Here is a 72,089-nt window from a genome sequence, read left to right as displayed (position 1 = left end):
GGTGATCAAAGTCAGTATAAATTTGAAATCGTAATAAACCACAGAATAATGTAGATAGGTAAAAATTGACACACACGCTTGGAATGACATGGGGTTTTATTAGAACAAAAAAAAAGTTCACGAAATGTCCGACAGATGGCGCTGGACAGCAGAACGTCAGTGACTGCGCATGACAATCGAGTATAAAAGGAGCTTTAATGAGAGAGAGCAGTCGCAGCATGTTGACGTTACCTGAAAAGGCGCTTTTAGTGAAGCTGTATTACCAGAATGGGGAATGTGCTAGTTCAGCGTTATGATCCTATCGCCATAGGAAGGGGATTCGAAAGGGTAACGGTCCGTTGACAAATGCAGCTGTGGCGAGAATGGTTTCGAAGTTCGAAGCCACGGGTTGATTAGACGATAGACCCCATAGTGGCCGACCGAGCACAAGGCGTAATGCTGCTGAGACAGTTCCGCAAGAAATGGACACTGCAGCGGGTTCGTCTGTGCACGGGGAAGTCAGCGCTCGTGCAGTCGCACGTCGCACCGGCATTCCATACACTACTGTCTGGTTGGCCCTTAGGCGTACCCTCCGATGCTATCCGTACAAAATCCATCGGTATCGTGAACTGTTACCTGGCGATTAAGAGAAGCGGAGGGCATTTGCGGTGTGGGCGTTTCAAAAGATGGCGGAAGATGACGATTGGTTGAGTAACGTGTTGTGGACCGACGACGCTCATTTCACGCTCCGAGGGTCCGTCAACGCCCACAACTGCAGAATTTGGGCTACATAAAATCATAGAACTGTCGTTGAAACTCCATTGCACGATGAGAAAGTCTCAGTATGGGTTGGATTTACCAAAAAAACGGTTCAAATGGCTCTGAGCACTATGGGACTTAACATCTGAGGTCATCAGTCGCCTAGAACTTAGAACTACTTAAACCTAACTGACCTAAGGACATCACATACATCCATGCCCGAGGCAGGATTCGAACCTGCGACCGTAGCGGTCGCGCGGTTCCAGACTGAAGCGCCTAGAATCGCTCGGTCACACCGGCCGGCCTGGATTTACCACATCTACCGTTATCGGGCCTTTTTTCTTCGAGGAAATGTGTGATTCTGGTTCTGTAACTGCTACCGTGACGGGTGAGAGGTACGCCGATATGTTACAGAATCGCATCATCATCACCAACCTGGCTGATAGACACCTGCTTGATAGGTTCCCGGGAATTATGCCGGATAATATTGTAGAAACCGCACAATATTTCAGCGAGACGACTGCCCGCCATCTTCAGGTGCTGCACATCTGTTAAACACCTGCTGGAACGTACGATGTTTATGCAGAATGGCGCTCCACCCCATACTGCTAGACGCGTGAACTCTTGCGCGCGTCGTTTGCTGGTGATCGTGTGCTCAGCCGCCACTTTCGTCATGCTTGGCCTCCCAGGTCCCCAGACCTCAGTCCGTGCGATTATTGGCTTTGGGGTTACCTGAAGTCGCAAGTGTATCGTGATCGACCGACATCTCTAGGGATGCTGAAAGACAACATCCGACGCAAATGCCTCACCTTAACTCCGGACATACTTTACAGTGCTGTTCACAACATTATTCCTGGACCACAGGAATGATGGTGGACATATTGAGCACTTCCTGTAAAGAACATCATCTTTGCTTTGTTATGCTGATTATTGCTATTCTGATCAGATGAAGCACCATCTGTCGGACATTTTTTTGAACGTTTGTATTTTTTTGGTTCTAATAAAATCCCATGTCATTCCAAGCATGCGTGTCAATTTGTACCTCTCTATCTACATTATTCCGTGATTTATTCAGTTTTCAAATTTATACTGACGTTTTGATCACCGGGTATATGAGAACAGCACTTAATCCCGCGCAGAGATGGAAGACGAATTTCTGTCGTGCGGCTGGCACGGCACAATTTGTTGGGAATGGCAGTGGGAGAAGGGATCTGTTGGGCAGAGCAGGGCGAGGGGGGGAGGGGGGGGGGGAGGAGAGAAGAGGGGACGGCTATCCTACCCGCCAGACATCCCGACCAGTACCAGCAGACGTCTGTCGTTCGGAACAGCTACAATCCGCTCACCACAAAGGCGCGTGTCCACTAGCAAGTAACTTCCGCAAGTACTTGGTGAGGCGTTTACATTAGTACGAAAACTTGCGCAAGTTGACTTCTGCAAGTCGCTTTGGCAAGTTAATGTCACGAACTTGCTGCCAAGTACTTGCGGAAGTGCATCCATTACAGTTCGCTTTGTGAGACAGGCGAGTTGTAGGTTACAATGTCGTGTACACAAACCACATCAGCCGCCAGTGTTGTATTGTTAGTGTTAAAGAAAAAGCGTGACGAAAAACGAAAAAGTTAAGAAAAACAAGTGTTTGGGTAAAGAAATGAATACAGAGAGGCTTTCATGCTTAAGTTTCCAAGAAACACTACTGAAATCAGGGGACTTTGTTCAGATTACTAACTTTCTGAGAAAGTCTTTTGCAAGTTTTGAACACCTCTTGCCAATTGTAGAATCAAATCTTCGGAAACAGGATACAAATATGCGGTAAGCAAAATCACCAAGAGTTCGTCTTTTAATTATTCTTCGGTTTTTAGTCACAGGTAAGAGAATAAAACACGTAAATGTCGAATATTTATTGTCGATAGTCTTACATTTTACATTTATTTCACTGAATTACTTTTTTTAATTTTTAGGCGATAGTTTTCACTCTTTGATGTACTTTTTCCGAGTACCCGTTTGCACAACCTCTCGAGTTGTTACGGACTGCTGTGTGGCTCTATATGAATGTTTGAAAAGAGAATATTTGAAGGTTAGTATTTTGATATTTCATAACTCACACAAATAATTCGCTTAAGTAGAAAATTTACGAAACAGTTACCTTGTGGATGACGAACTTGGGCAGTATCAGAAATAATAATTACTTTCTCTGATGGTGAGCAGATGAAACTGCTTTCACCTCTCGTCCAAGAATGTTATAGTTTCATCTTCCTCAGATACTTCGAGTATTGCCTTGTGTATTATCCTTCCTAATTTTTTTCGACTTGACATTTGTGTTAATAACCTTAATTCCGATGCCACATAGTCTCCAAACTCCTGATGTTCATCAACAGGTTTGTGCATCGCTTCTATTGCGTTGTTTAGAATAGTGTGAATTTTCCGTGGTATTTATTTTCTTTTTCAAAATAATTCTTTCCTGTGCTTTTTTTAAGACTGTATCTGTCTCACACTCATTATCTTCCCTGGCGTTTTCTGATCCCTAAAATAAACATTGTAATGTAATATTTATCTTCAAAGGGATAAATTTCTGATATAATTTTGTTTTCTATAATTTTTCGGTACCTTCAACAGAAGAATGGTTACAAATCGCTACTGGTTTTGAGAACAGATCGGTGCTATGGATTGAAAACAGTCATACGGGCTCCCAAGAAAGAAGGCAGTGTGTACTTTAATTACAAAGAGAACTACAGTATTGTGCTATTGGCAATGATTGGACTTGACTATAGTGTTATATACTCTGATGTGAGCAGTAATGGTAGAATATCTGATGGAGTTTTTAATAATAGTAGACTGTCAGAATCACTTGAATCTAATTCTTTGAATATACCAGTTCCTCGAAATTTACCTGGTAGAACTGCGCAGATACCTTTCGTCATTGTTGCTGATGATGCATTTGCTCTAAAAAATTATATTATGAAGCCCTACCCTTCTAGAGGCCAACCAGTACAAAATCGTGTGTAACTATCGGCTCTCGAGCAAGAAATGTGTCTGAAAACTTTTTTGGGCTTATATGCACACGTTTTTCGAGAATTACGAACGCAAATTCTTCTAAACCCAGAGAAATCGAGGCAAGTTGTCAAAGCGATTTGTGCTCTTCACAACTTTTTACTCATAGAAGGGAGTAGAAATTCCGTTTATGCCCCACCTGGCACATTTGATTCTCAAGAATGACTCGAAGACATATGGACAGAAACGAATATACCGCTGGAACCAATAAACATACATAATTGGCCACAGATGGCCGAGGAAGTCAGAAATGAATTCACAAACTACTTTGTTTTACCAGAAGAAGAGGTAGACTGGCAATACAGACTCATAAATTTCAGTTGATTTCTGATGAGACTGTAAACATAAATACATCTGTAATAAAAGTAATAAATACTATATGCAGAATATTAAATTTGTTCCACATACCATATTATCTTCGGTTTCTTTTGGTGTGTAGGAACGAAACATAAATTTCGTGGAATCAAAGAATTCCCATTTACTTTTATATAAGTCGTCTGCACTTTGCCCACTTTTTCTTTTCTTCGATTTATTTAGTTATTGATTGTACTGCGTACGCAAATTGTGGATTTTTTCCGTATTTCTGGCTTTGTAGTGTAATTCTGACGGAATAATTTCCAGCGCGTCTTGTTTTTTAACCGATTTTTAAAGTCCATGCGTTGCGTGTCCCACAACAGGGAAAACACTCCACTCGCTGGATAAGCCATTCTGTTTTTCCTCTCGTGCACACGAACTTCAAGAGTGACATTTCGTACTGTATACATTTCTGCACGTTCCGAAAAAACTTATTGCAACTTTAAGCCCAGCAAGTAACTGCAGCAAACTACGGAGAACCGTTTACACTGACTTGCTGAAGTTTACTTGTTAGTGGACACGCGCCCTGAAGGCGCGTTTCCACTGAGTTCGCAACATTGTTTGCAACATTGTAAGTGGCTAGTAATGGACTACCGATGTTCGTAGCACAAAATCAGTGTTCCACGGCTGTGTCGGTAGAGATCAATGAAATTCCGCTACGCAGCGTTAGTGTTCGTTTGCTCTGAGTAAGTGTTTTGGTGTTTGTTTTGCTGGAGTGTAGTGGTGTGTTCATCTTATGTCCCTTCATTTTTATTTGAAATGGAGTGGTCAGGAAACAAAATTTTCCAGTTGATGTCGCTCTATGAGGCAGAGGAGTGCCTGTGGCATGTACGTTGCGCAGGTTACAAAAATACTAAAATCAAACATGATTCATTACAAAAGGTTGCTGCGGCGCTTGGCACCAGCAGCAGTGACGTGAACAAAAAAATTAAATCTCTCTTGTCTCAGTACCGACGAGTGAAACAAAAAATAGAGGAAAAGTAAAAATGTGGATGTGGTACTGACACACTTTACGAAACGAAGTGGTTCGGATTTAAATATCAACATTTCCTGGATGATATGGAACTACTTGAGATATGGCTGGCTTTGGTAAGGAGTCTCCTGATGCCAGAAAACGAAGAGTAACAGCAAGTCTTTGGTTCACAGGGATTGCTTTTCTGAAATTTGTGCATTGCTTTGAAACAACTGGTCCTATAATATTCAACATTTCAAAATCTGACGGCGATATCCTACTGAAGTTGCGAAAGCCAGAACCGTCTTCCAAATTCAGCTCACAAAGTGTGTCATTCCCGCCACGTCTTCTGTAGTATGTTTTGGTTCACCGACGACGACTTCATCGTTTTCTTCGTCTGTTTATTTCGTAAAGTATTATTAATGCAGCACCAAATGTCATTAACTCTTCCTCTTCACTCGACATAGCCGGCCGCGGTGGTCTAGCGGTTCTAGGCGCTCAGTCCGGAACCGCGCGACTGTTAAGGTCGCAGGTTCGAATCCTGCCTCGGGCATGGATGTGTGTGATGTCCTTAGGTTAGTTAGGTTTAAGTAGTTCTAAGTTCTAGGGGACTGATGACCACATATGTTAAGTCCCATAGTGCTCAGAGCCATTTGAACCATTTGAATCACTTGACATAGCGTATCTCTTGATGTGAATACACGAAGTAACCCATCAGTTAACCGCAGCAGACTATACGTATACGTAGAAATGTTGTCGTTGGTGTAAACGGGAATGCGAACAACGAATAATGTTGCCAACATGTTGAGGGAACAAGTTGCACTCAATGTCCCGAACAAAAACATGTTCTGAGCTCAATGTAAACGCGCCTTAAGAATAAACCTGATGTAAACAAACACAAACGCGGTGATTGGTCAGAAGCCGTAGCACATGTACAATGGTGGTGTTACGCTCTTGGAAGTAGGTCCTACTTATGTATTACATTTCTTATTACTAAATTACGTTAAATGAAACTTACAGATATTCAAATGTATTAACAGCCATCAACATGTTTCTTAGCCACGCTTTAGCTACGTAGTTTTTATTTCAAAAATCGTGTACATTCAAAGTCTCTGACCGTGCTACTCCACATCGCAATCGAGAGCCCCACAGTCGCTCGCCGCTGTGCCTCGCCAAGTTGGATTCCTCGTCTTAGCATCAACGACAGCTGCCTCGACCCAGGGCAACAAATACGCAGAGCGAATGCAAGCAGCAGATTGGCGACCATAGAACAAACACTCAGACAGATCGCGCACAGTTACTGACTGGTTTTGCACGAATAGTTTAGGCATCGTTGTGCTCTGATTGTCGCGCTGTTAATGCGCAGTACGAAAATGGCTGAGGCTGCATTCTGCTCCGTAGTGAAACGCGTGTGGAAAACGATAAAAAGTGCCGATAAATAGGCTGTGCTTAATGTTTTTCCCAAATTTACGCAGATAATCGGCTTTGAACTTTCCGCAGCGATGTAGCATCTAATGCAGTTGATTCACAAACCCACATTGAACGTGTAGCGCATTCGGTAGCGTAATTGAATGTGCACTAAATGCGGTTATTCGTGCGTTGGTTAAGATTTCCCCAGTATCTTTTTTTCTCGTTCAATTTGAAATATCTACGTCTCGTAATAATAAAACTCGTCTTCTTGTTTCTAATTACATACTGGACGCAAAATTCCTGTTTCCATTCCAAATACAATTTCTTATAACTATCGATGTTTATTACAGACTTCATAAAAGTTGTTTAAATTAAGGAAACATAATTTAATTTTTAAGGCAAAACTAGAAAAGCAAATACTCCTTATTTGGACTATGTCCATTGTTTTATAACACAGAGGTAGATGGGTATCATAGAAACATGAGAAACAATCATTTTCCCAGCACCGAGCACATTATACAAATGCTTCATTTTTACATTTGCTATTGTACCATTACATCATGAACCTACGTCTACACGGCTACTCTGCAAATCACACTTTAGTGCCTCGCACAGGGTTCATCAAACAACGTTCATAATAATTCTGTTATTCCAGTCTAACAGCACCCGCAGAAAAACACGCGACTTGCTAAATATTCCTGTCTTTATGTGTGACAAAATAATCAGATTTTCGCGACGTCACGTGTCTAATGACGCTATTGGCTGTAGGAAGCAAGCAGAACAGTCGCAGTGTTGAATTAACCATTTGCGGAGCTAGAATGTTGTGATCGGTGGCTTTGGTTACGGAAACGTTGCTTGTTACGGAAACGTGCTGTTTCACTGATATAACGCATTAAGAGATCTCTTCAAAACGCGTAATTTTTAGCTCGGTGTGTTGTGCTAGATTGTCAGGATATGTGACGTCAGTGGCTTCACGTGCTTCAGTGGCCTGCAGTCAAAAATTTTAACTTATCGTAAAGTTGTTCCGCGGCTTAACAAAATAAAATCCATATTTTGCTACAGGATTCTCTTAAACGTTTTTAGCAATCGCCTCTACAAATTTTATAATTTTGGCTGATCCACTAAAAACACGTACAGAACTCATTCAGTTCAACACCGGTGACGACTAGTGTTTTCGGGAGAGAATTCGCGAGTAGCGAATGAAACATTTCTAGTGTCATTAGAAGCTGTACATAGAAGTTTAATTGCGCTATTACTATTGTTACTTTAACGTCAAGTAAACATGTTGGCATCGCAGATAGCGTTGCTTTCACCAACATTCTTTTTCGACACAGACATGAACAATTTACAATTTTTGTGCATAACAAAAGTACATGTAAATCAACAGGAGTAAACATATAATGCGAAACTGTGTCAGGCGTAATATTTTCTTAGCGCGCAAGTCTTAATGCCACAAAGGGCAAACATGGCGTTTTATTGATACACAAAGTCGGGTTAGTGTTGTGTTGAGCCCAGCACTAAAATGTTAGTCGCGGTGCGAGACAGATCCCTAGCGCAGCCTGAGGTCTAGGTCAGGTTGGAACGTGACTATTAGATTTGGAATTGGCGAAGCCAACTAACATGACAGGAAAAAAAGTGGTTGTAACGTATTGACCGGTAGCGAAGCCTACATCCGCGCCTTGCTGAAAAATGCAACGAAGTCCAATATCTGAAGCTTTTAACGTGTACAGCACCAAATCGCTTTTCTTTTGTCACAGCCCAAGAGACATGTAACAGAAACAAAAGCGAGCGAGCGAGCGAGCGCACACACACACACACACACACACACACACACACACACACACACACACAGGAATTTAATTCATGATGCACGAATATTATGCTAGTTTGTAACACAAACTCCTAAAGATAGAAAATTTTAGCGAAATGCAGTAAAACCTGGCAAGGTTGAAAGCACAGTGTAGGAATTGGCAATAGACCTTAAGGATAAAAAAATACAACGTATTGGGTATGATTAGGCAGAAAGTCCATTATAATATGATTACTCAATAGCAAAACAATCACTAGAAGCAACATCCGGCTTGGCCAACTCCCAACAGCAGTTCTGTCTTTCAACAAAAGCAAAACGTTGGGTTACGGTAGAATCAAGTCAGTCACCACAACCTTAATTTCACAAAATAGTAAAAATAATGCATTTAGTGTTCTTCGCTGTCTGAAGCACACTGTCGTAATACCACACAGATCTGTATTGTAATTAGTTGATAACGAACAGAGGACGTCTATTTGAATGAAAAAGTGACAGTGCTGCGTTCGATTGTTTCGTAAACTTACGTCCTACGTACATATGCTGTTTCGATGAAGTTCGAGTTCAAAATGTCTTCTTTTTTTCTTTTTGATAATATATGGTGGGGGAATAACACAGAACGTGACAATGGCACATCGCGACACTAGGCTATGGAGGAACGTTCGCTAAGAGTCGTCCGATTTTGAACAGAGACAGAGGTAACGCCGTAAACAATATGGCTTACCGAACATTCCTCCTGAGCCAAATATTATCTAACAAAATTAGCACCATATTTCGATCATCGCACGTTATTCTTGCTCACAACAGCAGGTCCATTAATAACAAACAGGGAATTATTAAAGCACGTAAATCTGCCGTCCTTCTGTTCACGGAGACCTTACTATCTGTTACGTATCGCTAACAGAACAATAGGTATATATGATACCAGCAGTTTTTGATGTTGCCGTATTGTAGAGAAGCAGGCGATGTCACATACGCGTCGTGGGTAATTGATCACTGTAAGCAGTTTGGAGATATTCTATCAGAGGCCGGCTGGCCGCCTTACCTTCCTCTGCTACTGCGACGGAAAAGAGATGCCCACGCCTCACCCCTGGCCTCCCTGTCGGAACTGAGCCGCACACAAAAGCAGAAGCCCGGGCCGCCCCATACGGCGCTGACGTCACGGGGCGGCGTTGCCGGCGCACCCCCGCCTTCACCTGTTCACATCTTTTGAAGATAATTGACGCTTAAATGTGGCAGCATCACTCTGAGATTATTGGGGTCTAGTGAAGCAGGGGATACAACCCGTCGGCTTTGACCAATGACGTCGTACTTTAGTCAGAGATAGTACTGTCTTCACTTTGAGGCATAGATAATAAAACAGTTCTGTATTCCGGATAAACGCTATCATTGTACATTAAAATAATTATTCGTAATGATATTGAGGTAATTTGGAGTATTAGTTTGTTATTGTAGAACAATTTTTAGTGTCTTATTTTCTTTTATAGGAATGGATTTGTCTGTTTATGGGTATGTAATTTTCGTTACTGTCTGTCTAGGTGAGCTTCGGTTATTCCTTGATATTTCCGTGTGGTAAGTTCACTTTTCCATTTGTTCCTTTCACTGTATTTCACTATTTTCACATATTTCTCTGTTTTATTCCACCAATATTTTCGTGTTGTGAAGTACGTAATAGAAATTTCTCAGCTGTCGATCTTCTTTCGTTTCCCAGCATTAGTATGAGTACGACATTTTCGAATGTGTACTTGCTATATTGGAAGAGCAGTTGAACGGAATGGACAATGTCTTGAAAGGAGGATGTAAGATGAACATCAACAAAAGCAAAACGAGGATAATGGAATGTAGTCAAATTAAATCGGGTGATGCTGAGGGGATTAGATTAGGAAATGAGACACTTAAAGTAGTAAAGGAGTTTTGCTATTTAGGGAGTAAAATAACTGATGATGGTCGAAGTAGAGAGGATATAAAATGTAGACTGGCAATGGCAAGGAAAGCGTTTCTGAAGAAGAAAAATTTGTTAACATCGAGTATAGATTTAAGTGTCAGGAAGTCGTTTCTGAAAGTATTTGTATGGAGTGTAGCCATGTATGGAAGTGAAACATGGACGATAACCAGTTTGGACAAGAAGAGAATAGAAGCTTTCGAAATGTGGTGCTACAGAAGAATGCTGAAGATAAGGTGGGTAGATCACGTAACTAATGAGGAGGTATTGAATAGGATTGGGGAGAAGAGAAGTATGTGGCACAACTTGACTAGAAGAAGGGATTGGTTGGTAGGACATGTTTTGAGGCATCAAGGGATCACAAATTTAGCATTGGAGGGCAGCGTGGAGGGTAAAAATCGTAGAGGGAGACCAAGAGATCAATACACTAAGCAGATTCAGAAGGATGTAGGTTGCAGTAGGTACTGGGAGATGAAGAAGCTTGCACAGGATAGAGTACCATGGAGAGCTGCATCAAACCAGTCTCAGGACTGAAGACCACAACAACAACAACTTGCTATATTACAGGCGAAACCCCCGGCACAACTAAAATTTGTATCACGTCCTTCACTTCTCCTTTACACTGACGACACAATGAAAATTTGTATCCCATCCTTCACCTCGCCTTTACACTGACACTATATATATCAATTGGCGAGCAAGATACAAATGTTGCTTATAGCTATATAGCTTACGTAACGAATGGGATACTATTAGCGTCCAAGGCAACAAGGAAACTGTACCCCATAGTGAAGTACGGGATACAAATTGTACATGTGTCGTCTTTTTGTCTCCGGGTAGTTCAATTGAGGTTCAGGTTGCAAATGTAACGTACGTCTATTTCCACCTTTTCGTTACCAGTGTACATATATAGAGGTCAACGGAAGTCTGGTATACATATATTACATACGTAGGTCCTTCTGTCATCAGTAGTACTGATATGTACGTAAGAAAAGACTGTTAGTAATAACGGAGACGAAATAAACAACACATCTACAATTTGTTTCCCGTATTCCACTTAGGGTTTACTGAAGCGGAGGATACATCGTTCAAGTGAAGAACAGGAAAGTAATGCTAGTCAAAACGAAGAAATCGACTTACGACAATCTCGTATTCCGTACTGTATTTAAGCAACACACTTCGAATGAGCTTTTAATTTGTATCGGGTCTTTGATTTACGGTTTAGTGAAGCAGGGGATACATAGCTCAAGTGAACAACAGGACAGCAATGCTAGTTGAAACTAAGAAATCGACGTACGCTGAACTTGTATCCCGTACTGCACTTAAGCAATACAGTTCGAAAGAGTTTCGAGATACAACTGACATACATGTAACGTGATGTATTCTTTGCTAGTAATATATTTCATTCATGTCTTTCCATTGTATTTTGCGGAGAAATACTAAGATAGAAACATGCGATATCATTAACGTGAAAATACTACTGACCCTTATATATGTGAAATACAGTTTTTCTTTCTTGCATTCCTTTGTTTCTGAACATTCTTCTCAGCTCTTTCATCTTTATAATACATGATCTCTGGCCAATTCTGACGTCATTGGTCAAAGCCAACGGGTTGTATCCCCTGCTAAACTAGACCCGATTATTGCATAGAGTAGAAATATCTCTGGAGTGAGCATTCAAAAGCGCAGAATTGATTTTGTGTTGTCAACATACGTTGCCACAACGGTCACGTGATCTCGGGACGCCGTAGATTTGTCCGACCTTTGTCCTATAAATTTTGAATATTGTCATATCGCTAGTAAAGATAGATTCCCTTCGTAAGTGCTGTGGATTTAGTATAGGCGTTTTGCAGTTTACGTCTGATATTTGAAATAAATTGTGCTCTTAGCTTTGAAGAGCAAAGTGAACAAACATGACGTCGCAGAAGCTTCACGTCAGCATGTATTTACAATGTCTTTCATGTCACATCCCGTCAAGTCACTTAACACAGTACTGAACGGCAAAATTGGGGTTTTGAGTCACCATCCCTAATATGCATAAAATGTTATAGTATCAGATCTGAGGAGCTAACAATGACAAAAGTTTGTCAATGGCCGAAGCAAACTTTATAACCTATGTTGTTCAGTAGTTATGTTCGGTAAATTACTGAGAAGTGAGACAACGTTTCAAAACATCGACAATTATTTGCTAGGGAAAATATGTACATTCATACACATCAAAGAAAGCTTCAAACGAAGTAATGAAGCCTGTTAAATTTATCCATTATGTTTTTTCTTAAGTAATTAATAACGTCATAAGCAACTTATTTTACTCCTTCATTAAAGCTGACTTCTTTGCTTAAAATGTCATATGGTGGAATTTGTTTCGTCTACTTATGTTATTATACATATACATTGTGAACAGCGCTGTTGTGTTACCGTAAAACCTAAATAACTTTTCGCCTTCAGATATACGACCTCGGTTGTGTAAGAAAGTGGAAAAAATATCCCACTCGCCATGGAACATCTCCAGTTTGTCACTAAAACACAGCGCTATTATAAAATAAAGATTATGAAGATACAACAGTGCAAAATCCACTATTATAAGGAGAATGAGCGCGGGCGAAAATAGGTTAACGTAAGATGTTAACAGACTGGTACCGTCAAAATTTTCTTCCCGAGAAACCTTGACGTACCGTGAAATGACGTGACGTTCCGTAGACGACCTGTGCGAATGCCTCCATTCGAAAGGTATTGTAGAATATTTTTATGTTATGTGACAAGACGTGACGTCACCTGATGGTGGACGTGAATTGGCGTTAAACAATCGACGTCGTCCCTAGATCACGTGACAATTCCAGTTTAATGTTGAAAACATGCGCAGGACGCAATGCTCACTCCAGAGATATTTCTGCTCTATGGATTATTGCATAGAGTAAATATCTCTGGAGTGAGCATTGCGTTTTGCGCATGTTGTCAACTAGAGATGGGCAAACTGAAACACTTAACTGTTTCGAAACAAATGAAACAGTACAATGTAATGTTTCGATACGCTGTTTGTGTTTTGTAATCTAACAAACCTACATATTTTATCATCTTGAATGTCTTCTGTATAAGTATGTCCATATAAACACAAGTGAGGTGCGAGAGCGCTAAATCATTTCGCAGAAAGTATGAAACTACCACTTGGGCGTCTTGGCAGTTTCGTATTTCCTGCGGCAAATGCACTGCTTTCGTGTTGTGTGACTTTCATACTTTTCAATTGGCTGAGGACAGCCATAGCTGAAGACAGAAAGGCCACCACGAACGGAACTGGAGGTGGGAGCAAACTGCAGAAACAATAGATATGCTACTGGGATTCCCACATTCCGTTAGTATGGGTAATATACCCATCCTGCTAATTTCCATGCACACAAAGGGAATCTTTGTGGATAATAGGCACACACTCACAAATAACGCCAAATAATTCGAATAAATAACAAAATATAACAGAAAAAATTTTGTCTTTCAAGGTGTTTCGAACCGTGACTATAAATTCACCATGCTTCCCAGCCCTACCCATTCACCATTACACTCAGTGATATGTCAAACAGATTGCTTGCAACTATACCTAGATCAAAATTATATATATGTCTAATAACTGTAACTCTACGCCTTTTTTAATTCAAAATGTTGTAGGTTTACTTGCGTTTCTTAATACGATTACTGTACATGAAAAGAGAAGCGTATGTTATAAAAAAAGTGTAATTTAATAGAATGATTTTCACATATTTATTATTTTGAATGTGAATAGTATGCGTTGTTTCATTGTTTGGTTAGTGTTTATAAAGCAGATGTTACGCCATTTCGTAATAGGACAGTCAGCTAAAACGAAGCTTTATTTTCGGATATCTTAAGCTTCATTCTATTGCTTGTCAAAAAGATTTCGACACTCTTGAATGTGTTTCATGAAGTGTTATGTTGTGTTTCAGTATCTGTGCCGAGCCCGAATCTCGTACGACACAGAACGGAATGAAACATCACTGTTTCGATACAATTTGTCCGTTCCAAGCGCAGGTGGACTGAAAGAGCCTTATTTTGAAACAACGATACAGTCTCTGTGTCTGGCTCGAGATCGAATCTGGTGCGGGTATCCGAGACAGGGGCGGAATGAAACAGCACTGTTACGAAACAGTGAACCACAGCCGTTCCGAAACACTGAAACAGTTCCACGTATCGATACACTGTATCGAAACATAGAAACAGTGGCCGAGTCTATTGTCAACATTAAACCAGGATTGTCACGTGTTTCCGGGACTTCAGTGTGCGTGTGTGCTTTGCGCAGAGTTTGAAGTTCATTATATCAAGAGATTTTGTTGTGTTTTCACCGTTTGTTGATAGTGTAATAGCTATGGTGAATTACTGTTGTTGCTACGGATGCAAAGAAAAATAAGTGGAAGGAGGGACAGTAACTTTTCATGGGTACTATGTTTGAAAATTTCGAGACGCATTATAATTAAGGCTTGATTCTGTAGACCTATTTTTCTACGATGTTATGACTATATAATAGATATTACGGCTCGTAAAAAAGCTTACAAACAATTGCTTCCTCTCGTAAATTTGCTAGTGGAACAGGAAAGTGAATGGTTAGTTGTTTCAGCAAATACTGTCCTCCATGCATTTATCAGTGACTTGTCGATTATGTATATAGATTGGAAAGACAGGAGACAGATAAATTCAATAGAGTGGGAGTCTGTAGTTGTCTTCGTATAATATGTGTGTCCAAACCTTTTTGTTTACTAGAAAGTTACAGTAGGAGGCCATGTTAAGTGTGTCTAGGACATGGAGAATGATTATGTGTGATTTATATTTTAGTTTCCCGAAGGATGAACAACGAGTAAAGATGTGGCTCCAGAAAATGAGTAATTTTCTCCCCACAAAAAATCCGAAGAATGTTCAAAACACTTTGAAGAGGAATGTTTAGACAGAGAAAAATTTGGAAGTGTGTGACTGAAGGTAGATGCTATACCAACTGTTTTTAATTTTCCACAGCACCTACTACCAATTTCTGCATTCAGCTTAAATACATTTTCTGCACAAATAAAAAAAAACACAATAGTGTAGCTAATCAAAGTACACATTCATCTTCTTTGGTGTATTTTGCCTTCAATTTATTTTCTTCACTATTTGATTAAGAAGTGTAAAAAATTAGTAAACATGTCCCCAAACTCTTTCATTTGTGTCACTTTCCACTTCCCTTAATGGTGTTATATGGGTTGACTGTTACATGACCAACTGCATTTGCTTTACAGTACATTTATTTTCCGATCGCCTTTTCTCCCCCTTCTTACCAAGTCTACTATTTATTTAATAAACTGGGAGCAAGTACGTAAAATGCGTTAAATAAATACTACAAAGTGTCACCAGTAAGAAAAATTGTGCTTTAAGTTGCAAAAACGAGAAAATAAATACGCAGCAATAGCAGAAAAAAGGGTGAATTAGTATGGATATAATCGCTAATGTGTGGCAAATTCGGCGTTTTTCGGACACTTGCAAAAATACTAACGTACTGTCAAGTTATTTTGCAAGACTATCACTGCAAAAATGTACTTCAGGCTCTGTGATACTATTAAGTGCCATATCATACAGAAAACTACCAAAAATCGAGTGCATCTGAACTGTGACACCTACCGCAAAGAAGCAGAATGCAGTATCACTTGCCCTTAAAAGTTACGTAGCTGGTTTATTCCCGGTATCAAATGGATACTGTTAAAATGTCTGCGCAACATATAGAAATAATCCACGACACGTACGAAAAGGATCCGTCTGTACTACGGATGTAGTGACATTCGAAATATACAGGGAGCTATACGGACAAACACACGACGTCCTGAGAACACGTGACCAGGCCGGCAATGTATGTTGACAACACAAAATCTGTTCTGTGCATGTGAATGCTTACTCCAGAGATATTTACTCTATGGATTTTGACGGCGTTCTTCATTTTTTTCGTCTTTCTTGGGTTCACAATCTGTGATATCAAGAATCGAGACGATTCGAGAAAAAATGGCCCTGCTGTTTAAATGTTCGTCTAAACGTTTAATCACCATTCCGCATGTCTCATAATCTTCACATACGTACTTGGGCGTTCGTAGAAACGATTGATATCTGTTTAGTATTTTTATTTTTCAGAAGTAGATTCCTTTGATTCCTAAACAATAACCGTACTCAACAGTATGGACTAGAAGGCAGTGCAGGATTTATCATGTAAATAACTTTGTTGGTTGTGAACCAGTTTTATTGACATTCCATTCAGTGAATGTTCCACATATGGAGAATATGTATGGATGAAAACATCATTCAAGTGACGTGCATTTGTAGCTTCGCAACAGTGTCGGCTCGCCAGTATACATTCTGGGTGTTCACAAATTTTTAGTCAGAAAAATTTGGGAGTGTGAAATTAATAGCATCTGCTATATAATAGTTACGCTTATCAACAAGTTTTTATAACTACACTACTGCAAATAATAATAATATGAGTAACTCATCTGACAAAGGAAAGAAGTGTTTTTGTTGAATTTTGTACATAGTAAAATATAGATTAGGGCAATAATGAAATAACGTGTAAGCCCTCGCAACTCTCCATTTCGTATTTAGCTTAAGTGGGCATTTTTCGCGCTTTCCCATTTTTCGGACAAATATATAAGATCGCTGACAAACATATTAATTCAAGAATTTACTTCCGGGTTGAAAATCAGATATTCTTACGCTGCACCCACACGACTTGTGCCAACTGTACGCTTCCTTGTTAATGTTAGCCTATAGTCCGCTCATTTAATTTCGTTACTCTCTGTCGTAGGAACTGTTGTCGCAGACCCTATTTCCTTGGCGGCTAACTTTTGTTGGTAATTTACTTTTCTGTTGCCAGGATGAGATTCCCACTCTGTAGCGGAGTGTCCGCTGATGTGAAACTTCCTGGCAGATTATGGCTGTGTCGCACCGAGACTCGAACCCGGTACCTGTGTCTTTCGCGGGCAAGCAGTCTACCGACTGAGCAACCCTAGCACGACTCACGACCACTCCCCTCACAGCTTTACTTTTCTGTTTTGAAACAGATTCAGCATAGTTCGTGTTAACACTGCACACGATAGCCGATATTCGCAAAGTAAAAATGGCTCTGTGCACTATGGGACTTAACCTCTGATGTCATCAGGCCCCTAGAACTTAGAACTACTTAAACCTAACTAACCTAAGGACATCACACACATCCATGCCCGAGGCAGGATTCGAACCTGCTACCGTAGCGGTCGCGCGGTTCCAGACTGTAGCGCCTAGAACCGCTCGGCCACCCCGGTCGGCATTCGTATAGTACGCAACCAACTGCAAACACAATGTGCCGTTTGTGGAAATTATTAAACTCAAGTAGTTCAAATGGATCAAATGGCTCTGAGCACTATGGGACTTAACATCTGTGGTCATCAGTCCCCTAGAACTTAGAACTACTTAAACCTAACTAACCTAAGGACATCATACACATCCATGCCCGAGGCAGGATTCGAACCTGCGACCGTAGCAGGCGCGCGGTTCCGGACTGCGCGCCTAGAACCGCTAGACCACCGCGGCCGGCAAACTCAAGTAGTAATATATACCAACAGGGTCACTTGACTAGAATACAAATGAGGCTCTGAGGTCCATAAGGATGTAAAGCACACCACCGTCGATCTCACACAGTATCAGAGAAACCAGTGGATACAGCTTCTTGTGAATTTTCATAACTATATACAATGTTGGTCTACAACACAGATAAACCTGACTCACCATAACATCAATATATTTCAGAAGCATGAATAAATGCAATCGACGGTGGTGTGCTTTAGGTCCTAATGATACTCACAAGGAAAACTCTCAGTCGCATCCCTCTCAGATTTAGTGTTAAGAGGGTCCACTGGACAGCTTGTCAAAAACTGAATACAGATCAAGCATGAAAACAGGAAGAAGGTGTGTACTGAACTGTGAAAACAAAAGCGAAATAGAAACTGTGAACGACCCAGGCTCAAGGAGTGCAACATCGAGCACTGATGAAGAACCTTCGCGTCGTGGTTAAGCTGTGGTCTGTGTCGTGGTGAACGTCCGTCTGCAACAGCGAGGTGTGAGGAACAGACCTATAATAAAAGTTAATCATACACAGCTACTGTTTAGCAGCCGAAAGGAAGTGGCTTTCGAACGGGAACTGCCAATCTCTGATGACAAGGCGACAAGTCAAGCGAACCCTCACCAGAAAACACGTCTTGTTTTTGATAGCGACATTAGTGACAGTACCTGTGTCGTATGACAGGAATCTCTTACCGACGCACCTAACTTGCACGCCTGTGGAGCGATAGTATCAATGTGAGTGTGATCACTCCCAAAGAAATGATGAAAACATAACAGTTTGTCGCATAAGCAGTAACAAATGAACGCAGCAGATTCACAATCACATAGTTTACCCTGTGCTCTATCAAAACACATTTTTAACGTTTTTGAAGCATTTCATTTACGAAGTTTTGACTCTTGAATTCCTTTGTTGTAACATAGTTCCCACATGTTTATTTGTTGGTTTCATTTCTGTGAAATGTCTATGTGATATCTCGCCTTCTCTCACTGTTCATCAGATTTACTTGCGACAGTAACGTATTCTTATCGCATGACTCAAATTCTATAACCAATGTATAGTATGACAACTGTCAACATTACAGAAAGAGAACAAACATTTCAATGACCGGACGGATACGTCACAATTTTGCGAGAAAAAAAATTCGCACTAGGCAGTTTTGAACACAGCTCGCCAGCTTGCAGTCCAACAACACGATCGCTTAAAAATTGTTCAAATGGCTCTAAGGACCATGGGACTTAACATCTGACGTCACACATATCCATGCCCGAGACAGGTTTCGAACCTGCGACCGTAGCAGCCGTGTGGTTTCAGACCGAAGCGCCTAGAACCGCTCGGCCACAAAAGTCGGCCGTGAACGCTTACCCACGACGCCGTTACTTTTTCAGGCTGCTCTTTGTTGCATTTTTTGTTTTTGGACCGTTCACAGTTTATATTTCGCTCTTTTCTAACAATTCAGCACACCTTCTTCCAGTTTTCATGCTTGATCTGTGTTCAGTTTTTGACGGTCTGTCTATCCACTGGACCAGCTTACCACTAAATCTGAGAGGGTGCAATGGGGAGTTTCACCTGTCAGCACCTCAAATGGATTGCTGTATGACAAAATTCGTTACTTAGTATACTATAACTCATTCAGAAACTCACGAAATAGGTTTACTGACAGTACAGCTTTAAGATATACTGACGTCCGATCTAATTTTACTGTAGTATACAGGGTGGTCCATTGATCGTGACCGGGCCAAATATCTCACTAAATAAGCGTCAAACGAAAAAACTACAAAGAACGAAACTTGTCTAGCTTGAAGTGGTAAAGCTGATGGCGCTATGGTTGCCCCGCTAGATGGCGCTGCCATAGGTCAAACGGATGTCAACTGCGTTTTTTTTTTTTTTTTTTTTAAATAGGAACCCCCATGTTTTATTACATATTCGTGTAGTGCGTAAATAAATGAGTGTTTTAGTTGGACCACTTCTTTCGCTTTGTGATGGATGGCGCTGTAATAGTCACAAACGTATAAGTTAATCGAATAACAAGATTTCGGATGTGAAGAAGCTGCACGCCAGTTGCGTTAAAAAAAAACAATTTTTAACGCAACTAGTGTGATATTTCCTCACATCGGCACTCTTCAAAAGCAGTTGCCGTAACTGATGAACAAAAATCGAAATGACAGGAATAGTTTTTGCGGTGGGCGGAAATGTGTGTGGCTAAATGTTCACGTAATCGGCGCTACCAACAGAAACTGCAACGTACCACGCAGTTCTCCCACTACACTACAACTGCTAGGTCGCTGCCGTTTCCAGAAATGAAAAAAAAAAAACAGGGTACATCTACATCTACATTTATACTCCGCAAGCCACCCAACGGTGTGTGGCGGAGGGCACTTCACGTGCCACTGCCATTACCTCCCTTTCCTGTTCCAGTCGCGTATGGTTCGCGGGAAGAACGACTGTCTGAAAGCCTCCGTGCGCGCTCTAATCTCTCTAATTTTACATTCGTGATCTCCTCGGGAGGTATAAGTAGGGGGAAGCAATATATTCGATACCTCATCCAAAAACGCACCCTCTCGAAACCTGGACAGCAAGCTACACCGCGATGCAGAGCGCCTCTCTTGCATAGTCTGCCACTTGAGTATATTAAACATCTCCGTAACGCTATCACGGTTACCAAATAAGCCTGTGACGAAACGCGCCGCTCTTCTTTGGATCTTCTCTATCTCCACCGTCAACTCGACCTGATACGGATCCCACACTGATGAGCAATACTCAAGTATAGGTCGAACGAGTGTTTTGTAAGCCACCTCCCTTGTTGATGGTCTACATTTTCTAAGCACTCTCCCAATGAATCTGAACCTGGTACCCGCCTTCCCAACAATTAATTTTATATGATCATTCCACTTCAAATCGTTCCGCACGCATACTCCCAGATATTTTACAGAAGTAACTGCTACCAGTGTTTGTTCCGCTATCATATAATCATACAATAAAGGATCCTTCTTTCTATGTATTCGCAATACATTACATTTGTCTATGTTAAGGGTCAGTTGCCACTCCCTGCACCAAGTGCCTATCCGCTGCAGATCTTCCTGCATTTCGCTACAATTTTCTAATGCTGCCACTTCTCTGTATACTACAGCATCATCCGCGAAAAGCCGCATGGAACTTCCGACACTTCCGACACTATCTACTTGGTGTGAAGTATTCCACACAGATCCGATATGTGGCGAAACCGAACGACGCACCCATCGGACACCTTTTATTGTGCCGCTTACATGCAGTTACCATGGTTAGCAAAGTGGTTATCACCAAGTGTGAACGTGAATCGCTTTCCTTTCAATTCTTGCTCTAAAGGGGATAAGCAGGCTGCCAGATTGTTGATGTACAGAATATCTAATAATAAATCAATACTTAAATATTTAATTCTAAAACCAGCGTATATTTACAATGTTTGTGTTTATTTGGCCGCAGCGTCGGTACTTTTTCCGTAGGTATGTTGATACCTATTTTCGATATATCGAGGACCGAGTACGACAGTGTTTTAAGTATCAGTATATTGGATTCACGATAATTTGAAAATATCAACAGCCCTACGGCATGACGGCCGAAAATATCCAAGATACAGAAGGGTCCAGAAAAATGGAGACACACCTTGATAGTTAAAATCCTTGGAACAAAATGACGTATCGGTGCAATTCTACGCGGTAGCGTAGTCCATTGTTTTCTCACCGGATGCTGGCGTGCGTTTTCCATATGGAGGTAAAAAAGGGGAAATGGCAGTATAGACTTCCCTGTACTTTTGATGCCAGAGTGGGCGGGGCCTGCCGCCATATTAAATACAGGGTGTGGTAGATAAGTAATGAGACTGGCCGCTGCGCGGCGCCCCAGTCGCTCGCAGGGCGGTCTCCACCTGTACGTCACGTGGTGGGTTGATCTGAGCTAACAATAGAACGGTTTCGCAGTCGCGTCGGAGCTCTGGTGCAGTGAGGGTCGAGCTTCGCGTATTACGTTGTTTGTGTGCACGTGACACTTGTGAAAACGCTGAAGATGGATCGCTCGATAGAACAGCGGTATGCAATCAAATTTTGCTTTCGCTTAGACAAAACTGCTTCGGAAACTTTTGCTATGATTACGGAGGCCTACAAAGAAGACTCCCTATCAAGAGCTCAAGTGTTCCGGTGGTTTAATGAATTTAAAAACGGGAGGGAATCCGTTGAAGACATGGAACGATCTGGACGCCCTTCAACGAGTCGTGTGGATGAAACGGCGGCCAAAGTGAAAGAACTCCTGGACTCCGACCATCGTTTAAGTCTCAAAATGATCGCCGATGAGGTCTCCGCGAATAAATTTACGGTTCACCAAATTGTTACGCAAGATTTGATGATGAGGAAAGTTTGCGCAAAATTGGTTCCCCGAGTGCTCACTGCCGAACAAAAGCAACAACGAGTGGACGTTTGCCGTGAGATGTTGAATGATTTGGAAAGTAATCCACACTTTTTAGACAACGTAGTAACAGGCGACGAATCGTGGACATTCCAGTACGATCCGGAGACGAAAGCCCAGAGCTCGGAGTGGCACACACCGGCATCCCCGCGGCCGAAGAAAGCAAGAATGTCAAAGTCCCGCATAAAGACAATGCTGATTGTGTTTTTCGACAAGTGGGGGTTAATTCACAAAGAGTTTGTCCCTCAGGGGAAGACTGTCAATGCCGAATTCTACAAAGAAGTCCTTCAGCGATTGCACAGAGCCGTCAAACGGAAGCGACAGGACCTTGCTCAACGCTGGCGTCTCCACCACGACAACGCTCTGGCGCACACAGCGTTCCTCGTGACGACCTACTTGACCCAAATTGGAGTTGAAGTTTTGCCACAGCCACCATACAGCCCTGACATGAGTCCTCCTGATTTCTTCCTATTTCCGAAGGTCAAAAGATGCCTGAAGGGTCATCGTTTCGACGATATTCCGAACATCCAACGTGCTGTCACGAAGGCACTAACTGGGATAACTCAAACGGACTACAGTGGGGCCTATGAAGCTTGGAAAACGCGCTGGAAACGTTGTGTCGACGCCCAAGGCGAGTACTTTGAAGAATATTAACGTTTTGTACAAATCGGATCAGTAAATTTGTTTTTCTAGACTGAGTCTCATTACTTATCTACCACACCCTGTAGCCTAAAATATGAGCAGACTAGTGTTTACGAGTGCTTCTTGTTCATGATTTCTGTCGTGTGCGCGCAACATCTGTATTGAATACTAAAAATCACAGAGCTTACACGAATAACGAAGTGTAAGGAAGGCAATTTCCAGCGTTTTCCTGTTCTTGAACGCGTATTTGTCCTAGTATTTGACCTCGTTAACGTAACTTCATTTTTGCTGCTATATTTCGGATAACCAGAAACAGAAGGGAATGATGTGAAAAGCATGCTTTCGTAATCCATTTGATTCCGCTCTTCCTGTACTTGTATCGATAGCAAATAATGAAGCTGGAAGTCCGAAACCGATGCTTGTTTGCATACTCGTACTGCTTCTTATTCGTTACATTTATCTCAGCTCACATGCACAACAGTTTTAGTGTGCACATTTGCAAAGAGCTTACCTACAGGTCCTTTGCTGGCCCTTAAACGTGTGCAATTAGGACAGAAACAAGGCACGCAATCGTATCTTGTGCATCTGAAGAAAGTGAATGATTATTGAAATGTCAAGGAAAGAGAACTGCACAGAGGTACACCACCGTGCAGAACAGAGTTCTTGTTCTATTAGATTATCAGTGCATTAGTTTCACTACAGTTTACACATCTTCTCGCTTTGAAATCTTACATATGATGCGTCATTCAGTGTGTGGCCAATAATAGAACTTACAGAGTAAAAAAACGATATCATTTTTTAAACATCTTCCAGCATTGTGGAGTACTATAAATGAGATTAAGGTTCAAAATGGTGCAAATGGCTCTGAGCACTATGGGACTTAACTTCTGTGGTCATCAGTCCCCTAGAACTTAGAACCACTTAAACCTAACTAACCTAAGGACATCACACACATCCATGCCCGAGGCAGGATTCGAACCTGCGACCGTAGCAGTCGCGCGGTTCCGGACTGAGCGCCTTAACCGCGAGACCACCGCGGCCGGCTGAGATTAAGGGAATAGTCTCAAAGGCTTAGGACTCCACAACATGGATATTTTGCTTTAACATGTATGTAAGTATTTTTTGGCAATGATTGCCTATCCTGTTTATGACGTAGGCCTACTTTTCCAACAGCAACCTGTTTACTTCTTTTCACCGAATATTTCTCGCCATTAACTCTGTCAGTTTTTCAGGAATAGCCAAGCATAGCACAACTAGAATGCACATCTCCTTCGATCATCAGCTTGTTTTACTTTTGAATTTCATTTTGAAGTTTTCAAAGTATGTGCGCCTGTACTCATGCTTTGTGATATACCAATAGTTAGTTCGTTTCATATTCGGTGTATCATTTGCATGATAAATCGTAGTGGTGTGGAACGAGTCATTATTTACAGGCATAATTTTTTTTTTGTAAATATGCCACTATGTTGATTTACTAGTTTTTTTGTTTTTGAAATAAAGACATACAGATGATAATAATTGCTACCCATCATCATTTACACATTACAGCAACAGATAGTCTTCTGCGGAATAGGAGGAGTTGGCAAAGAGAAATGTTTTGAGTTTAGTGATGTCTCTCAGGCACTTTATATATCAATGGGTAAGTGATCAAAACATTTCGTTGCAGCATTGGGAACTCCCATTTCTGCTACAGACAACCTTAATGTGGCGTAATGAATGTCATTTTTTTCCTGGTTTTGCAATTAGGTTCAACATTCTTCCTTCTGAAGTGAAGTGTGTGGATTATTTACAACAAACTTTATGATGGGATAACTGTGCTGTTAAACGGATAGATTGCCACTCGCGTGCCGAGCAGCAGGCAGGCACGGTGAAAAGTGTTCGCGTAAGTTTCCAGCCAGAGCCTTCTTCACAGAAGAAGCAAAGCACACACGCACCTTTGTACAATCATACCCACAAAACTCACACACACACACACACACACACACACATGACCGCTGCCTGCGGCTGTTCTAGCCACAATCTTTTTCTAAAGATGGAGCAAATGAGAACCATGAATAGTTATCGGTGGGAAGAATTTAGCGCATGAGATGCTGATGCAACAATCGGCGCGATTACGTAGCCGTGTGTTGTGCGGGGACGAAACCATTGATACTGGTGTGTCGGAGCGTTAGTGACTTGGAAGGCAATGAAAAACACAGGAAAGGAGAGAAAGAACAGACGCTAAGAAAAGTAAGGTAAATCTAAAATCAAATGACAGAAATAAAACCACTACAAAAAAGTAAACAGTGCAACCGTAATTCGTGTATACAAAAGAAAATATTGCTTGAATGGCTCCACTTAACGAATGAAATGCGATGCCTTTAAACTTTCGACTACGATCGGATTGATTAGTACATCCGTAAACAACGCAAGCTGGCATTTTTTACGAAACAACTACGTCTCCACATAATCAGAGTGACGTCACGGGGAAGTATCACCGCGGTGAACGATGGAGGTAAGAATGCGGTGAGCCTAATGTTTTGGCCTCCATGATTTTCCAGCAGATGACAGTGTTTGGAAATTAAAGATTTTACCTACAACAGGATGGCGCTCCACCTTACTATCGCGGAGATGTCGGAGCCTACTTGGATGAAGATCTACCTGGATGATGGATGGATAGCTCTAAGAGGAGCTGTTGAGTACCCACCACGGCCTCCAGACCTTACACCTCTTGGCTTCTATCTGCGAGGGATCTTGAAAAAGGAAGCTTATCGGCAGTAGCCAACGACACTGGACGAGCTACGAGAAACCATGGAGGCGTCCTGGACGCCTATCACACAGGTAACATTGACAGCTTTCGACAAGATCAATCTGCAGACCTTTTATAATAATTACATTTATTTTTTAAAAAATTTGATTGGCTGTCATACAGCAAACGTACGCTCTTTAACTACAGGACGTATATACGACCACATCGGTTGCACAAAAATTTTTGTCAGTTGACCACGGTTTCGATTGCAATAGGGCAATCTTCATCACAATAAAAAGTTACATGGAATACCTAAAAATATAATGGCATGGATTGATATAACATACACTTAATAGGATTACTTCTATAAAATATGTACAAACAGAATGTACTTACATGCAATCACACCATGGTTTAACACGTCTGAGGAAAAGTGCTCTCGTCAGACAGAAATGTCATAGGAATAAAACTGAAATGTAAAAGATAACATGATTGTCAACCAGACAAAATACTGCATTGAACATAATGAGAACCGCAGGGTCGCTTAGGACCACAGGAGCTACCGTCAGACTAAACGGCTAACGCGCCGAGGCAGTCACGAGGTGGACACGAAAACAGATTCGCACCATCTAGCAGAAAGTCATCGAAATACAGACAACGAAAGAGCTAATGAGGCTTTGCAAGGACAATTTAAACATTACTGGTAACAGGAACCAGTGTATGAAAGCTACAAGGTAACGTAAGTCTTTTTTACAAATGGTTCAAATGGCTCTGAGCACTATGCGACTCAACTTCTGAGGTCATCAGTCGCCTAGAACTTAGAACTAATTAAACCTAACTAACCTAAGGACCTCACACACAGCCATGCCCGAGGCAGGATTCGAACCTGCGACCGTAGCGGTCACGCGGTTCCAGACTGAAGCGCCTTTAACCGCACGGCCACACCGGCCGGCCTCTTCTTTACAAAATAAAACATAGTTCAGGTAATATACAGAGAAACCATAAGATTGTAAGGAAAAACGATGTTTAGGAGACTACACTGAGGAGAGTATCGCCATTCGGACAATTTTAGTTAGCGGCTCTGTACCTTGAAAAAAGTTTTTGTTGCGTAATTGCAACTGTTCATTAAGGATGAGACCATGCTTCAGAGACAGTTGTTTAAAAATTTCTAGCCCTTCTAAGATGTTAAGCTTAAAGCCTTTTTTCTCTGAGTGCAAGATCTGGACGTGTTTTACATCTTTAGGATTATGCCCTGCCATTAATAAATGGCCGGCGAAAGTTGAAATATGAACATTGCTGCCTTTTTTCCCTAGAAAGTGTTCTTTGAATATTATCGAAATAGCTCGGCCTGTTTGCCCTATTGATCGTGACCGGGCCAAATATCTCACGAAATAAGCGTCAGACAAAAAACTGCAAAGAACGAAACTTTTCTAGCTTGAAGTGGTAAACCTGATGGCGCTATGGTTGCCCCGCTAGATGGCGCTGCCATAGGTCAAACGGATATCAACTGCGTTTTTTTTTTAGATATTGACCCCCAGTTTTTATTACACATTCGCGCAGTACGTAAAGAAATTTGAATGTTTTAGTTGCACCACTTTTTTCGCTTTGTGATAGATGGCGCTGTAATAGTCACAAACATATGGCTCACAATTTTTGACGAACAGGTGGTAACAGGTAGGTTTTTAAATTAAAATACAGAACGTAGGTACGTTTGAACATTTTATTTCTGTTGTTACAATGTGATACACGTACCTTTGTGAACTTATCATTTCTGAGAACGCATGTTGTTACACCGTGATTACCTGTAAATACCACATTAATGCAATAAATGCTCAAAATGATGTCCGTCAACCTCAATGCATTTGGCAATACGTGTAACCAACCACATTCCTCTCAACAGCGAGTAGTTCGCTTTCCGTAATGTTCGCACATCCATTGACAATGTGCTGACGCATGTTGTCAGGCGTTGTCGGTGCATCACGATAGCAAATATCCTTCAACTTTCCCCACAGATAGAAATCCGGGGACGTCAGATCCGGTGAACGTGCGGGCCACGGTATGGTGCTTCGACGACCAATCGAACTGTCATGAATACCGCTTCAACCGCACGCGAGCTATGTACCGGACATCCATCATGCTGGCAGTACATCGCCATTCTGTCATGCAGTGAAACATCTTGCGCTACCATCAGTAGAACATTACGTAGGAGATCAGCATACATTACACCATTTAGATTGCCATCGATAAAATGGGAGCCAATTATCCTTCCTCCCATAATGCCGCACCGTACATTAACCCGCCAAGGTCGCTGATGTTCCACTTGTCGCGGCCATCGTGGATTTTCCGTTGCCCAATAGTGCAAATTGTGCCGGTTTACGTTACCGCTGTTGGTGAATGACGCTTCGCCGCTAAATAGAACGCGTGCAAAAAATGTGTCATCGTCCCGTAATTTCTCTTGTGCCCAGTGGTAGAACTGCAGACGACGTTCAAAGTCATCGCCATGCAATTCCTGGTGCATAGACATATGGTACGGGTGCAATCGATCTGATGTAGCATTCTCAACACCGACGTCTTTGAGATTCTCGATTCTCGCGCAGTTTGTCTGCTACTGATGTGCGGATTAGCCGCGACAGGAGCTAAAACACCCACTTGGGCGTCATCATTTGTTGCAGGTCGTGGTTGACGTTTCACATGTGGCTGAACACTTCCTGTTTTCTTAAATAACGTAACTATCCGGAGAACGGTCCGGACAGTTGGATGATGTCGTCCAGGATACCGAGCAGCATACATAGCACACGCCCGTTGGGCATTTTGATCACTACAGCCATACATCAACACGATATCGACCTTTTCCACAATTGGTAAACTTTCCATTTTAACACGGGTAATGTATCACGAAGCAAATACCGCCCGCACTGGCGGAATGTTACGTGATACCACGTACTTACACGTTTGTGACTATTACAGCGCCATTTATCACAAAGCGAAAAAAGTGGTCCAACTAAAACATTCATATTTCTCTACGTACTACACGAATACGTGATTAAAAATGGGGGTTCCTATTAAAAAAACGCAATTGATATCCGTTTGACCTATGGCAGCGCCATCTAGCGGGCCAACCATAGCGCCATCTGGTTTCCCCCTTCAAGCTAGACGAGTTTCGTTCTTTGTAGTTTTTTCGTTTGATGCTTACTTCGTGAGATATTTGGCCCGATCACTATCAATGGACCACCCTATATAATAGGCGGGAAAAATGGCGCAAATAATGTTAGAATTTTGCAAAGGTGAAAGTGTAGGTTTCAAGTAATGTACGATGTTACTTTTTAAAGACTTATTAGTGGAAAAAGTTTCTCTACAGTTATACTTTCTTTGAGCAGACGCTATATTTTGTAAGGAACTGGACACAGAAATAGTGTAGAGGAACTTTTTTTCTTTTCACTGTGTTCATTATTAGAAATGCCTAGGGTGTGATTCTCTTATTTGTTTCACTACTAAAAATGTTACCTACTATGGAAGGATCATGGCCGTTATAGACTGCAATAGTTTTAATCAGACTGATTTCAGATTTGAGATTTTCACTAGAATGGATAGCTGAATGAAAAAAGTCTTTCTTAAATGTTCAAAAGTTGGTGAAATCTTAAGGGACTTAACTGCTAAGGTTATCAGTCCCTAAGCTTATACACTACTTAACCTAAATTATCCTAAGGACAAACACACACACCCATGCCCGAGAGAGGACTCGAACCTCCATCGGGACCAGCCGCATAGTCCATCACTGCAGCGCCTTTAGACCGCTCGGAGTCTTTCTTAAGATAAATTGGGTGTATTGAAGTGTACTTGCAATGGTTCATTTCTATATTTCGATTACTTGCTGCTAGGTGGACTGATAACGTAAGGAATGAGGAGGGTCTACGCAGAATCGGAGAGGAAAGGAATATGTGGAAAACACTGATAAGTAGAAGGGACAGGATGATAGGACATCTGCTAAGACATGAGGGAATGACTTCCATGGTACTAGAGGGAGCTGTAGAGTGCAAAAACTGTAGAGGAAGACAGAGATTGGAATGTTGTTGTTGTGGTCTTCAGTCCAGAGACTGGTTTGATGCAGCTCTCCATGCTAGTCTGTCCTGTGCAAGCTTCTTCATCTCCCAGTACCTACTGCAATCTACATCCTTCTGAATCTGCTTAGTGTATTGATCTCTTGGTCTCCCTCTACGATTTTTACCCTCCACGCTGCCCTCCAATGCTAAATTTGTGATCCCTTGATGCCTCAAAACATGTCCTACCAACCGATCCCTTCTTCTAGTCAAGTCGTGCCACAAACTTCTCTTCTTCCCAATCCTATTCAATACCTCCTCATTAGTTATGTGATCTACCCATCTAATCTTCAGCATTCTTCTGTAGCACAACATTTCGAAAGCTTCTATTCTCTTCTTGTCCAAACTGATTATCGTCCATGTTTCACTTCCATACATGGCTACACTCCAAACAAATACTTTCAGAAACGACTTCCTGACACTTAAATCTATACTCGATGTTAACAAATTTCTCTTCTTCAGAAACGATTCCCTTGCCATTGCCAGTCTACATTTTATATCCTCTCTACTTCGACCATCATCAGTTATTTCATTCCCTAAATAGCAAAACTCCTTCACTACTTCAAGTGTTTCATTTCCTAATCTAATCCCCTCAGCATCACCCGATTTAATTTGACTACATTCCATTATCCTCGTTTTGCTTTTATTGATATTCATCTTAAATCCTCCTTTCAAGACACTGTCCATTCCGTTCAACTGCTCTTCCAAGTCCTATGCTGTCTCTGACAGAATTACAATGTCATCGGCGAACCTCAAAGTTTTTACTTCTTCTCCATGAATTTTAATACCTACTCCGAATTTTTCTTTTGTTTCCTTTACTGCTTGCTCAATATACAGATTGAATAACATCGGGGAGAGGCTACAACCCTGTCTCACTCCTTTCCCAACCACTGCTTCCCTTTCATGCCTCTCGACTCTTATAACTGCCATCTGGTTTCTGTACAAATTGTAAATAGCCTTTCGGTCCCTGTATTTTACCCCTGCCACCTTCAGAATTTTAAAGAGAGTATTCCAGTTAACATTGTCAAAAGCTTTCTCTAAGTCTACAAATGCTAGAAACGTAGGTTTGCCTTTTTCTTAATCTTTCTTCTAAGATAAGTCGTAAGGTCAGTATTGCCTCACGTGTTCCAACATTTCTACGGAATCCAAACTGATCTTCCCCGAGGTCCGCTTCTACCAGTTTTTCCATTCGTCTGTAAAGAATTCGCGTTAGTATTTTGCAGCTGTGACTTATTAAACTGATAGTTCGGTAATTTTCACATCTGTCAACACCTGCTTTCTTTGGGATTGGAATTATTATATTCTTCTTGAAGTCTGTGGGTATTTCGCCTGTGTCATAAATCTTACTCACCAGATGGTAGAGTTTTGTCATGATTGGCTCTCCCAAGGCCATCCGTAGTTCTAATGGAATGTTGTCTACTCCCGTGGCCTTGTTTGGACTCAGGTCTTTCAGTGCTCTGTCAAACTCTTCACGCAGTATCTTATCTCCCATTTCATATTCATCTACATCCTCCTCCATTTTCATAACATTGTCCTCAAGTACATCGCCCTTGTATAAACCCTCTATATACTCCTTCCACCTTTCTGCCTTCCCTTCTTTGCTTTGAACTGGGTTGCCATCTGAGCTCTTGATATTCATACAAGTGTTTCTCTTCTCTCCAAAGGTCTCTTTAATTTTCCTGTAGGCAGTATCTATCTTACCCCTGGTGAGACAAGCCTCTACATCCTTACATTTGTCCTCTAGCCATCCCTGCTGAGCCATCTTGCACTTCCTGTCGATCTCATTTTTGAGACGTTTGTATTCCTTTTTGCCTGCTTCATTTACTGCATTTTTATATTTTCTCCTTTCATCAATTAAATTCAATATTTCTTCTGTTACCCAAGGATTTCTACTAGCCCTCGTCTTTTTACCTACTTGATCGTCTGCCGCCTTCACTACTTCATCCCTCAGAGCAACCCATTCTTCTTCTACTGTATTTCTTTCCTCCATTCCTGTCAATTGTTCCCTTATGCTCTCCCTGAACTCTCTACAACCTCTGGTTCTTTCAGTTTATCCAGGTCCCATTTCCTTAAATTCCCACCTTTTAGCAGTTTCTTCAGTTTCAATCTGCAGTTCATGACCAATAGATTGTGGTCAGAATCCACATCTGCCCCTGGAAATGTCTTACAATTTAAAACCTGCTTCCTAAATCTCTGTCTTACCATGATATAATCTATCTGATACCTTTTAGTATCTCCAGTATTCTTCCAGGTGTACAACCTTCTTTTATGATTCTTGAACCAAGTGTTGGCTATGATTAAGTTATGCTCTGTGCAAAATTCTACAAGGCGGCTTCCTCTTTCATTTCTTCCCCCCAATCCATATTCACCTACTACGTTTCCTTCTCTCCCTTTTCCTACTGACGAATTCCAGTCACCCATGACTATTAAATTTTCGTCTCCCTTCACTACCTGAATAATTTCTTTTATCTCGTCATACATTTCATCAATTTCTGCATCATCTGCAGAGATAGTTGGCATATAAACTTGTACTACTGTAGTAGGCATGGGCTTTGTGTCTATCTTGGCCACAATAATGCGTTCACTATGCTGTTTGTAGTAGCTAACCAGCACTCCTATTTTTTTTTTATTCATTATTAAACCTACTCCTGCATTACCCCTATTTGATTTTGTATTTATAACCCTGTAATCACCTGACCAAAAGTCTTGTTCCTCCTGCCAGCGAACTTCACTAATTCCCACTGTATCTAACTTTAACCTATCCATTTCCCTTTTTAAATTTTCTAGCCTACCTGCCCGATTAAGGGATCTGACATTCCACGCTCCGATCCGTAGAACGCCAGTTTTCTTTCTCCTGATAACGACGTCCTCTTGAGTAGTCCCCGCCTGGAGATCCGAATGCGGGACTATTTTACCTCCGGAATATTTTACCCAAGAGGACGTCATCATTTAATCATACAGTAAAGCTGCATGTCCTCGGGAAAAATTACGGCTGTAGTTTCCCCTTGCTTTCAGCCGTTCGCACTACCAGCACAGCAAGGCCGTTTTGGTTAAAGTTACAAGGCCAGATCAATCAATCATCCAGACTGTTGCCCCTGCAACTACTGAAAAGGCTGCTGCCCCTCTTCAGGAACCACACGTTTGTCTGGCCTCTCAACAGATACCCCTCCGTTGTGGTTGTACCTACGGTACGGCCATCTGTATCGCTGAGGCACGCAAGCCTCCCCACCAACGGCAAGGTCCATGGTTCATGGGGGAAGGAGATTGGAATACGTCAAGCAAATAATTGAGGACGTAGGTTGCAAGTGCTACTCTGAGATGATGAGGTTAGCACAGGAAAGGAATTCGTGGCGGGCCGCATCAAACCAGTCAGTAGACTGATGACCCAAAAAAAAAAAAGGTGGCGCGAATCTGTTTTCGTGCCCACGTCGTGGCTGCCTCGGCCTGTTAGCCATTTAGACGCCGGCGCGGTAGCTCAGCGTGTTCGGTCAGACAGGTGGCTGGCCCCTGTGATCAAAGAACTGAGTGAAGGGATCAACAACGAAGTTAAACGGGACGTCCGCTATGATCAAGTACCACGGACAGTTACGAAAAAACTGAAAAAATTGTCTGACGGCAGCGGCTGCTTTCCGCTCTTGGTAATAAGCGACCTTGCGGTTGACATTGCATTCAGTGCAGCACTTTATCTGGTTGACAATCATGCTATACTTTTACATTTTGGGTTTATTCCTCTGACGTTTCTGTTTGGCAAGAGCACTTTTGCTCAGGCGTTTTAAACCCCGGTGTGATTACAAAATGGTTCAAATGGCTCTAAGCACTATGCGACTTTACATCTAAGGTCATCAGTCCCCTAGAACTTAGTTAGGTTTACTAACTAACCTAAGGATATCACACACATCCATGCCCGAGGCAGGATTCCAACCTCCGACCGTAGCAGTAGCGCGGTTCTGGAGCGAAGCGGCTACAACCGCTCGGCCAACGCGGCCGGCTGTGATTACATGTAAGTACATTCTGTTTGTACATATTTTATGGAAGTAATCCTACTAAATGCATATTATTTCAATCCATGTCATTATATTTTTAGGTATTCTATGTAACTTTTTATTGTGATGAAGATTGCCCTAGCGCAGTCGAAACCGTGGTCAATTGACAAAAAATTTTTATGCAACCGAAGTGGCTGTATGTACGTACTGTAATTAACTACATTTATGATAACATACTGTACAATCACCAGTCATTTTTACATGTTCACATACACCTTTACCTTTGCTCCAAACATGAACATTTTCGTCAGACATTATTATGAGTATACAGACAAAAAGCAGAGGGCGATAGACAATAGGACTTTGCAAAATCCTTATTACCTTTTCCCTAAGGTGGTAAGTACCGTAAACTATAACATCACGTTCAGAAAAATTCTCAAGAGCAGGAACATTAATTACACCAGTATATTTTTCGAAAGCTGTTTCACAGAGGAAGACCGCCCTGCAGTTCCTTCTCTAAATCCTCGCACGAACGAAAAAATGGCTGACATCGAAATAAGTGTCCAAGGAATTGAAAAGCAACTGAAATCACTCAACAGAGGAAAGTCCACTGGACCTGACGGAATACCAATTCGACTCTACACAGAGTACGCGAAAGAACTTGCCCCCCTTCTAACAGCCGTGTACCGCAAGTCTCTAGAGGAACGGAAGGTTCCAAATGATTGGAAAAGAGCACAGGTAGTCCCAGTTTTCAAGAAGGGTCGTCGAGCAGATGCGCAAAACAATAGGCCTATATCTCTGACATCGATCTGTTGTAGAATTTTAGAACATGTTTTTTGCTCGCGTATCATGTCATTTCTGAAAATCCAGAATGTACTCTGTAGAAATCACCATGGATTCCGGAAACAGCGATCGTGTGAGACCCAAATCGCTTTATTTGTCCATGAGACCCAGAAAATATTAGATACAGGCTCCCAGGTAGATGCCATTTTCCTTGACTTCCGGAAGGCGTTCGATACAGTTGCGCACTGTCGCCTGATAAACAAAGTAAGAGCCTACGGAGTATCAGATCAGCTGTGTGGCTGGACTGAAGAGTTTTTAGCAAACAGAACACAGTATGTTGTTATCAATGGAGAGACGTCTACAGATGTTAAAGTAACCTCTGGCGTGCTACAGGGGAGTGTTATGGGACCGTTGCTTTTCACAATATATATAAATGACCTACCAGATAGTGTCGGAAGTTCCATGCGGCTTTTCGCGGATGATGCTGTAGTATACAGAGAAGTTGCAGCATTAGAAAATTGTAGCGAAATGCAGGAAGATCTGCAGCGGATAGGCACTTGGTGCAGGGAGTGGCAACTGACCCTTAATGTAGACAAATGTAATGTATTGCGAATACATAGAAAGAAGGATCCTTTATTGTATGATTATATGATAGCGGAACAAACACTGGTAGCAGTAACTTCTGTAAAATATCTGGGAGTATGCGTACGGAACGATTTGAAGTGGAATGATCATATAAAATTAATTGTTGGTAAGGCGGGCGCCAGGTTGAGATTCATTGGGAGAGTCCTTAGAAAATGTAGTCCATCAACAAAGGAGGTGGCTTACAAAACACTCGTTCGACCTATACTTGAGTATTGCTCATCAGTGTGGGATCCATACCAGGTCGGGCTGACGGAGGAGATAGAGAAGATCCAAAGAAGAGCGGCGCGTTATGCCACAGGGTTATTTGGTAAGCGTGACAGCGTTACGGAGATGTTTGGCAAAGTCAAGTGGCAGACTCTGCCAGAGAGGCGCTCTGCATCGCGGTGTAGCTTGCTGTCCAGGTTTCGAGAGGGTGCGTTTCTGGACGAGGTATCGAATATATTGCTTCCCCCTACTTACACCTCCCGAGGCGATCACGAGTGTAAAATCAGAGAGATTCGAGCGCGCACGGAGGCTTTCCGGCAGTCGTTCTTCCCGCGAACCATACACGACTGGAACAGGAAAGGGAGGTAATGACAGTGTCACGTAAAGTACCCTCCGCCACACACCGTTGGGTGGCTTGCGGAGTATAACTGTAGATGTAGATGTTCCTCAACAACAGGTACTGCAAACCAACTATTGGCATTAACATGCAAACCAAAATTCAAATTACATCCTGCGAAAGCAGATGGGCCATCAAGTACAGCATGATCAGCCACAGATCTAACAGGTATTTTATTCTTGTCACCACCTGATGTAGTGGTTCGGTCAACAGCTCAGCGCCATGTTGTTTGGCTGCTTCACCTCGAACTTTTAAAGTAACATCCCCCCCCCCCCCCCTGCCCCTCTCCCCCTGCACAGGAATTGTAATGGTATATCATTTTGTTCCATTAATATTGATTATCAAGGGGTGTCTACATTTCTCTGGACCGCTCTGTATATGGTGACTGACGAAGATGCAGTGATTCTCGTCGCGATTGGCAGTGTTAAATACGCAGTTGATTAGAGTCGTAGGCAATCGTTGCTAGACACCAGCGAAAACTGTACGAAGGATAAAAATCCTGCCCTCTTCACTAGGTGGCGAAACAAGAGCTGTACCATTGTGAGATATACAGAGTCGAGTGGGTGTGCCGGGACTTAACCCAGTCCACTGCTGCTAGCTCCACGTCACCATACCGCGCCTCAGCGTGGCATACAAATTATCACGCCATAATCTAAGAGTGAAATTAAAAATTGAAATAGCTTTCCCAGACTTTGTCACTGCGGGCTCCAGAATATTGATGTTAACACTGTGAAGTCTCAGAATGGTCTGATGAATAAGCTTCGCAAAATATATTACTGTATTTTAAGAAAAAAACAAGTGGCGCTAAATAAAGCAGCTAGAGAGCTAAAACTTGTTCAGAATGTTCAAATGTATATCACAATCAAAAGTTGCAAGTCTCAGTTAGATCGGTGGATTATTTTGGTCAAAATCGTCGTTTTTTCAAAAAAATTGAAGGCGCTAAATATTAAACTCAGCACTCCTTCAGGCCATGAGTGGCCTACCGGGACCATCCGACCGCCGTGTCATCCTCAGTGGAGGATGTGGATAGGAGGGGCGTGGGGTCAGCACACCGCTCTCCCGGTCATTATGATGGTCTTCTTGACCGAAGCCGCTACTGTTCGGTCGAGTAGCTCCTCAATTGGCATAATGAGGCTGGGTACACCCTGAAAAATGGCAACAGCGCATGGCGGCCTGTATGATCACCCATCCAAGTGCCGACCATGCCCGACAGCGCTTAACTTCGGTGATATCACGGGAACCGGTGTAACCACTGCGGCAAGGCCGGTGCCTAAATATTAAACTCAGAAAGATCAACATTCGTACGTAGCCTCAGTTTGATATAAACACTTTAACTACGTGACTCCATTAAGCTACGTCTATTAGTTTTCAAGTTCTTTACTCAAAACCAAATTTTGAACAGAAACATCCATATTCGTAGTACATTGATTATCATTTGTATTTAGTATAGCAAGTTACAATTTACAGCTCTTGAGGGTATTTTTGTTCTGGCGTTGCAACTAAAAGCGTGATTTTTTTCATCGGACAGTTTTCGCTTTATTGAGGTAAAGCATCATCAGTGGTCTATAAGTAAGTTATTTACATTTTGATTTATTTTTAGATCAAAAGCAGATCGATAAGAATAGGTTGATTTGTACTTACGGTGATTTTTCGGCTGATTCCTCGCTTTCATCGCCGTGTGCTAGATCGTTGTTTTTCTGTGGCAGACGGTAATTTCGGTCTAATTTTCAAATATTCTGCAGTACTATGAAAAAAGGCATAAACATTGCTTACAAAACAAACAATTCCATACTAAAGCACATCCCAAAACTAAAATCAAAACCAGACAGGTACCAACAATGTGGTATCTACAGGGTGTTTCAAAAATGTCCGGTATATTTGAAACGGCAATAAAAACTAAACGAGCAGCGATAGAAATACACAGTTTGTTGCAATATGCTTGGGACAACAGTACATTTTCAGGCAGAGAAACTTTCGAAATTACAGTAGTTACAATTTTCAACAACAGATGGCGCTGCAAGTGATGTGAAAGATATAGAAGACAACGCAGTCTGTGGGTGCGCCATTCTGTACGTCGTCTTTCTGCTGTAAGCGTGTGCTGTTCACAACGAGCAAGTGTGCTGTAGACAACATGGTTTATTCCTTAGAACAGAGGATTTTTCTGGTGTTGGAATTCCACCGCCTAGAACAAGTGTTGTTGCAACAAGACGAAGTTTTCAACGGAGGTTTAATGTAACCAAAGGACCGAAAAGCGATACAATAAAGGATCTGTTTGAAAAATTTCAACGGACTGGGAACGTGACGGATGAACGTGCTGGAAAGGTAGGGCGACCGCGTACGGCAACCACAGAGGGCAATGCACAGCTAGTGCAGCAGGTGATCCAACAGCGGCCTCGGGTTTCCGTTCGCCGTGTTGCAGCTGCGGTCCAAATGACGCCAACGTCCACGTATCGTCTCATGCGCCAGAGTTTACACCTCTATCCGTACAAAATTCAAACGCGGCAACCCCTCAGCGCCGCTACCGTTGCTGCACGAGAGACATTCGCTAACGATATAGTGCACAGGACTGATGACGGCGATATGCATGTGGGCAGCATTTGGTTTACTGACGAAGCTTAGTTTTACCTGGACGGCTTCGTCAATAAACAGAACTGGCGCATATGGGGAACCGTAAAAGCCCCATGTTGCAGTCCCATCGTCCCTGCATCCTCAAAAAGTACTGGTCTGGGCCGCCATTTCTTCCAAAGGAATCATTGGCCCATTTTTCAGATCCGAAACGATTACTGCATCACGCTATCTGGACATTCTTCGTTAATTTGTGGCGGTACAAACTGCCTTAGACGACACTGCGAACACCTCGTGGTTTATGCAAGATGGTGCTCGGCCACATCGCACGGCCGACGTCTTTAATTTCCTGAATGAATATTTCGATGATCGTGTGATTGCTTTGGGCTATCCGAAACATACAGGAGGCGGCGTGGATTGGCCTCCCTATTCGCCAGACATGAACCCCTGTGACTTCTTTCTGTGGGGACACTTGAAAGACCAGGTGTACCGCCAGAATCCAGAAAGAATTGAACAGCTGAAGCAGTACATCTCATCTGCATGTGAAGCCATTCCGCCAGACACGTTGTCAAAGGTTTCGGGTAATTTCATTCAGAGACTAAGCCATATTATTGCTACGCATGGTGGATATGTGGAAAATATCGTACTATAGAGTTTCCCAGACCGCAGCGCCATCTGTTGTTGAAAACTGTAACTACTGTAATTTCGAAAGTTTGTCTGCCTGAAAATGTACTGTTGTCCCAAGCATATTGCAACAAACGGTGTATTTCTATCGCTGCTCGTTTAGTTTTTATTGCCGTTTCAAATATACCGGTCATTTTTGAAACACCCTGTATCAGCTCAGTTGCAGAGATTGTGGGAAGATATACATTGGAATGACTGGCGGGACATCCGACACAGGATATAAAGAACACATCAGAGTATTTAAATACGGTACAAATCATTCAATATCTGCGGGTCATCTAAAAGAAGAACACCATAGACCAAGCAATATTGAAAACGATATGAATATCATCAAAATCAGTAAAGACAGACACCTCCTCCCTTTCCAAGAAAATTTCCATATACAAAAAGCATTAACACAAAATGAACAGTTACTCTGTGAGCAGATAATTATTGGAAACCAGACTGATAAAACTGCATGAAATTGCATGAAAGAGGAAAGAGCCTTTTCCACCCTTCACCCCTCCCACAACCCCCCTCCCCTCCCCCCCTCCCCACTTACAGTTTCATTTCACTCCTCGCTCCTCACCTTCTCCTCTAACTCACACTCCATCACACTGCTATATAGCTATGTCTACACATCATGGTTTCCCCCACTAAAAAAAAAGCCTCCGTCGCTACTCCTTCTACATCTACATGTATATCTACATCTACATACATACTCTGCAATCCACCATACGGTGCGTGGCGGAGGGTACCTCGTACCACAACTAGCACCTTCTCTCCCTGTTCCACCACCAAACAGAACGAGGGTAAAATGACTGCCTATATGCCTCTGTACGAGCCCTAATCTCTCTTATCTTTGTGGTCTTTCCGCGAAATATAAGTTGGCGACAGTAAAACTGTACTGCAGTCAGCCTCGAATGCTGGTTCTCTAAATTTCCTCAGTAGCGATTCACGAAAAGAACGCCTCCTTTCCTCTAGAGACTCCCACCCGAGGTCCTGAAGCATTTCAGTAACACTCGCGTGATGATCAAACCTACCAGTAACAAATCTAGCAGCCCGCCTCTGAATTGCTTCTATGTCCTCCCTCAATCCGACATGATAGGGATCCCAAACGCTCGAGCAGTATTTAAGAATAGGTCGTATTAGTGTTTTATAAGCGGTCTCCTTTACAGATGAACCACATATTCCCAAAATTCTACCAATGAACCGAAGACGACAATCCGCCTTCCCCACAACTGCCATTACATGCTTGTCCCACTTCATATCACTGTGCAATGTTACGCCCAAATATTTAATCGACGTGACTGTGTCAAGCATTATACTACTAATGGAGTATTCAAACATTACGGGATTCTTTTTCCTATTCATCTGCATTAATTTACATTTATCTATATTTAGAGTTAGCTACCCTTCTTTACACCAATCACAAACCCTGTCCAAGTCATCTTGTATCCTCCTACAGTCACTCAACGACGACACCTTCCAGTTCACCACAGCATCATCAGCAAACAGCCGCACATTGCTATCCACCCTATCCAAAAGATCATTTATGTACAAACAACAGCGGACCTACCACACTTCCCTGGGGCACTCCAGACGATACCCTCACCTCCGATGAACACTCACCATCGAGGACAACGTACTGGGTTTATTACTTAAGAAGTCTTCGAGCCACTCACATATTTGGGAACCAATCCCATATGCTCGTACCTTAGTTAGGAGTCTGCAGTGGGGCACCGAGTCAAACCCTTTACGGAAGTCAAGGAATATGGCATCCGTCTGATACCCTTCAACCATGGTTCGCAAGATATCATGTGAAAAAAGGGTGGGTTGCGTTTCGTAGGAGCGATGCTTTCTAAAGCCGTGCTGATGCATGGACATCCTTCTCTACTCTTACACAGTACATGTAAACTGGAACATAATTAAACAGACTTACACAAATACAATAATCTAACTTAAAAAAAAAAGAATTTGTAGGTCAAAGACAAAGTAGTGGAAAGGTTATGTTGGCAATAACACGAAACACAAACAACAATACATACCTGAAGTACAAAAACAAACAGAATGCAGTGGTGTGCATAAAAGTGTGTTGTGAAAAACATAAGAAATGCATAGTGCTGCAGAACATCCAAAAATTAGACCAAAATTATCAGTGTGAAACACAGAAAAACTACGATTTGCTAGCAGACGGCATTTCTCGATGTAAGCGAGAAATCAGCAGAAAAATCACCGTGAGTACAGATCAACCTATTCTTATCGAACTGTTTTTCGATCTAAAAGCAGATCAAAATGTAAACAGCTTAATTCCAGACCACTGATGATGTTTTACCTCAATAAAGCGAAATGCGTCTGGTGGAAAAAAAAAAAAAAGACACGCATTCTTGTGGTTGCAACGACAGAACAAAAATACCATCAAGAATTATAAAGCAACTACAGACCCTATGGCCACACAAATGAAGAATATAATTGCAGCATTTGATTACATTGATGTAATAATACAGCTGCGCCAAGCTTCAAGACGTTAGTGTAAAACAATCAATACGAGGACACTTAAAGAGGTAGTTCAGAAGTCATGTTCTATTGTAGGTTCCGTTCTGAACATTCTAGCCGGAAAAGTTAAATTGCAGTCGAGCCTAATGTTTGTCAGCAACTAAAGCAAACTTAACTTTAATTACATAAAATTTACGAACATTGTAAATTGTTACATAACAGAGATATTAATTAATACGTGTCCGAGACAGGGGCCATTCACGTGCTGCTATTTGTGCCTAGGGCCTTTGACAGCAGTCCGCTGCGGCCATCCATAATAAATACGGCTAGAGAGAGAGAGTAGCGACGGAGACACTTCGCACCCAGCTATAAATCTGTCGCCGTCTGTGAAACGCCGGCATACGCAGTGCGCCTGAGGTAGGCACCTACCAAACGCGTTTTCGACAGTAGTATGAAGTGAACTCGCGAGGACCGTACACCGCCCTGGATCGCTTAGATGTCACGGAAGTGACTGTTTGTATGCCGCCCGTAATGTTGACAAAACCGCGCGGTAAACGGTGCGATTATTTTCCACTTCTGTGGCGAACAATTAACTTAGATTATAAGAAGTCAGGGCGAGGGAACATTTTACTTGGAACTTACCGCAGAGGTCGCCTCTGAACTGCTCGTAGTAGTGTTTCTGACAGGAACGTTACTATTAATATCAGGAATATTATTGTGTTTGTGCACGTGAACTTTTACTGAATACCTTAATCAGTTAAAACTTCTTTATTTATAGTCATAGTTCCTGATCCCGCTGAGTAGATAGCAAGTTGAAACATTTTGTCTCAGTGAACACAAGTGAGATAATTAAGATACCAAAAAATTTCCATTACGAGATACATTCGTGTGACACTAGCTCGATATTCTGATACTCAGAGAGAATTAAGGTGAGTGAGCCATCTACCCTGCAACACTATGTGGGTTGCATTGCAGAGAGAGATGTGCAAAAATCCTCCAGAGTTGGTGGTAGGGAAATTAAGTGGGTCTGTGACAGGTCAATCTGGGATGACTATTGATTGACGTGGGAAAGCATAAAAAGGAGATAACCAAACGTTTTGTTTTTGTGATGTGTTTTATACTGCCAATGTGATTTATTTTGTACATTTGTGTGATTTGCATGAGACAGTAGCGAATTAGTTTCAAATACGATGGGTCCAGCATGATTTTCTTTAGCACAGCCCGATAGTAGGTGGGTAGATCACATAACTAATGAGGAGGTATTGAATAGGATTGGGGAGAAGAGAAGTTTGTGGCACAACTTGACTAGAAGAAGGGATCGGTTGGTAGGACATGTTTTGAGGCATCAAGGGATCACAAATTTACCATTGGAGGGCAGTGTGGAGGGTAAAAATCGTAGAGGGAGACCAAGAGATGAATACACTAAGCACATTCAGAAGGATGTAGGTTGCAGTAGGTACTGGGAGATGTAGCTTGCACAGGACAGAGTAGCATGGAGAGCTGCATCAAACCAGTCTCAGGACTGAAGACCACAACAACAACAGCCCGATAGTCAGTAAATTCGTTATTCTGCTAATGAATGAGCTTATGAGAGTATGGGAGATGATGAAGTAGCGAAAGATTCCTTACCAATCCAGAAAGTGCACAGTAGCAATAAACAGAAACATTTCGAGACCATATAATAATTCAACATGGTTCAAATGGCTCTGAGCACTATGGGACTTAACTTCTGAGGTCGTCAGTCGCCTAGAACTTAGAACTACTTAAACCTAACTAACCTAAGGACATCACACACATCCATGCCCGAGGCAGGATTCGAACCTGCGACCGTAGCGGTCGCGCGGTGCCAGACTGTAGCGCCTAGAACCGCTCGGCCACCTCGGCCGGCGTTTAACTATAGTGTTTAAGTGTAATACAAGAAGTTATGCAACATTAGCGTGAAAGATTTTACTACAATAAGAGGAGATATATGAAACAAATGGTTATCTTGATTATTGAGTTGTGGGTAGCCATTTGTGTTGAGGCATTATACCATAAGCTCCATTTTTGGCTAGTATGCCCAAGCTTTGATTAAAATATAAGCCACAGAGAGGAAATGTGGTCTTGCCAGGGTGGAGTGAGTCCATCAGAAATGTGCACAAGCTATTAGTCAGATGCGTTATCCATTCCGTTGCGTTAAGAAGTAAAGACGAGAATAAATTAACTGCTAGGTACAAGGGCTCTAATTTCGAGCATAGTTGCAATGGGTATGATAGATCATAAAAATATTTCTGTTGTGCGAATACTAAAAGCACTCGCCGCGCGAATTAGCCGAGCGGTCTGGGGCGCTGCAGTCATGGACTGTGCGGCTGGTCGCGGCTGAAGTTCGAGTCCTCCCTCGGGCATGGGTGTGTGTGTTTGTCCTTAGGATAATTTAGGTTAGGTAGTGTGTAAGCTTAGGGACTGATGACCTTAGCAGTTAAGTCCAATAAGATTTCACACACATTTGAACACATTTGAACTAAAAGCACTCGCTTGGCAGGCCACTCATCTAGTAGGCTAGACAAGATGCCACATATGAGGGTAATCTCCCATTTTTTGTCTCTTAATCGTAAATGTGATTTCAGTTGATTCTCATAATTCGATATCACAATAATCCTGCCAGGATCGAAAAATGAGTCGTTACTTGTATATAAAATGTCCCAATTAGTGAAACTGCTCCCATGTCCCAATATATATCTATTCACAGGCGCCCATAGCCAGTAACAGGACTCGTGAGCTCTCCTGTGAGTGACCTTGCAGTAAAACATCTCTATAATCAATTGGAAGTATAAGCTCCTTTTTGAGGTCTAAAGGGGAGGGGAGGACAGGCAAAAATAGTGATGTCCTCTTGCACACTGCAGCTAGGTGCTCAGATTTTTGTCTATTATTACTCCCAGGATTTATGCTGAGGGAGAGAAGTTGATATTTCTGACATTTAGGATTAAATATATAAGGGATATCCGTTATAACCTCCCCATGAACCATGGACCTTGCCGTTGGTGGGGAGGCTTGCGTGCGTCAGCGATACAGATAGCTGGACCGTAGGTGCAACCACAACGGAGGGGTATCTGTTGAGAGGCCAGACAAACGTGTGGTTCCTGAAGAGGGGCAGCAGCCTTTTCAGTAGTTGCAGGGGCAACAGTCTGGATGACTTACTGATCTGGCCTTGTAACACTAACCAAAACGGCCTTGCTGTGCTGGTACTGCGAACGGCTGAAAGCAAGGGGAAACTACGGCCGTAATTTTTCCCGATGGCATGCAGCTTTACTGTATGATTAAATGGTGATGGTGTCCTCTTGGGTAAAATATTCCGGAGGTAAAATAGTCCCCCATTCGGATCTCCGGGTGGGGACTACTCAGGAGGACGTCGTTATTAGGAGAAAGAAAACTGGCGTTCTACGGATCGGAGCGTGGAATGTCAGATCCCTTAATCGGCCAGGTAGGTTAGAGAATTTAAAAAGGGAAATGGATAGGTTAAAGTTAGATATAGTGGGAATTAGTGAAGTTCGGTGGTAGGAGGAACAAGACTTTTGGTCAGGCGAATACAGGGTTATAAATACAAAATAAAATAGGGGTAATGCAGGAGTAGGTTTAATAATGAGTAAAAAAATAGGAGTGCGGGTAAGCTGCTACAAACTGCATACTGAACACATTATTGAGGCCAAGATAGACACGAATCCCACGCCTACCACGGTAGTACAAGTTTATATGCCAACTAGCTCTGCAGATGACGAAGAAATTGAAGAAATGTATGATGAAATAAAAGAAATCATTCAGGTAGTGAAGGGAGGCGAAAATTTAATAGTCATGGGTGACTGGAATTCGGTAGTAGGAAAAGGGAGAGAAGGAAACGTAGTAGGTGAATATGGATTGGGGGGGAAGAAATGAAAGAGGAAGCCGCCTGGTAGAATTTTGCACAGAGCACAACTTAATCACAGCTAACACTTAATCACAGCTAACACTTGGTTCAAGAATCATAAAAAAAGGTTGTATACATGGAAGAAGCCTGGAGACACTGACTGCTGAAGCCCAGCCTATCCGTGATCTGAAGGCTGACCGACCCATCGTCATTCTTCCGGCGGACAAGGGTTCCACGACCGTGGTACTTGATCGTCGGGAGTATGTGGCTGAGGGACTGCGTCAGCTTTCAGACACCACCACATACAAAGTTTGCCAAGGTAATCCCATTCCCGATGTCCAGGCGTAGCTTCAAGGAATCCTCAGAACCTTAGGGCCCCTGCAAAACCTTTCACCTGACTCCATCAATTGTGAGCTCTGCTTATAACACTCCTGTCCTCTACTGCTATACCATAACCTTAAAGTAGGAGGCAGGTCGTGAAATATAACTATCTAGTTAAAACAATTATGGTGTAAAGCAACAGAGCAGTGTTACCCTATGAGAGGAATTTTGTTGTTGACCGAGCTGTACCTAACGGAGGTGGCTTATCGGAAGTGAAAGTCAGAATTACGTAAATATTTGAACAGTAACAAACAAAATTTTTGCCTATCTGCACTGTTTAACGGATAAAGAAAACGGTCGCCAGCCTAATTAGGCAAGAGAATGATTAACATTCTTGTTCAGGAAAATAGTTATTAGTAACTTTAACGGATAAACAAAACCTATACTTTGTCACACGCGAGTGCAATGAACTCTGACACATACATATGTTTACGGTAAGATTGAAGCTAACAGCTAGAGCAGTACAAACTATTTGCAAAAATATAACAGATACCGAAACACACTATTACTTTCAGGGCTTGTTCAAACTGACTGGTCTTTATAACATTACTATTAACATTCACTGCAGGATCATAAATTGGATATAGGTTAAGTCTCTCTCAGTTAAATACTTTACTATTTAAAATGAAAGTTAATCGGAATCCACTAACAGGTTGCTTCCCACTATCTTTTGAATAAATAAATTATGGTTTTCATAAATAGTGGTCTTCCCGTTACTTGTTACCTGGCATTAGCACAATAGACACACTGTGGATCCTGTTATACTATTAATATGCACTTCCAATACACAAGAGAGACAAACACTTAGCAAGACACTATGAGTTCCAAGATGGCCGCCGAGTAAGTGACGCCAGAAACCATTTCCAGAAAGTTAAGTGATTTAGACAGGAATATAATTTAGTTTAACGCCGACAACAAATTAAATACGTGCATTAGTGTATAGTTTAGTCTTGACGTTAAAGGTTTGACTTTTCTTTGCGTATTTTTTCAGAAAACACGAAAAGATCGTAACTTCGCGAAGTCGCGCTTACGCTTAAATTATGTAAACGTGTTTGTTTCTTGTTTCACAGTAATTTAACTAGTTTCTCGGTAACAAATAAGTAAACTACCGTAAATAGCGTATAACGTCATTGTTTTAATACAGATTTCAGAAAAACAGCGTAACTTTATATCAGAAACTTGCCTATATACATTTGTTTATAGGCCTAATTCTCGTAACGTTTTTGGAGAATCAAAGTTAAAGTATCTCGTTTAATTGTCCTTTTTTTCATTCCATCGAGTGAAATATATAATAAATAGCGTATACCTTCATTGTTTTAATACAGTTCTCAGAAAAACAGCGGAATTTTAAATCAGAAACTTGCTTATATACATTTGTGAATAGGCTTAATTCTTGTAACGTCTTTTTTGATTTTCGGTAATTTAATTGATTTATTCTAGCTAAAGTATTATTTTTACCATGAGTGAGAAGTGCCTGACTTGCTGTAGAATTGTTAGTTCCGGGGTTTGGTGTGATGGATGTAGTAGTTTTTTTCACTGGGGGGACTGCAGTGGCGTGGGTGTTGGGAAAGTGGATCAGGCTCATCAGTGGTTATGTAGGATTTGCAGCAGAGATAGGAAGATAGTGGAACAGGAGGGGAAAATTGCTGCCCTTCAGGCTGAGCTAGATCAGGCTAGGGAAGATCTGGACAGGTTAAGGAGGGAGGTTAAGGAGGGAGAAGGGCAAAGAGAGGTGGGAAGTGGCAACAGGTAGCAGAAGGAACAGGCCTAGAACTAAGTCTGACAGTTTTGTGGTGAATGTCAAAAATAAGTTTGACCTGTTGCTTCAGTTAGAAACTGATGAGCCTCAAGCAGAGGTAGGTGTAGACAGGACACAACAAACTTTCAATAGGAAATTGAAAAAGAATGTAGGAAAGTCATCGAAAAGGAAGAAAGTTTTGTTGTTAGGCAGTTCCCATGCCAGAGGTGTAGGCCAACTTCTGCAGGAGGAATTAGGACCAGAATACCAGGTCACAAATTTTTTCAAACCAAGTGCTAGTCTGGATCAGGTGACAGAGGATTTAGGTTCACTCTGTAAAGGATTTACCAGGGAAGACACCGTGGTTATTGTGGGAGGGTCAGGGAACAGCATCGACAGAGATCCTGGGTACAGTATAGAGTGTGACCTGGTAAAGATTGCGTCGGCATCGAGACACACCAATGTTGAATTTGTATCTGTCCTGAGACGCCATGACCGGCCTCATTTGAACTCTTCTGTTGGGAGAGTTAATTTGGAGTTGGAATGGCTGCTTGGTCGGGTGCGGGGGCTCATATTGGTGTGGTTCCTGTTGATTATCTCAGTAGGTGGGACTATACCAGGCACCGCCTACATCTCAACAGGAAAGGGAAGGGGAAACTGGCTGGGGTAATAGCAGGAAATTTAAGGGGGGGAGGCACTGCCATGAATGGTAAAATACCAGTGGTTACAGGTGTTGGAGCAGCACCTTTTTTAGGATAGGTAAGGCAGAAAGATGTCAAGTTCTACGAGAGGTCAGGATTGAAACAAATCTTCAGTTTAGGAAAGAAATTAAACAGCACAATTCTAGCACATTGGATCACCAATCACAGCTGTCAATTATAAATTTTCACCAATCACCAGAAATTTTATCTCCAACAAGTTGTACCTCAGTCCTAGGTAATTGCATTGATGAATTAAAGTCACCCAACCCAGTTGACATAATCTGCCTCTCTGAACACCATGTGACCACTGGTATAGGAACTAGGCCTAAGCACAATGAGAAACTCAGACAGGAGAGTACTGCAAATGTTAGAATAAGGAAAGGTTCTCATAAAAGTATAATTAAAAATAATGTAAGTATATTTCATCAAAATATTGGGAGTTTAAAGAATAAAGTAGATGAGCTTCTGGTTTGTTTAGAAGATTTAGAAGCTGAGAATGAAATAGATATACTATGCCTGTCTGAGCATCACATTGTTACTGATATGGATAAGGTAAATGTAAGTGGATATAAGCTCTCTGCACATGTAATGAGAGAAAATATGGAGAAAGGAGGAGTTGCCATATATGTCAAAAGTTATCATTGTGCAAAAAGTATAGAAACAAAAAAGTTTCGTGTAGAGAAACATATAGAAGCATGTGCCTGTGAGCTTAAATTAAATAAAGGCACATTTATAATTGTAACTGTATATAGGTCCCCATCAGGAAATTTTCATCTATTTCTGAAAAATTTGGACTCCTTGTTGTGCTATCTGTCAGACAGGGGGAAGCAAATTATTATTTGTGGGGACTTCAATGTAGATTCTCTGAAAGAGGGTAATAGGAAAAATGACCTTGAAGTATTACTCGGTTCTTTCAATTTGACACCCGTTATTGATTTTCCTACACGGGTGGTAAAGGATAGCAGCTCACTGATAGGTAACTTCTTTATAGACCAAGATAAGTTTAACCGGATAAATGCTCAGCCTGTTGAGAATGGTCTTTCTGATCATGGTGCACAGCTAGTTACAATATATGACATAGCTCCATTCAGCAATACTAAACAGTCCTCCAAAGTAGTACGTTCAGTCAACGATTTAACAATTGCAAATTTCAGGGAAAGCCTACAGCAGTTAGACTGGGATGAGATGTACCGTGAACCTGATGCCAATTTAAAATTTAATTTATTTCATGACATTTTTGTAAATGCATTTGAAAACTGCTTCCCCAAGAAAATAGTTCAATATACTCGTAACAAACCTTGTAACAAGCCATGGCTTACTAAGGGTATAAAAATATCTTGTAACCGGAAAAGGAAAATGTATCTGACAGCAAGAAAGAGTAGTGACCCAGAAACTATCAAAAATTATAAAAACTACTGTGTTATATTAAGAATAGTTATTAAAAAATCCAGGAGTATGTGTATCATGTCTGAAATCAGCAACTCTGATAATAAAATTAAAACAATTTGGAATATTATTAAAAGAGAAACAGGTCAACCAAGAGCAGAGGAAGACAGTATTACCACCAAATTGAATGAAAACTTTACGAACAAAAAGTCAGAAGTTGAAAATATTTTTAATAATCATTTTCTAAATGTAGTGGATATAGTAGGATCCAGGTGTTCATTAGAAGATGCTAGGCTGTTAATGGAAGAGGCCATACCTATGCAATTTGATGCAATTGAAATCTCACCCACTTCTCCCTCTGAAATTAGGAAAATAATAAACTTGCTTAAAAGCAAAAACTCACATGGAATTGATGGCATTTCCAGCAAAATACTAAAAGCTTGTTCTCAACAGATAAGTAAGATTCTCAGCCACCTGTGTAATAGCTCTCTGGAACAGGGCATTTTCCCTGATAGACTGAAATATGCTATTGTTATACCTTTGCATAAAATGGAGGATAGATCTGATGTCAACAATTACTGTCCAATCTCCCTTCTAACAGCTTTATCCAAAATTTTTGAGAAAGTAATGTATTCTAGAGTAGCTTCACATATCTGTAAAAATGAAGTACTAACAAAATGTCAGTTTGGTTTCCAGAAAGGTTTTTCAACAGAAAATGCCATATATGCTTTCACCAGTCAAATTTTGAATGATGTGAATAACCGAACACCACCCATTGGGATTTTTTGTGATCTCTCAAAGGCTTTTGATTGTGTAAATCATGAAATTCTGCTAGACAAGCTCAAGTATTGTGGCATTAGTGGGACAGTGCACAAATGGTTTAATTCGTACCTAACTGGAAGAGTGCAGAAAGTTAAAATAAGTAGTTCTCATAACATGCAAAGATCAGCACATTCCTCAAACTGGGGAACTATCAAGATTGGGGTTCCACAAGGGTCAGTCTTGGGTCCTTTGTTGTTCTTATTATATATTAATGACTTGCCATTCTACTGTATATTCATGAAGAGGCAAAGTTAGTTCTCTTTGCTGATGATAAAAGTATAGTAATCACACCTGACAAACAAGAATTAACTGATGAAATTTTCAATACTGTCATTCAGAAAATTACTAAGTGGTTCCTTGTAAACGGACTCTCACTGAATTTTGATAAGACACAGTACATACAGTTCCGTACAGTGAATGGTATGACGCCATTATATAGACCTTATTCAGAAGCATATAGCTAAGGTAGAATATTCCAAATTTTTAGGTGTGTCCATTGATGAGAGATTAAATTGGAAGAAACACATTGATGATCTGCTGAAACGTTTGAGTTCAGCTACTTACGCAATAAGGGTCATTGCAAATTTTGGTGATAAACATCTTAGTAAATTAGCTTACTACGCCTATTTTCACTCATTGCTTTCATATGGCATCATATCTTGGGGTAATTCATCACTGAGGAATAAAGTATTTATTGCACAAAAGCGTGTAATCAGAATAATAGCTGGAGTCCACCCAAGATCATCCTGCAGACATTTATTTAAGGATCTAGGGATATTCACAGTAGCTTCTCAGTATATGTACTCTCTTATGAAATTTGTTATTAACAACCAAACCCAATTCAAAAGTAATAGCAGTGTGCATAACTACAATACTAGGAGAAAGGATGATGTTCACTATTCAAGATTAAATCTAACTTTGGCACAGAAAGGGGTGAATTATACTGGCACTAAAGTCTTTGGTCACTTACCAAATAGTATCAAAAGTCTGACAGATAACCAACAAGTATTTAAGAAGAAATTAAAAGAATTTCTGAATGACAACTCCTTCTACTCCATAGAGGAATTTTTAGATATAAATTAAGAAAAAAAAAATTTAAAAAAAATAAAAATAAAAATAAAAAAATAAAGAAAAACAAAAAAACACAAAAAATAGAGTTGTTATATTAACTTAAGTATGTTGTTAAATTAACCTATTTCTGTCATGTATTGGAAAATTTGACTCGTTCCACATCATTACGAAATATCGTATTCATGATCCATGGAACTAGTATTAATCTAATCTAATCTAATCTAATCTAATCTAATCATGAACATATAATTTTTTACTATTGGAGTTTTTGACTTTTACTACAGTGAAACACAATGTTGACAAATTTACAAGAAACTGACTCACCTTTTAAAATTTACTATAGGTAGCACTATGATCATTAACTAAGCAAAACTTTGTAAGCCTCAATTTTAAGAACTTTAATTTATAAAAGACACAGCAAATTGTCTTTATTACCACAGTCTTCTACTTCCAAGTAAATGATTAAATAGGTGACTTTGAAACTTCACAGAACTACATTTACTGCCTCCCACAATTTCACTAAATCCACAGTAAATCTGAATATTCCCTTGTCATCAAAGATCAAACAACATTATGTAATTAACTGTCTAACTTTGAGGCTTTCATTTTTTCCACAAAATAAGACACTCGGTAATCATAATTCAAATGGAGAAGAACCTGAGAGGTGTTGTGATAGAAAAAAAATCAAGGTAGGTACATAACTTCAGTTATAAATTACCTTATATTTGTGCACACTAAATTACCCAATAAGCTGAGCCTTCACTGTACATTATTATAGTACTCGTTTACAGTGATTGCGTAATGTGGTGGCAACTGCATGTTGGTAGGCGGATTTGCAGACAGAATTGCTGGACTCCGGCCCTTCTTGGTGGCGATGATGAATAGCAATTCCAGAATCGTTCTATCCATCCGAGGCATTGGAAAGTAGCAGAAAAAGCCTCTCTCGGAACCAGCACAATATACAACTTTTACATGGTAGTGCTCAGTTTGGTAGCTCGTCCCCGACTGACTCTTGTTCCACCTTTTCTACCTAGGCGAACCACAATTTGCGCGCGCTACACAGTTCCGTTCCCGAGGGGAACCACACTACCTCTTATACACAGAATAACTAAGAACCCTGGGCGAGGATCAGCAGTTTACATAACAGTAACCAAATACATTAAACAAAACAGAACATTTGCATATACTGACATTTCCACAAAAAATTATTCACACAGAAATTACAATTATATACAGTAAGTTTTGTTCCCTCCAAATGGGACAAAGAATTTAAATGACAGATATACTACATTGCGCAGAATCAAGCCACGACATCAAAGTTTTAAAAAAGGAAAAGGATAATTTTGTGTTATCTATTCAATCGAACACTTTTACAGAAGCTCAGCGATGTAACGTTAAACCAAAGCAAAAGGCAAAATAAATCTGTACGGCATTAGAGCCATGGTGTTACATGCTGAAACTCTGTGCACAAGGCTGGTCTTCTCTATCAGTTGCTGGAATGATCCAAGTCCGACCACAGAGCCCAGAAAACAGGCTTCATTTATGCCAGCATGTGCAACAATCTGCCGTTGCTTGCACCTCGTTCCCTCAATGGCTCCTGGAACAGCCTGTTCAACATGAATGAGGCCTCCAGCTATACACACCGAGTGCACCTCATGCCCTTTTCTGTCCTTTGCTGCCATTTCCCTAAGGGCTTGCCGGCCGCGGTGGCCGTGCGGTTCTGGCGCTGCAGTCCGGAACCGCGGGACTGCTACGGTCGCAGGTTCGAATCCTGCCTCGGGCATGGGTGTGTGTGATGTCCTTAGGTTAGTTAGGTTTAAGTAGTTCTAAGTTCTAAGGGACTTATGACCTAAGATGTTGAGTCCCATAGTGCTCAGAGCCAGCCCTAAGGGCTACCATCATTTCCTGTACAACTCAACTGCCAACAGTTAATAGATCTCTACATTTTTTTGCGTTTACCTCCTACTGACACAGGACAAAACAATTTCCCAAAGAGAGTTGAAGTCAGTCCCACTGGCTTACTTTCAGTTTCAGTGAAAGACAGCACCTCGAACTTGTTATTTAGGAGAATCAGTACAGCACCCTGAGTCCTCCACGGTCCCTGTCGACACTGTGGAGGATTCCTAGATCTACCACTGAAACGCCACTCACAGTCAAGTGCACGAGTAATGAGAGATTCTGTACTCTCTGCAGAAGAGACAGAGTCCACAGGAGAGGACAGCACTTGAGTCACCATTGGTACTCGTACCACAGGTACATGACTCTCTGGAACTCTTCACCACACTGACTCGCAGCAGCTGCGTCCTTTGACAGTAGTCAAGGCGATTTCCAGCTGCCTAGAAAAGTCAACCAACTTATCCCGTGTTTGAGAACAGCATTCACTGCGGGGCTGTATTTTGGCTGGTGCAATGTATTACAGGACAGTGAACAAATAACTTCAAACTGAGCCTGCTGATTATCTTTTATGTCGAAACTTCCTGGCAGATTAAAACTGTGTGCCCGACCGAGACTCGAACTCGGGACCTTTGCCTTTCGCGGGCAAGTGCTCTACCATCTGAGCTACCGAAGCACAACTCACGCCCGGTCCTCACAGCTTTACTTCTGCCAGTATCTCGTCTCCTACCTTCCAAACTTTACAGAAGCTCTCCTGCGAACCTTGCAGAACTAGCACACCTGAAAGAAAGGATACTGCGGAGACATGGCTTAGCCACAGCCTGGGGGATGTTTCCAGAATGAGATTTTCACTCTGCAGCGGAGTGTGCGCTGATATGAAACTTCCTGGCAGATTAAAAGCTGTGAGGACCGGGCGTGAGTCGTGCTTCGGTAGCTCACTTGGTAGAGCACTTGCCCGCGAAAGGCAAAGGTCCCGAGTTCGAGTCTCAGTCGGGCACACAGTTTTAATCTGCCAGGAAGTTTCATATCAGCGCACACTCCGCTGCAGAGTGAAAATCTTTTATGTCCATTGAGCTAAAAAACTACTTATTTCCATAAGAACTGAAGTAAATATAGTAAAAGACATTTCTATTAAGGCAGCAGAGTAAACTTTTTAAGGTTCTTTAACGGAACACTGTATGTCTGCTACAGTACCTAAATCACAAACATTGATTTACAAGAAGTTAGATTATGCACAGGAGAAGTAGCTTATGAAAAGTCTCAAAAATGCACGTTTGTTTGCGTTGATATACGGTGAAATTTAGGGTGATCCAGTCTTTGGCAGTAGCCATGAATGACAAACGCTGATTTTCTACGAAATAAGTTACCCAAAAACACTCGTATCGGAAACTTGGGAAAACATAGTTTTGTAAGCGACTGAAATTTCTCAAAATGGTTCAAATGGCTCTGAGCACTATGGGACTCAACTGCTGTGGTCATCAGTCCCCTAGAACTTAAACCTAACTAACCTAAGGACATCACACACATCCATGCCCGAGGCAGGATTCGAACCTCCGACCGTAGCAGAAATTTCTCACAAGTAACCTATTTCTCAAGTAATTATACAGTTCAATTAGAGGAAGATTGTTTTCAAAAGGATAGGCCCACTGTTCTCAAAAGTTTTATAAGAGCGCAATTGAGTTTAAGCCTACAATTAACAATAACTGTAAGGGTTTACTGTGACATTCGCGAATGTTCAAATTTCACAATAGACCACAATACAAATGGGTATTGATATAATCAATAAAAGATTATGTGGAACTGACGTGATCAGTAAAATATGTGAATCTAGAATTTACACTCGGCACATGGAGTCTTGCACAAAGTAAAATACCGAAGTCGACTTTTACATATAAATAAACGTGCCAACTGCACGGATTTTTTAGTTAGCTGTTTCTGTGCCAACTTCTACACTGGCGTGCTGAAGAACACTGCAGCATGTGTTAATGAGTCAAAAAATAGAAAAATGTGCAGCACCAACAAAGCACATTTTCTGCTTCTTGCAGCTAGCTAAATATCTGAAAGTGCAATATGAGTGAGGTTTTTCAATACCAGCACAGAGGAGATAACTTCTACTGTGTGTGTGTGTGTGTGTGTGTGTGTGTGTGTGTGTGTGTGTGTGTGTGTGTGTAATTGCATGTAAATAATAACAAAAATATATGAAGCAATTTTCATTAAATCATTTGAAGTTTGGCTTCACTGGCCTGTGTAACATACCAGTGCAAGATATGCTTTTATCTCATGATCATTAAATCTGCCATACTCATCTTAATATCTGTAACAAATTCGTTAACATTTTAAAAACTTTCATTATTGTCCTCAGCGTCAGCAAGAGACAGCATGCCCTGCGACGGCAGCACGCCCTGCGACGGCAGCACGCCCTGCGACGGCAGCACGCCCTGCGACGGCAGCACGCCCTGCGACGGCAGCACGCCCTGCGACGGCAGCACGCCCTGCGACGGCAGCACGCCCTGCGACGGCAGCACGCCCTGCGACGGCAGCACGCCCTGCGACGGCAGCACGCCCTGCGACGGCAGCACGCCCTGCGACGGCAGCACGCCCTGCGACGGCAGCACGCCCTGCGACGGCAGCACGCCCTGCGACGGCAGCACGCCCTGCGACGGCAGCACGCCCTGCGACGGCAGCACGCCCTGCGACGGCAGCACGCCCTGCGACGGCAGCACGCCCTGCGACGGCAGCACGCCCTGCGACGGCAGCACGCCCTGCGACGGCAGCACGCCCTGCGACGGCAGCACGCCCTGCGACGGCAGCACGCCCTGCGACGGCAGCACGCCCTGCGACGGCAGCACGCCCTGCGACGGCAGCACGCCCTGCGACGGCAGCACGCCCTGCGACGGCAGCACGCCCTGCGACGGCAGCACGCCCTGCGACGGCAGCACGCCCTGCGACGGCAGCACGCCCTGCGACGGCAGCACGCCCTGCGACGGCAGCACGCCCTGCGACGGCAGCACGCCCTGCGACGGCAGCACGCCCTGCGACGGCAGCACGCCCTGCGACGGCAGCACGCCCTGCGACGGCAGCACGCCCTGCGACGGCAGCACGCCCTGCGACGGCAGCACGCCCTGCGACGGCAGCACGCCCTGCGACGGCAGCACGCCCTGCGACGGCAGCACGCCCTGCGACGGCAGCACGCCCTGCGACGGCAGCACGCCCTGCGACGGCAGCACGCCCTGCGACGGCAGCACGCCCTGCGACGGCAGCACGCCCTGCGACGGCAGCACGCCCTGCGACGGCAGCACGCCCTGCGACGGCAGCACGCCCTGCGACGGCAGCACGCCCTGCGACGGCAGCACGCCCTGCGACGGCAGCACGCCCTGCGACGGCAGCACGCCCTGCGACGGCAGCACGCCCTGCGACGGCAGCACGCCCTGCGACGGCAGCACGCCCTGCGACGGCAGCACGCCCTGCGACGGCAGCACGCCCTGCGGAGACAGTTCCTTTTGTTTTCAAAGGCAAAAAAGGATTTTGTTGGGAATCAAAAGAACCAACTAAAGATAGACGATTATCTCATCATAACATAATCCGAGGAATAGGGGGTATAACAAGGGCTGTTAAAAATTTAGGTGATAATCCTACAATAGAAGATTTTTGTCTTTGATATTTGATGATAAACTCGTCAAAATAATCGTGAAATCGGCAAACGTTAAACTGGAACAGTACAGAAACAGGATTGAAGTACATCAGAAAAGTAGCTACAAATCTACTGATATGTATGAAATAAAAAGCAGTTAGGCCCTTTGTATGCTGACTTCCATCTGTAAGTTTGGACATGAAGATATGCTATCACTCTTCTCTACTGACTGTATTGGAAGACCTATATTTAGAGCTGCATTGTCAGTAAAGGTGTTCCAAATCTTGTTACTCTTTTTGCGATTCGATGACCCTGAATCAAGAGAAATATGGAAGAACGAAGACAAAACAGCATCAATTTCAGAAATTTTTCCAAATGTATCAGTAACTGTTAAAAACTGTATTCCCTTGGAGAATCTACCGGTGTAGATGAAATGCGCGTACCGTTTCATGCAAGATCTGGCTTCAGAGTGTATTTCCCCCAAAAGCCTATCAAGTCTAGAATAAAAGTCTTGTGCCTGACAGATGCCCACACATCATACTTATACAATGCCTACATATATATTGGTAAACGTTCTGATGCTGCTGGACTGAAGAAATAAAATTTGGTGTTCTTACGCAATCAGTTCTTCGATAGCCATTTATAAACAGTAACAGAAATGTAACTGCTGAAAATTGGTTTTCCTCTGTAGAACTGGTTTCAGAACTTCAGAGCAAGCGGTTAACTTACGAGTATCTAGGTACACTATAGAAAAATAAACCGGAAATTCCAATTGAATTCCTGCCTTCTGAGAATAGGTTCGTTGGCCCTTCTCTTTATGCATTCAGTGATAAAATTACTTAGTTATGAGTAGTGCCTAGGAAGAACAAAACAGCAATACTGTTGTCCAGTATGCATTTCTCAAAAGGAGTGGATGAAGTGACAAGGAAAACGGTAATTGTGTCCTTCTACAGCAGCACCAAGGGTGGAGTAGACACACTGGACCAAAAATGTGCTAATTACTCATCCAACAGAAAATGCAGACCTTGGCCTTCAGCATTGTTTTTTTTACATTAATAAACATTATTACGGTGAACAGTTGCGTTTTCTACTTCTGCTTTAAAAGCAGTAAAATTTTCACCAGGTACAGATTCGTCAAGGAACTGTCAGTCGGTGTAATGAGTCCTCATTTTGAAAATAGGTTACTTATCTCCAATTTGGTAGGAGGTATGAAAATAATAACTGAACATCTTGGAAGATATTCATAGAAGAAGGAAAAAGAACAAAAGACGGTGAAGAGTGACATACTGGAAACAAAGCGGAAGTGCAGAACAACAGGAGCACTGCTTATAAGTCTGCGAAGTGTGATAGACCTGCGTGTCTGAAATGCTCCAGAAAAATGAGTGTTAATTGTTTAATGGGTTAATTAGCTAAAAGTATTTATGAGTTTGAAGCTTATCCCTTGCTTGCTCTTATGTGGGTATTCATAAAAGTAATAAGTATTGGAATTGTTACTTGTTAAAGGTTTCCAGTGAGTTATTGCTCAGTTTGTTCATTGTACTAACACATAAAGTAATACTTTTCGAGAAAAGCAGAATTTATTAAGTTTTCTTTATTACTGTGTCTGTCAGACACATGTTTCCATTCAAGTAAGAAAAATTATTCTTCCTATTAAAGGTTAATCTGATGAGGAAACAGAATTAGGACAGCATTTGTGACATTTCAGAATTATGTAAGTATTTATTAACAGAAGAAGTATTTGATGTACATTCAAGGATGACACAATGGGTACACTTAATTTCAGCAACGAGGTATGAAGTTAGTGGTCTCCTGAGAGTGAAGAACAATTGCAAGAAGGTTTAAAAGAGGTGAATGGTGGTGACAATGTGATCGATGAACAGAGTACTGAAATTGATGAAGTGCCTGTAACGAATAAGGAAGGTGTTAGGAAATTTATTTTTGGAAGTGAAGACAGTGGTAAAGATGAATTTTTTTTCTGGAATAGTTATTAGTGATGAGAAGCTTAGTAATATGAACGCACAAGAAGTTTTCAAATACAAAACCGGTGCAATTTATCGCTTGACGATAGACTGACCTATTTTCGTCGTTGTTTACCCACTGTTACTTGTAGTAAGGAATCAAAGGATTGTTCTGGTTTTCGTAGAAAGAACATAATCAATGATCTTTTGGAAAAAGAAGAGGATAATGGTAATTTTATGAATTATGCGAATCCCATAATTACTGCCCAATTAGTAGGTGTCATTGCAGATATTCTAGTAGGTAGTGGTTCAGAAGCGTCCGCTGTGTCTGAAAAATTTGACAAAGCACTGAAGGACTAAAGCTGAAACAAGGCCCTGGGAGTAGATGATATTCCATCTGAACTACTGATAGCCTCAGGAGAGCCAACCGTGGCAAAACTCTTCCATCTGGTGTGCAGGATGTATGAGACAGGCGAAATAACCTCAGACTTCAAGAAGAGTATAAAATTCCAATTCTAAAGAAATCAGATGCTGACAGGCGTTAAAATTACCGAACTGTCGATTTAATAAGGTATGGTTGCAAAATACTAACGCCAGTTCTTTACAGATGAATGGAAAAACTGATAGAAGCCGACCTAAGGAATAAATCAGTAGGATTCCGTAGAAGTGTGGGAACACGCTAGGCAATAGTGACGCTACGATTTCTCATGTAACATAGATAAGAGGAGGCAAATCTGAGTTTATAGCATTTGTAGACTTAGAGAAAGCTTTTGACAATGTTGTCTGGAATACTCTCTTTCAAATTCTAAAGCTGGCAGGGGTAAAATACGGAAAGCGAAAGACTATTTACAATTTTTACAGACACCAGATGGCAGTTGTAAGAGTCGAGGGGCATGAAAGGGAAGCAATGGTTTTGAAGGGAGTGGGACAGGGCTGTAGCCTATCCCCGATGTTATTTAAAACATATATTGAGCAGGCAGAAAAGGAAGCAAAAGAAAAATTAGGAGTAGGATTCAAAGCACAGGGAGAAGAAACAAAAACTCTTAGAAGTGACATAAAAAACTCTTAGGTTTGCCGATGACATTGTAATTCTGTCAGAGACAGCAGAGGACCTGGAAGAACAGCTGAACGGAATAGATAGTGTCTTGAAAGGAGATTGTAAGATGAACATCAACAAAAGCAAAACGAGGATAATGGAATGCAGTCGAATTCGATTAGGAAATGAGAGACTTAAAGTAGTAGATGAGTTTTGTTATTTGGGCAGAAAAATAGTTGATGATGGTCGAAGTAGAGAGGATATAAAATGAAGACTGACAATGGCAAGAAAAGCTTTCCTGAACAGAAATTGGTTAACATCGACTATAGATTTAAGTGTCAGGAAATGTTTTCTAAAAGTATTTGTGTGGATTGTAGCCATGTATGGAAGTGAAACACGAATGATAAAGAGTTTAGACAAGAAGGGAACAGAAGTTTTGAAATGGGGTGCTACAGAAGAATGCTGGAGATTAGGAGGGTAGATCATGAATCTAATGAGGAGGTACTGAATAGAATTGGGGAGAAGAGCAATTTGTGGTACAAGCCGACTAGAAGAGGGGATCGGTCGGCAGGAGACATTCTGAGGCATCAAGGGATAACCAATTTAGCACTGGAGGGAAGCATGGAGGGTAAAAATAGTAGGAGACCAAGAGATGAACATATAAACCGGATTCAGAGGGATTTAGGTTGCAGTAGTTACTCAGAGAGGATTGCATTGAATAGAATAGCATTACGAGCTGCATAAAACCAGTCTTCAGACTGAAGACGTTAACAACAAAATCGAGGGTAAGACTGTTGTCACAGTGAATTATAACTGTTTACATGGGGTATCTATTTCAAACGAGAATAAAGTTTTCTTAGTATCTTCCAGTCACTTTATCATCCTAGTGAGAGAGCTGTTTGTGGTGAAGGGTGGAGTAATTTTGACAGTTTATGGCAAGTGGTTCTGAGTCCATTCCTTACCCGTTACGAGCTGCCGTGCTGAACTGTTAAATCTATTTAGTGGGATATGGCCGAGTTGGGTTTGTGTAGATCACACTGGCGACAACAGTGTCACAAGTATAGTGTTTCAAGGACAGACCGCCCCCAGTATCAGCGAACTGTCGACCTGAAGGTACATTGATGAGCCAAAACATTATGACGTCTGCTTTATATCTTATTGGGCCATCTTTGTAACGCAATACATCACCATTTCTGCGTGTCATCGATTATACAGGTTGGTGGTGGATTTGTGAAGGAATGTGGCACCAGATGGATACGCACAAGTCGTGTAATCCCCATAAATAACTGGCTGCTGACTTGCGTACGCTGTCAGGCGCCTGATAGCGATCCAGATTCGTTCCATGGGATTCACGTCATAGCAATTTGGTGGCCAAGAAATCTAAGTGGTTTCACTATAATGCTCTGCAAAACAGCGTAGGTCGATTCTACAGGGCTATTACAAATGATTGAAGCGATTTCATAAATTCACTGTAGCTCCATTCATTGACATATGGTCACGACACACTACAGATACGTAGAAATACTCATAAAGTTTTGTTCGACTGAAGCCGCACTTCAGGTTTCTGCCGCCAGAGCGCTCGAGAGCGCAGTGAGACAAAATAGCGACAGGAACCGAGAAAGCGTATGTCGTGCTTGAAATGCACTCACATCAGTCAGTCATAACAGTGCAACGACACTTCAGGACGAAGTTCAACAAAGATCCACCAACTGCTAACTCCATCCGGCGATGGTATGCGCAGTTTAAAGCTTCTGGATGCCTCTGTAAGGGGAAATCAACGGGTCGGCCTGCAGTGAGCGAATAAACGGTTGAACGCGTGCGGGCAAGTTTCACGCGTAGCCCGCGGAAGTCGAGGAATAAAGCAAGCAGGGAGCTAAACGTACCACAGCCGACGGTTTGGAAAATCTTACGGAAAGGGCTAAAGCAGAGGCATTTCTTAAACAGGAGATTGGAAAACCGATGGATCGGTCGTGGTGGAGATCATGATCAACAATTCATGTCATGGCCTCCACGCTCTCCCGACTTAACCCCATGCGATTTCTTTCTGTGGGATTATGCGAAAGATTCAGTGTTTAAACCTCCTCTACCAAGAAACGTGCCATAACTGCGAGCTCGCATCAACGATGCTTTCAAACTCATTGATGGGGACATAAGAAACGTGCCAGAACTGCGAGCTCGCATCAACGATGCTTTGAAACTCATTGATGGGGACATGCTGCGCCGAGTGTGGGAGGAACTTGATAATTGGCTTGATGTCTGCCGAATCACTAAAGGGGCACATATCGAACATTTGTGAATGCCTAAAAAACTTTTTGAGTTTTTGTATGTGTGTACAAAGCATTGTGAAAATATCTCAAATAATAAAGTTATTGTAGAGCTGTGAAATCGCTTCAATCATTTGTAATAACCCTGTAGGTTCTAGACATGGGCAATTATTCTGCTGAAAGGCGACATAACCATCAGGGAAGATATCAGCCACGAAAGGGTGTAGATGGTCCGCAGCTGTCTGTGTGTCTTTGATTACTAGCACAGGCCCCAAGCAAGCGCAAGTAAATGTCTCCCATAGCGTAATACTGCTCCTAACAGCCTGCGTTTGTGGCATGGCACATGCTTTGAGCCGATGTTCGCCTGGATGACGACGTTTGTGGAGACGACCATCAAGCTGCTGTAACCGAAACGTAAATCGTCCGTGGAGCCGACACGTTTCCATTGATCCAATCTCGATGATCCTGAGTCCACCGCAATCGTAAATGACGATGTCGTTGGGCCAACACGTGAAAACGTAGCGGTCGTCTGCTGTGGAGCCCTATGTTTGGGGGACCGATGACCATCGCAGTCTGGTCCCTTTAACCCCCACAAACCAACGAACCCTATGTTTGGCAATGTATGATGAATGGTGTGCTCTGAAACATTGATGCTGGCACCAGCAGAGATGCCACAGGTCACCACTTGTCTTGCGTTAAGCTGCCGAATCCCACATCTGGGAGGAGTCGTGGATGTCGAACCACTTATGGCCTAGTGATACTTTCACCATTCTTCAACCTCTTTCTGTAGACGCTAATGATAGTAGCAAGTGAACATTCTACCAGATACACCGTTTACCAGGTACTCTTTCATGTTCATGGACTCCCCCATTTCCGGCCCCCATCATCGCTAGAATCATTCCCCATCTGTCTTCGCCCTGCTTGCATACTTTCCTCACCACATGTGGTTCGAGCAACGCCATAAGGTGGCAACCAGCCTCACAATGGGCGGGGGTCATAATGTTTTGGTTTACCAGTGTGCCGGCCGGTGTGGCCGAGTGGTTCTAGGTGCTTCAGTCTGGAACCACGCGACGTCTACGCTCGCAGGTTCGAATCCTACCTCAGGCATGGATATGTGTGATGTCGTTAGATTAGCTAGGTTTAAGTAGTTCTAAGTTCTAGAGGACTGATGACCTCATATGTTAAGCCCCATAGCGCTCAGAGCCATACGAACCTTACCAGTGTACGTTTAGCATTTAATAGGAAGCTAGTGTCGCAGGATTGTGATTTCTCGCCTTCCAAGTCGTACGAGGTGCGGCTAGAAAAAAACCGGACTGATGCTGGAAAAACATTTATTTACAATTATTTACAATTTCATGTTATCTCCTTCAATGTACTCTCCGACTCGGTCTCTACACCGCTCCATACGAATTTTCCACTGTTCATAGCAATGCTGCAGATCATTTTCGGTAAGTCCATACATTACTTCCGTCGCTTTTTCTTTTACTGCTTCAACAGTCTCAAATCTAGTTCCTTTCAAAGCTGACTTGGCTTTAGGGAAAAGAAAATAGTCACAGGGGGCCAAATCAGGTGAGTAGGGCGGATGATCTAAGATGGGAATGTTGTGTTTTGCCAAAAACGTCTTCACTGACAGCGCACTGTGAGCTGGGGCATTGTCTTGGTGAAGGATCCATGACTTTTTTCTCCACCAATCGTTCCGTTTTCTCCTTACTCGCTCACGTAGGGTAGCCAGGACGCTAATGTAGTAATGCTGATTCACTGTTTGTCCCTCTGGTACCCAATCAATGTGCACAATCCCTTTGATGTAAAAAAAAAAAAAAAAACAATCATCATTTTTCCAATGCATCGATTGGCGTTTAGTTTCGGGATCGTAAGTAAAAAACCACGATTCATCGCAAGTAATAACATTTTGTAAGAAGGTGGGATCACTTTCAATGTTTTCCAGGATGTCAGAACAAATCATTCTTCGGCGTTCCTTCTGTTCAATTGTGAGACACTTTGGAACCATTTTTGAACACACTTTGTTCATGTTGAAACTTTCATGAAGAATCTGCCTAACACTTTCCTTGTCAACTCCTGTTAACTCAGACACTGCTCTGATTGTTAAAAGGCGATCTTGTCGAACAAGTTTATCGATTTTCTCAATGTTTGCATCAGTTTTTGCTGACAATGGTCTGCCAGTGCGAGTGTCATCACTGGTGTCTTCGCGGCCATCTTTAAATCGCTTAAACCACTCAAACACTTGTGTTCGCGATAAACAATCATCGCCGTACACTTGTTGTAACATTACAAACGTTTCACTTGCAGATTTTCCTAGTTTGAAGCAAAATTTGATGTTAACACGCTGTTCTTTCTGTACACTCAACATTTTCCGACGCACAGACAAAACGTCAACTACTTAAAACGGACGCCACGGGCAGACTGAGTGCAGGAGGCAGATGAAACTCGAGCAGTAGGCGGAGCGAGAGTCACGTGACAGGCCACGTGACTTTCAGCCTTATTGCATTCGTTTTATTGTTTCACCAGTACTAGTCCGGTTTTTTTCTAGCCACACCTCGTATTGTGAAACCGGACGTTTTGCGAAGCGCGCCATGAATAGCCTAGGAGTGTGAATGTGTGTGGAGGAAGCGCGGCCATCAGTGCTGGCGTCACAACCGTTCCCTTTGCGACCGCAGCTGAGGGCTCGCCTGCGCTGTCCGCCGCTTCCCGCTTGCGACAGCCCGGTCGTGGGCGATGATGATGTTTGGTTTGTGGGGCGCATAACTGCACGGCCATCAGCGCCCGTACGAAGTCACCATTTCTACACAGTCCAATTTTTTTTACGCAGCCCGTTCTAGCCACTGTCACGCATGACGATGAACGATGAAATGCCCACTCCCTGGGCAGAGAAAATCCCGAACCCGACCGGGAATCGAACCCGGGGCCCCGTCATGCCCAGGTAGCAACGCTAGCCAATAGACGGCTGTGGGCGAGCAAGTCCAGCAGCGGCTCATCATCTACATCATCATCATCATCATCATCATCATCATCATCATTTAAGACTGATTATGCCTTTCAGCGTTCAGTCTGGAGCATCGCCCCCCTTCTACAGTTCCTCCATGATCCCCTATTCAGTGCTAACATTGGTGCCTCTTCTGATGTTAAACCTATTACTTCAAAATCATTCTTAACCGAATCCAGGTACCTTCTCCTCGGTCTGCCCCGACTCCTCCTACCCTCTACTGCTGAATCCATGAGTCTCTTGGGTAACCTTGCTTCTCCCATGCGTGTAACATGACCCCACCATCTAAGCCTGTTCGCCCTGACTGCTACATCTATAGAGTTAATTCCCAGTTTTTCTTTGATTTCCTCATTGTGGACACCCTCCTGCCATTGTTCCCATCTACTAGTACCTGCAATCATCCTAGCTACTTTCATATCCGTAACCTCAACCTTGTTGATAAGGTAACCTGAATCCACCCAGCTTTCGCTCCCATACAACAAAGTTGGTCGAAAGATTGAACGGTGCACAGATAACTTAGTCTTGGTACTGACTTCCTTCTTGCAGAAGAGAGCAGATCGTAGCTGAGCGCTCACTGCATTAGCTTTGCTACACCTCGCTTCCAGTTCTTTCACTATGTTGCCATCCTGTGAGAATATGCATCCTAAGTACTTGAAACCGTCCACCTGTTCTAACTTTGTTCCTCCTACCGGCTCCGGCTCCTACCGTGCTCGTACCGGCACCCTAAAATACCGCGGCCACAGTACGGGGCGTCACATCGTCAGTCGCTCACCTAATAGGAACTGAAATGTCCGACAGGCGTCAAAAACAAGTGGAAACAATCGTTCATCGCGTGATCTTTGGTGCTTTTCATAGAACTTCGAGATCTTCAACAACGTGTACCTACATCTACATTTAAGTGCCTGGCAGAGGGTTCGTCGAATGACCATCACAATTCTCTATTACTCCAATCTCTGCGACCTCTGATTTCCCTTATTTTAGTACGGTGTTGGTCAGCGTCAACGAAATATTTTCGCATTCAGACAACATTCCGCCGCAATTAAGAACGCCTTGGTTTTAATGATATCCACCCCGAATCCTGTATCTTTTGATTTCGCGATAATACAAAACGTGCTGCTGTTCTTTGAACTTTCCCGATGTACCCAGTCAATCCTATCAGGGAAGGATTTCATACCGTGCAGCAGTATTCTAAGAGAGTATGGACAAGTGTAGTGTAGGCAGTCTGTTTATTAGATCTCCCGGGTTCCGGGGTTCGATTCCCGGCGGGCTTAGGGATTTTCTCTGCCTCGTGATGCCTGGGTGTTGTGTGATGTCCTTAGGTTAGTTAGGTTTAAGTAGTTCTAAGTTCTAGGGGACTGATGACCATCGATGTTAAGTCTCATAGTGCTCAGAGCCATTAGATCTCCCTGTGCCGTCAGTGAATGTTTATCGTCGCCTGACACCTATGTGGCATGCTCCATATAAGTCTACGTAGGTCACGCTCCTGCACCTGTTCCCATTCTTCACTGAGAGCCCATTAGAGTTCTTGGAGAGCCTGTGGTGGAACGGGGCGTCCGTGAACTCGTCTGCCAGGCATGTCACACAAATGCCCGATGGCGTCTAGGTCGAGACTCATCGCTGGCCATTCCATTACTCCAATGTCCAGACTGCGCAACACATCCCTGCTGACACCCGCCACACGGGCCATGTCACTAGAAGGGTGAAACGTCTCTGTCAAGTCGTTTTACAAGACGCTTGTCGAATTCGGTACAACTTATTCACTTTACTACCTGATTTTAGGTCAATTCATGAACTCTTCCAGAAAGACTGAGCACTCAAATAAGGCCTATTTAATATTCGGTTTTGTTTTGTGGGAAACGCTGAGTTGGTCGTCATCTGCTGGGAGCAGACGATTTTGCTTCTCGTTCGAAGGAGAGGACACGATGACCAACTTAGGTTTCCAATAACTGAACAGAGAGGTTTACCCATCTTAGTCGAAGGCTGTTTTTGTGTGTGAGGTTGGTGACGGACGGCTACTCCTCTGGTAGCTTCCGCTGCACGGGGAGCTAGGTAATCTCTAAACAGAAAGGGGCACTCTTCGGTGAACGCTTGGTGAGTACGGATCGTAGCTCTTAAGGGGGGTTTCAGGTGATAGGAATCAGGTTGAGATAGGACTTCGTTATGTTTAACTGGTGAAATACTTAAGAACTTCAGCGTAGCTGCAGCGTGTGAAGCGAGTTATTTTTTAAAATTAATTTTAATCTTATATTTTGTGGAAATTGCTTTTGTCTTTGTGTGTCGATTTTGTGCCACGTGTTTGGTAATCAATGACCCTTCTGGTCCAGCATGGCACCGCAATAGTCTTTATTTTAACAGTTTGCTTGTTTACTGAGCTGCAAGAATGTCTGTTCTTTCGTGCGCTTTCTACATAGCAGCACAACAGTTTGAGTCAGAATGCACCACGTGCTCTACTTCGGCCGTTTGCAAGCAGCAGACGCAGTTAGTGTGTTAAATAATTATTGCACAGCGTTGTGTATTGGTTAAACCTCTGTCCAGAATAGTGCATGCGTAGAATCGCAATGCAAATCTCACTGAGATATCTTTATGGTATTAATGCAAAGGAGATGATAGTATAATTATCTCCCTCCCCTGTCTTCTGTGTTTCTTCTTGCTGTAGTTAAACTGTGCTCTGTTTCATTGTCGCGTAATTCCTACTTAAATATTTCGAGTCAGGCATCAGTTATGTGTAGTTAGGATGTGCAACCAAATACTTAGATACAATAAATAATCGACTTGGAATATAAATTTTTTGGTGTCGATCTTACCCCGTTACTCCGATTTCCAATCCTGGCTCTGAGCACTATGGGACTTAACTTCTAAGGTCATCAGTCCCCTAGAACTTAGAACTACTTAAACCTAACTAACCTAAGGACATCACACACATCCATGCCAGAGGCAGGATCATCCGAACCTGCGACCGTAGCGGTCGCGTGGTTTCAGACTGTAGCGCCTAGAACCGCTCGGCCACCCCGGCTGGCTTTCCAATCCTGAATTAATCAAGTTGCTTCATGCACGACATGGAGTGCTGTGTATCTGGCTGCTTAAAGAAATTTGCGTGCTTGTAATTAAATTATTAAAGTAATTAAACTAATAATTTTCCAGCTCCGTTTTTTTTTTCTAAATAGTTAGGAAGGGCTTGGGCTCGTGGCGACCCTGAATTTCTGAAATGTTTTATCATTAATTGTGTGAGAGAAGCAGCTAGAGATGCGAAATAACGTATATGGCTCGATGAGCAACGCCGTAAAGATAGAAATGCGTTACAAGGGTTTCAGGACAACGACCAACGGCTGGCGACGGCGGCGACGGCAGCAACTGGGGCGGCGACGGCACTAGAGACAGCTCCAGCCGGCAGGTGCGGTCCTCCTGGAGCGAAAAGCGGCGGCGGCGGCTCCTCGGGGTGGGCAGGCGGAAGGCAGCAGCTCCAGAAGGCGACGACGGCAGCGATGAGGCGACGACAGTCTGTGAGATCACACACGTACAATTATCCTCTGTGAACAAGTGGATCCGGATCGATGAGGCTGACGAATTTCATTTGAAGATATAGATGATTCGCCACGAAATACTGGAACGAGTAGACGGCATATTTCTCTACAAATAAATAAGAACCAAAATTTGCTTACAAAATATAAATGATGGACTAGGAATTTCTATTTCTTGAAAACGAGTTTTACCTTAAATACTCCCCCTCAAACGCCGAAAACACGAAATAAAAGGAAACCTTCTTTCCCATCGCAACTGCTCCTGTCGGTAACAGATGGCTGCACTGTGGAAAATCAGTGCTTACTGTCACCAGTACATGTCTGCACTATAAAATCGATTAATGTTTGATCTGGGTACTACAACTTCTCACCATCACCAGTAGACCGCTGTTCAGTGAAAAGGAAAACACACCGAGAAAGGAATAATTTTCCACAGGCAAGATGTGCCAAATTGTAAAATGTCTGCAAAATACGTAGGCACCGCCGGAAGTGTGATGTTTACACCGAGTCTCCAGGACCTGGTTCAGATTAATAAATAAATAAAAAAAAAACCGCTCTACAACTCGAATCAAGACGTCATGTCACAATATTGGAAATTTCCTCTGTGGTGTAAATAAGGTGATTTCTGAATCGGCACACGTATGCCAGATTAGTGGCCAAAATTGGGAACTATGTGCCCCCCACCATCCTGCTAGGGTTCCATGTACAATAACAGCTGAAATTTTAGATCTCAGGCCTGATATTCTATCTCGTAAAACCAACTGACCAAGCTTATAGCCGGCCACGGTGACCGAGCGGTTCTAGGCGCTTCAGTCCGGAACCACGCTGCTGCTATGGTCGCAGGTTCGAATCCTGCCTCAGGCATGGATGTGTGTGATGTCCTTAGGTTAGTTAGGTTTAAGTAGTTCTAAGTTCTAGGGGACTGATGACCTCCGATGTTAAGTCCCATAGTGCTCAGAGCCATTTGAACCATTTCAACCAAGCTTATAAAAATGGTGCAAATGGCTCTGAGCACTATGGGACTTAACTTCTAAGGTCATCAGTCCCCTAGAACTAAAACCTAACTAACCTAAGGACATCGCACACATCCATGTCCGAGGCAGCGTTCGAACCTGAGACCGTAGCGGTCGCGGGGTCCAGACTGTAGCGCCTAGAACCGCTCGGCCACCTCGGCCGGCCCAAGCTTGCAACAGCAGAAAAATACGTGTTAGCTAAAGTACAACGCTTGGTAGGCAAATATGCAGATTGTATATAATTAATTACGCGTAATCTTGGTATAACTCATAATGTACGAAGAAAGCAAATACTAAATTCTTCTCAAGCACCATTTCATGAGGGACAGAGATACTGTCATTCAGTAAAAAATATAATCGATGATATTAATTGAAAGTTATTGCTGTTATTGCAAATAAAACAGCTCTACGGGAGACTGTGTAAATAACAGCAGTTGGCAATTAAAAGGCTCCCTAAAATCTATATAGATCGTATTTTTCCCGTATTGTAGGCCGAGAAATGAACAGGAGTCCAGTGTGATGGTCCTCAAACCGGCGTAGCGGGATTACGGACATGTGACACGGAGAGTTATCCTCGTGGAAGGTGCCATCGATTATGGGGAAGACGTCATTCATGAACGGCTGCTGGTGGCTAGCTATAATGTTTCTGAAGTCAACAGGTGTCACAGCGCATCCGAACAATACCACCCGTCCTATGGGAACCTAGGTGAATATTGCCTGTAGCATTGTATTTGCCCCACTGACTTGTGTCTGGGGTGCAATGCACGTTCCGACCAGCCGTTCGCCTGGATGACGTCGCATCCACAACCGACCGTCGATCTGTCGACAGGTTTCCATCGATCCACGGTCAAATCTCGACGGTCTCCTGGCCACTAAAATCGTAATTCGTGCAGTCACTGGGTCAATATGGAGACACGAAAGAGTCGTCTGCTGCGGCGCTCCATGTTCATAAATATTTACTGAACGGTGTGCGGCGAAACACTTGTGACAGCAACGCAAGTGTGCTCTGCCTTCAGGTCTGCCACAGTCCAGCACTGGAGAGCGGCCAGCCCACCGACCTCCATGTCCTGCGATGAGGCGCGGACCTCCAGCACTTTGCTCCCTACTCGTGGTGAGGCCGTCCTTCGACAAGCGTTCGCAGATCACGACAGTAGCACGCGAACAGCCGACCAGATTCGTCGCTTACGAGATGCTCGTTCCCACACACTGGACCATTACAATCTGCTCTTTGTCAAACGACTTGCGTGTTTGGCCACGGGGTCGTCTGGATCTGACGGTCGATCGATGGAAACCTATCGACAGATCGACCGTCGATTCTGGACTCGACGTCATCCAGGCGAACAGCTACTCGAAACATATACTGAGCCTCGGACACAAATCAGAGCGGTAAATCTAATATTACAGGGAAAGAATGATGATGAGGACAGTCCCGGAGCGGAGAAACTCCCCGACCCGGCCGAGAGTCGAACCTGGGCCCACTGCATGGCAGCCACTCAGTTAAGTGGGCGGACAGTGGTGTATTCTCAGCACCACAGATTCAGCATCAGTCACTGTGAAGTTGCTTAAATTTGTTTCTACGTTAAGTGCAGCTACCTACACTCTCCATAATGGTAGCGCTGGCGATATTTGCGTCGAAACTGTGAACCAGTACTGCTGGACATCGCCCACAGCTCTGCTCCTGGATTTCACTGTCGTCCTAAAAAGGCGCGGCAGACGTGTAGACGCGTGCGTGAGTGTGTTGGCGGCTGGTCACCCACACAGGAAAAGGGAGTGCAGCTGCGAAGCAGACGAGGGACGCCACACTTCCTGTGGTTTTAATCATCCGGGCGAAGGACTTCCTCGACGCCTGCCGCTATATTGGGGCCGCCGTTCCCGCGAGGCGCGCACTGTCTGAGCTGGCGACGATGCTGCCCGCTGCGCCGCTGCTGCTCCTCCTGGCCGCCAATGGCACTTCGCAGCTCGACTGCGTGTGCAGCCGCATCGGCCGCGGTCCGAAGCGGATCAGTTACGGCGAAAAAGTGGTGCAGAGGACTTACTGTCAGTATATTGGTGAGTACTCCTCCGTACAATCTGGATCCTCACGACGCTATCCGCCTTGCGGTTCCGAACTACTGACAAGGGAACCTCCCCATCGCACCCCCCCTCGGATTTAGTAATAAGTTGGCACAGTGGATAGGCCTTGGAAAACTGAACACAGATCAATCGAGAAAACAGGAAGAAGTTGTGTGGAACTATGATAAAAATAAGGAAAATATAGAAACTGAGTAGTCCATGAGGAAGATAGGCAACATCAAGGATACTATGA

At 42.7% G+C, this 72,089-nt stretch overlaps 1 protein-coding gene across 1 annotated transcript; it reads right to left on the bottom strand.

Moving 5' to 3' along the window:
• Positions 1-55,699: 55,699 nt before the first annotated feature.
• Positions 55,700-71,606, bottom strand: LOC124719693 (splicing factor 3A subunit 2-like). Its single transcript, XM_047244901.1, has 3 exons — positions 71,538-71,606; positions 68,578-68,751; positions 55,700-56,845 (listed from the first exon to the last, which is right to left on the bottom strand). Exons 1-3 carry the CDS (start codon positions 71,604-71,606, stop codon positions 55,700-55,702), a joined length of 1,389 nt encoding a protein of 462 aa, XP_047100857.1.
• Positions 71,607-72,089: the final 483 nt, after the last annotated feature.

This window comes from Schistocerca piceifrons, chromosome 11 (genome assembly GCF_021461385.2).
Source record: "Schistocerca piceifrons isolate TAMUIC-IGC-003096 chromosome 11, iqSchPice1.1, whole genome shotgun sequence".
Lineage (NCBI taxonomy): Eukaryota > Metazoa > Arthropoda > Insecta > Orthoptera > Acrididae > Schistocerca > Schistocerca piceifrons.
The sequence above is the reverse complement of the archived record's forward strand: the minus strand, read 5'-3'. Positions and strand labels throughout refer to the sequence as shown.

Coding starts and splice junctions, on each gene's coding strand:
- LOC124719693 (XM_047244901.1), bottom strand. CDS start 71,606: ATGATTAAAACCACAGGAAGTGTGGCGTCCCTCGTCTGCTTCGCAGCT. Junction 68,752..71,537: donor CACTCCCTTTTCCTGTGTGG/GTGACCAGCCGC, acceptor GTGATCTCACAG/ACTGTCGTCGCCTCATCGCT. Junction 56,846..68,577: donor CGTCGCCGCCGTCGCCAGCC/GTTGGTCGTTGT, acceptor CTGTCTCCGCAG/GGCGTGCTGCCGTCGCAGGG.